Raw genomic sequence first — 60,948 nt, 5'->3', positions numbered from 1 at the left:
AATGTCTCCAGAAAGAGAGCTTGAACCTGGTAGCATTTTTTCCACCGCTAGATGGCGGATATGTGACTCTACCATCAACAATGGGTGTGCCCATACCTGTAATGTTTTGTTGTGAAACAAATGAGTAATTTTTATTCACTTAGCAGCTGTGCTGGACCGAGGAGAATAGGAGTGGAAACAATGGTCCAGAGAAGGTTCTCTGAAAGTTAGATCTTCAGTCAACTTAAAAAAAAAGTTTTTTCTCAATAATCCAAGTAATGTTCTCTGAGCATCACAGCCAGCTTTACCAGAACCTCCAGCAGTTCTTTTGTTGGTTGTGCATGAGCTATTTTAAGATTTCTACATTTATTTTTTTATTTAAGCAGTCTCGGTGCTCTATATCCGCATTGAGCTGAGTTAAACAGCGCCACCTGCCGACCGTTCACTATAACTGCAGACCTCGGATTGCTCCGCACAACAACACGAACGCCATCTTTAGCTGAGCAGCTCAGTACTGAGGCAGAGTTGTATAGCGAAACTAGGTCAGGCGTCGAGAAGAAACAAACAATTTAGGAAATCTCAGTTCGGAAGCCTCTTGTCGGTGTTTGATAACCTCTCGTCACACCGTGCTGTCGTATGGTCCAATGTGTTTGATCGGTCGGTCAGCTCGAACGCAGTTTTCTTGTGTTGGTCCCGGTTGACGTTCAGTGATCACCTCTAAACAAACAGCCCACGGTGGAGGTGAAAGCCAGGTGAGTTGATGGAAGCTATTCTAAAAGTTAAACTAGTTAAATAAGTAAGCTGAGTTTATATTTGTTTGTTTATTATTATTGTTTGTTTATGAAAACTGGCTAATAGCAAGATCCATGGTTTGACTGGGTTAAGCTAACTCTTAATTAGTGTTAACATGTCACCAACAGCGCGACATTTATGAGCATAAATGCGCACTTGAACAGATTTCACCGGACATATCTTAACTTTCAACCTTTGAGTTTTAAACCAGTATGACAGATAAATGATAAGTGTTAGATGAAGAAGCAGAAGGAGGCGTGTACTCCAGCTACAACGTTTTCGCTGAAAGAGCAGAAGAAGCACGTGATTATTGAAACAGGATTTCCAATAATCATAGTACTACCGTAGAAAATACATTAATAAAATCACAAGATCAAGTAGGATTTCTTAACAATTAATTAATTAATTTAAAATGATAAGATGGCCATAGAGGTTTTTGTGGCTTCGCCAATAAATTAAATGACAAAGGCCTAAATCTAAAGTACTACTGTATATTTAGAGTCCTGGTCCAGCAGTTATGGATCCCCTTAAAGCTCATCTTTGTATACCACAATTGTACACTTTTGAGCATTTGTCACTAAATACGACAACAAATACACTTGTTATGGCCTTAGTATATTGTAGTAATTACCATGCACCTTTTTCCTTATTCAGCGAATGGGGATCTATGATTATAATAATCTGGCTCTGCCCACCAGCAGATGAGACTGCCTTCAACTTTCTCCACTACACAGTTCATTGACAAGTACTGATGCTTGGTTTAATCAGTCATAAATGTTTAAACCAGACGGCGATTATGTAAATTTATGGACAGTAGTGGTAAAACTGTCCTTGTTTTTGAGTAGGATCATATTAAAGATTTTTAAAAGATCCCTGAAGACCTTCAACTGCAAAGGAGAGAGGAGAGTTCGGTTCCTGGAAGCATGCAGTTGACTGCCAAGGTGTTGAGCTTAAAGTCATATTTATAGATGGACGTTTCAAGCATCACAGCTCAGTTCTTGTTAATCTTGTGTAGCAAGGTCTGCTTGACTGCAGTGAGCTCGTTTTGAAACAGCAAGCATCACACTATGCAGAGACCCAGACAAAGGTTGTTGATGATGGACAGTAGGGGAAACGACAAAAGGCCCAAATGGCAGATACCTGTGCTCCTCAGAGGAGCCTTGGGAGAGCCATTCGCTATAAATTTGCTGTTATTACAAAAAGTGGAAGCTGAAAAAGGGATTGTTAAGTGGTATTGTCTGGGATGTTTGACTGGACATTGTGGTGTCTCCAAATTACAGAATCCACTTTTTTTGTGTAAAGTATTTATATTAAACAAAAATAATTAAATCTTATTTAGTTCTGCCACTATGCTATGTTTATGGTCTCAATGTAGCTTGCACTAACTTTGTAGCTTGCCGACTTCTCATTTCATTGTTTCCTCACAGTGCATGCAAATTAGCTGTAAAGCTCCATTCAGTCAGTAGTCAGGTTTGGTTGGTGAGTCTGCAGGCGATGGTCTGTAGATTGAGAGAAGGAACCCTCAGTTATTGTATTGATGGTTTATTTTGCTCATATTTCTTGAAGCATATAAGTAGAAATCTTATGGACATTTTAACAAGGTTTAAATACTAGGTTTGATAGGATGAAGTCTTCAATGAAAAGTTGAATTAATAAAATGACCACAAGTGATTATGTTAGTAGCTTATCAAGTAAATTTTAATACAATCATAAGTAAAAGAATTTGTAGATTTAGAACTATGTATCAGTGTCACGGATACGGACAGCAAGCTCAGTATTACAACGATCAACATGCTGCATGTTAAGTAAATAAAGAGTTGGTTACTTTGACCCAATCATCTGGATTTTCTGAACCCCTCCTCTGTTTATTTAGGATGAAACGAGGTCTCCATGAGAATGAACAGGAGGATGGAGGTGGACCCAGTGATGGGTGCCAGAAGATGCTCAAACGGTCCCACAAGAAGAGGAAGGAGAAAGAGCTGGAAGAGGAGGGAGCCAGATGGGAGTGTTTGCCACAGGAGATCCTGCGTCATGTTTTCCAGTACCTGCCTCTGCTGGACAGGGCTTATGCTTCTCAGGTACCTCGATCATAATTTTGATTTTATCGCTGCTCCTAATGGACAGTATTTGCCTAGAAGATGTGTTTATTATGGAGCTTGCCTCTCACTCTGAATGGCCAGATGTCTGCTGTTGGATAGCAGCACTATAAAATTATTTCACATCGTATAAGAATGGGGGAAATAATAAGGCAGGCCACTCATTTATGATTATTGAGCTAGCTTTAAGTGAAATGATGCATACAGTAAGCATTCACTCATCTCGCGTGTGACAGAATCATCACCTTGTTACACTCCAGCTTCAGTTTGACATTACTCTAGCTGATATCTAAATGGGAAAGAGTGTAAATATCTTTTGACAAATCAAACACAAACCTGAATTTAACATAATTTTAAAGCAACATAGATGTGTAATCATGCCAATGCAACTTGTTTGCTGGAGATGTAGGAATAGAGCAGAGCAAATAAAAGTTAAGTGTATTTGTATATGAGCTGCTCAGTAGTCACGCCACAAGGCTGCAGGGAAAAAACACAAAGACAGCAGATCTCCAAAATAACCCTTCAGGATGCTTCATTTAACCACATTCAGTAACAGCATTAGTCCTTCCTGTGCCATTATACCAGCACTGCTTGTTGTTTTGTTTTTCTCAGCTGAGAAACTGCTGTTACATGTCGCGCTGCCTAATGAACCAATCAACTCTGGGGAAAAAAACTGATTCAGATGCAACCCAGGAAAAATATATCTGCTACTGAGATCTGGTGCCATTTATTAGAGTGGATTTTACCCACACTGCACATATGTAAAGCTAAATTTAGTTACTTTTCATATGGACAACATTGCCATACACAAACCTTATTTTCTGCTGAGCGGTTAAATTGAATGTCACAGTTTGGTAATGATAACATTATCCATAAATATGAAGCAAATGCCCTCCGAATCTACACACCTCATGCATCAAATATATAAGAATGTAGTATAATAAATGGAGCAGAGTAAACGCTGCACAGCAAAAATGTGAGTTTTCCTGTTCCCTCAGGTTATATTCGTACTTTTTTTTTTTTTTTTTTGCTGGGGTTGAGACCACACAGGTTAAATGTTTTCTGTTTCCCCTGGGTCACATTTTGCCTGCTTGTCAAAGGATTAGAAAACTATTTTTTCCCACAGTTTTTAAAGAAAAAAAGAGTTGTTTTACAAGTTGACACACCTTCCTAATTTTCTGACAATAAGTGAATTTTGTTGCACCTGCAGGTTTGCAGAGGCTGGAATCAGGCCTTCCACATGCCTGAGCTGTGGCGCTGCTTTGAGTTTGAGTTGAATCAGCCGGCCAGCTCCTACCTGAAGGCCACTCACCCAGACCTCATCAAACAGATAATCAAAAGACACTCCAACCACCTACAGTATGTCAGCTTCAAGGTATGAGTATGATGGAGAGTCGGACATTGTCATAGTGGTGAAGATAAGTGTGCGGTGAAGTGGATTATTTTAATTTTCTCCGTGTGTTTTTTAGGTGGACAGCAGCAGAGAGTCTGCAGAGGCAGCTTGTGACATCCTCTCTCAGCTTGTAAACTGTTCTTTGAAAACTCTGGGGCTCATCTCCACAGCCAAGCCCAGCTTCATGGAGATGCCCAAGGTGAGCCTGAAGGGATGTGACCAGTTTGTGGCTCTGATCCTTAATAAATGCCTACATGCAGCTGGAATGATTGATGCCGAGCACCTGCAGGAAGGTCTAGAATAGAAAAACTCCAGGCTTGAAATGGTGCTGTCAACCTTTTGTTACCATATCCCATACATGCTGGTGGGACTTCATATTTGCATGGTTGCTTTTTTTTATGGTTTCTTCGTTCATGCATAAAATGCAAAGTTAGTCCTTAAAGTTTGAATAATTAGTTGGGCTGTGCTCCTGTTTTATGTTTGATTAAAGCTTTTGGTTTGCACAAGAATGCAAATAAATAGCTTTAGCTAGCTTTGTCTGCTCTGTGGGTATATTTCATTTCTAAAAAGTAAATATTCAAAGTTCCTTATTCTCTTGGTAAGTAAAACTAGCACTCAAGGCCACTAAATTGCATTTTATTCAACAGTCTCACTTCATCTCAGCACTGACGGTGGTTTTTGTCAACTCCAAGTCCCTGTCCTCCCTGAAGATCGATGACACACCTGTTGATGACCCCTCTCTCAAAGTCCTGGTGGCCAACAACAGTGACACGCTTAAGCTGCTGAAAATGAGCAGCTGCCCTCATGTTTCACCTGCAGGTACTGATAGATATTACAAATTATGGATAGTATTAATGCTATTGATTAACAACTGATTATTCCTTAGCCAGTATTGTATATACATTTAGAAGCTGAAAATAAAAGATGAGTGGAAACAGATGAATCTAAACAAATTCTAATGGGCAAAAAGTTTATATACTTACTTGAGAAATGACAAATGGAAACTTCATCTGACTTTGCAAATATTGTGGACTCTGTACATGTGAACATGCGTATTTTGATTACTGTAGATTTGCCTGCACATGTATATTTAGTTACTTGCTGACAATATTGGGGAACAGAGATGTTGGAACACATTATTAAGTTCACTGTTGCATACAACAACATGCCAAATGACACAAAACTGGAAGCCATAGTGACTGATTTAGGATCATACCTGGTTGGATACCAAACTGGCTGGAGTCTATATTTACATTACCTTTGAAAGCTTCTTAGTAGCTCTCCACTTTCACTCACACACACAAACGATGCATGACTCAGTTTCAGTTTGGATTCTTTTCAAATCCACTTTTTCCTGTTTCCAGGGATCCTGTGTGTGGCAGATCAGTGCCACGGCCTGAGAGAACTGGCTCTCAACTACCATCTGCTGAGCGACGAGCTCCTCATTGCGCTTTCATCAGAGAAGCACGTTCATCTCGAGCACCTTCGCATCGACGTGGTCAGTGAGAATCCAGGCCAGCAGTTCCACACCATCAAGAAGAGCAGCTGGGACGCCATGGTACGCCACTCTCCCAAGTTTAATCTGGTCATGTACTTCTTTCTCTACGAGGAAGAGTTTGGCCCTTTCTTCCGTGATGAAATCCCCGTTACACATCTGTACTTCGGCCGCTCCGTCAGTAAAGATGTGCTGGGCCGCGTGGGGCTCACCTGCCCGCGTCTGGTGGAGCTGGTGGTGTGCGCCAATGGGCTGCGGCCGCTGGATGAAGAGCTCATCCGCATCGCTCAGCGCTGCACGCAGCTGTCCGCCATCGGCCTGGGAGAGTGCGAAGTGTCCTGCAGCGCCTTTGTTGAGTTTGTGAAGATGTGCGGAGACAGACTGACACAGTTATCCATCATGGAGGAAGTGCTGGTTCCAGATCACCGTTATGAGCTGGATGATATCCACTGGGAGGTGTCAAAGCATTTGGGTCGCGTCTGGTTTCCAGACATGATGCCCACATGGTAGAAATATGGGAGAACGCGCAAGCTTCTAGAGTTGTGTGTATGTGCCCAGAAGTTTTTCTCACCTTTAGAAAAAAAAAAAGCACACTTTTTGTCTCTGAATACATGAAGAAAAAAAAAATGTTTGGGTTCTCATCTGCTTTTGAAAACTTGTAGCATTAATTCTAACGTCACCTCACTTTTTTTAAATGGTTATTTTCATACAGGTGAACATTTTGTGTTACCATGTCCTCCTGAGCCCTGCAAGCTGATTACTTTTCAACGGGAGTTGATTGGACACAAAGTGATGCAGACTGCATTTGTGTTTATGAAATGCAGAGATGTCGATTTATAGTTTTTACATAAATGAATATACAATACACATTTGGCCTTATGACTGGAATTAAGTACAAACCTTTTGATTTAAGTCCAGAAACTTTAATTTTATTGAAATTTCTAAGAAATTAACCTCTTATAAGGTTGTCATCATTGCACTTAATGCACCAAGTCTTTATAGTCAGGAAGTGTGGCAGAAAATGCACTACGTGTATAAGATGGAGATAATCACCATTATAAGCTAATTCAGTCAAACTTTTTCAAAATTTACACTTTTAGCAGCACATGTGGCTTCTTTATAATTTGTCCATTTCTGTTTGTTTTTATTTTTTCCAGTGTTGCACTACGTCATGTCTTTTTCTGAGTCCCTGTCATGTATAAAAAAAAAAATCCTTTTCTCTGTCTGCTAATGTGGACAAGGATAAAGGCATTCCCCTTTTCTAACAGCTACTATTTATGAAGACGGTGTTATCATGTGACTGTGGCCATGATCATCTAACTCTAAATATGCTCTGTAAATATCTGTAAGTGACGTTTTAACACATTTTTCAGTGTGATCCAACATAGATCTGTTTATACATTGTCTGGCCCATGTTTCTTTTGTAATTGTAAATATTGGAGTGTTATATTTAAAACAAATGGCACAAAGATTTTAATTATGGACATTATACAGTATGTTTGAACATACACGGGTTCTTTTTTATGCACTTTTTCTTCTAATGAAGGTCCCGGGTTAACAACATGAGCTTTTTGTGTCATGAAGACGTGAAATTAACAACAAAAAAAAAAGGTGTTTTTTTTTCTCTTTCAGCTCTGGCCTGAAACTTTTTATGGTAGTCAATTTGGTTTTGAGGGACAGTTTTCAAATTTAATAAATATTTTAATGGGATATTTTATGATGTAATTGATTTATCTTTTCCGTCCAAAAATCATTCTTGCAAAACATAGTTGACAACTACATATTAGCTCTGGATCACCTTCTTCTCTTGTATGAAAACATTAAATGACATACCAGACAGAAGCTGTTGCATGCTGGGATGTCATACATGTTTGAGTGTACAGATAAAAAAATGTCATCTTTATTGTGCAACCCTGCAGACAGGGTCCATGCGGGACAGTGTGGCAGCTCATTGTTCATGTAGCTGAATGTGTAGGTGTAAAATAGTTACGTCTCATTATGATTCTGCTGCAGAGTGAAACCGGAACTGAGAGATGTGTTAAGGTGGTGGTTGACGAGGATGTTCTTGCCTGTGTACTTCTGGAAAGATGACGCATTTTTGGGCCGTTGAGCTGTGCAATGGGACTCTTAAATCATCATGTTCCGTTACTGGATAGTTGGTTTACAGCACTTATATTTGTCCCTTTTTTTTTTATATTTTTGTTTGCAATTTTTTTTATTAAAAAAAAGCTTTGCATTAATATTCTGCAGCAATGTAATAGACCCATTGTGTCTTAATTTAAAGTTTTATCTCTGGAGGTCTACCAGGTTGCTGTAGACTTATTTTATTAACATGCAGCTAATTTTGCTTTGTATTTCCAGAAACTTGTCAAATGCATTATAATTTGTATTTGCATTTATATTTAGTTCTTTTTGGTGCATAAAGATGATTGTTGTAACCTTGGAAGATAGGCTGAGTGACAGCTGCAATTTCCTTATAGCGAATACAGCAGTGTGGTTTCCTTTTTTTCTGTTTTAGCTGAATGCAGGCATTGAAATACAATTTATTGAAAGAAAACTTGTACGTTTCCCAAAGATGGGTGATAATTGAGTAAAGTGTATAGTCATATTAAAAAAAAAAGCCTGTCTGAAAGCATATTTTGTGTTGGATTATTTCACTTGTTTATGGTGTATGTGACATTTGTGTATCTCCAGCACACAGTTGCATTCAGAACATTTTATATACAGATAGCTTAATCATGAATGGGCATAAGTAAAATATATATTAATGAAAACTAGTACCAAACTGGAACTTCACATGGGCTTTTGCATGTGTGCAGCACATTAACTAGGAAGGTTCACAAAGGGCACATTGTAACAAGCTGTGAAGTTACCACAGAAAAACTACAACATGCCACAATTACAGCTTTTCTGGCAACTTCATAAAATAAACATTAGTATCTGTATTCTGTCAAGTATTTGGACAAAAACGTCAATTTCCAAGTAGTTCTTGTCATCAGATGAAGTTCTCCTAATTATCCTCACATGTACACAGTGTCCCAACTCACCCTCATACTTGTTTTCATGTTATACTTTTACAGCTCTCCAACTCTTTTTTTTCCCCCTTAGGCTCTAAACTGTATTTGTCAGTTTGCATGTTTCATAATAATACCATTTGTCTACATTGAGAAATATGCCAAATGTCCCTTGTGTTACTGAGCAGAAAAAATATACTTTTACCACTGTGAGTTGTGTTACTTCAAATTGACTGTGTCACACAGTCGAATGAGTAAGACTAAGCTTCTGATATCCATAAGGTGTTTGGAGAGCAGGTAATTCAGTGTAAAATGAGCAAACTTCCTATTTAGACCTCTTACATGCAACCAGAATTGTTTCCAGGCAGGTGGGAACAACAGTAAACACAATGACATAAAACAGGCAACATGAGAGGATACTCTCTTATAAAAGCAACATTAAGAGATATCAGATAAAATATATCTCTTAGTGCTTTCCCTTGCAGCTACAGCTAATAAAATGTTTAGGTATTCCGATTTTAAAAAGGGGCAAAAAGCGATGTTTTTAATATGGAAACATGCTGGTTACACTTCACTGCTAATAGTCAGATGACTGGTATTCACACCAACAGGGACGTTATATGAGGATTGTGTTGTAATTCTCATTTTACCGGTCATAGTTTTAAAGGATTGATATTGTCTTTATTTCCCATTGAAATATTTGGTTGTTAAATTTTCTTTAACTTGTTTCAGAAAGTCAAACTGCACAGATTGTGCTTTCAAAACGTCACAAAACATGGGCTAATTAATTTAGTTTATTTTCTAATTAATATACAAATGTTGAAGATTTTAAATAGCCCATGTAAATGTGGACAAGGGTAAAATGTGAAATGTCCCCTTTTTGTTAAATATTTGCCTCTATAGTTATTGGATCCTGACTTTAATGCATTAATAGGAACGGGGGTAAATAATCCAAAAAACACAAGACGTTTCTTATTTAAACAAACAAGCAAACAACAAAAACATTAATCAATATGTGTTACTCTTCCTCCTTTCCATTATGTTTTAAAATGGATTCGAGTTTTATAATGATAGTAGACTCTGAAGTCCTGGTCAAAGGCATAAGACCTGCAGGATAGTGTGCCTTGAGGACCAGGGTTGGGAATCACTGCTCTAGGGTGTTAGACCACCACGGCCACGCCCACTGTGAGAGGACCCAGCCTTCTGCCAGCTCACGCTCGGTATGGACCGAGTAAAAAGTCGGCAAACTTCGGGAAATCATTGAAAGGAGAGAAGTACTATAATTATATTTGGCGCGTCCTTCAGCTATCTTGCTAGAAGGTGATGCTGGGTGTGGCAGGAATGACGGGCAGGTATGATTTTTCTAGTTAGTTCAAACCTCTAAATTCTTACCATTAACCCATAAGCGGCCAGCTAGCTTTGGATTCCATTAAGCTAAAGCTAACGTCAGATTAGCTTGCCATCGTAGCTAACCACTTGAGAAAAGTTGGAAAATAGTTTAGATGGTATAGGTTCAAACGTTAGAATAAACTGTTTGAGATTTTATTCCAGTCTCATATTTTGTTTGCAATAGATTAAGGGTTGTTTGTAATCGTAAAATGTACTACATCGAGAACTAAACTGCACCATTAGCATGCTAGTTAGGCTGTTCAGAGGCTAGTCCAGATACGTTGTGATTTTAATTGGCAACCTGTGGTGAAGTATTTCCATCCATCGTCTCTTTAAATTTATTTGTTTGTTTCTTATAAGCTTAAAGGGAAAACCAGTTATTTTTCTCAAGTCAGTTTTAAGACAGAGAGCAAAGCTTGAGATGGAAACGATATTTAATAATTAACTGTTGCTCTTATAAAGGTTCCCTGTGTGATACTGTTGTGGTTTGTAACTAAACTTTAGCATATTTAATTGAACCTAAAGTCTCAATCACAAATGGTATTTAACTTTTATAAAGCACATACAGAAACTGTGGAACAGTATATTAGTATTATAACATTCATAAAATATAATGAGAAAATGGTTATTTGACAGCTCATTAGTAATTATTTGTATGTTTTAAACCTGTGTTTAGTCTCAACCAGACCCCAGTTCCTCTTGTCCTTTAACTAAATTAGGTGATGACTATGCAGTGAGTTACAGTGTTAGTGAGTTCACATATTATTTCCATTCTCCAAGTCACAGCTGCTGACAACAGTCCAACAGTTGATGTGGGAGTTATGTGAGAAATGCTAAACGCTGGTGCAGCATTACAGTTCTGTCATCTCTACATGCTATGGGAATAATGTACTAATATGTATTTTGTTGTCATACAACAGCATTGCGAATGCCCTGGCCAATGCAGCCTGCGAGCGATGTAAGAGTGGCTTTGCTCCAACTGAGAAGATAGTCAATAGTAATGGAGAACTGTACCACGAGCAATGCTTTGTGTGTGCCCAGTGTTTTCAGCAGTTTCCTGAAGGACTCTTCTATGAGGTAGTGCATCCCAGTATGCTATATTAAGCGCTATTATTTAAGACATAAAAACCATACTTTGTGTTTATCTATCCATTTTCTTTTGTGTAACAAACTTTTTAAATATTACCTTTTACAGTTTGAAGGAAGAAAATATTGTGAACATGACTTCCAGATGCTTTTTGCTCCTTGCTGTCACCAGTGTGGTGAGTGTCAAACGCCCTTGAGTGGTTGACTTGAACTAATGTGTTTTGTTGGAAGTAGGCAACACATAAAGCTTGTCACCTTTACAAAGACTCATATGGCAGGTCTAAGCTTTCTGGTGCTTTTTAAAGGGATGAATAAAAAACATTGTTTAGACGTTTGACAGTTGCAAATCAGCTGTATTTTCGAGGTTCACGCAGAAAATAAATAATGCTTGTTCACAAGATTAAAGCATGTTGTATATCAGTTGGATATACGGCTTATTTTTATTCCTTCCAACCTAGATTTAAGTAGAGGAGACCAGGTAATGGCCATTTCAGAGCTGATATGTCCTTGCTTTAGTTTTCATTTTCTATCAATGTCAGTATATCCTAACGTGCGCTGGTGCTTTATCTAAATGCTGTTTTATTGCAGCATACAGCTGTATGTAATCATTTCTGTCAGATAAGCATTAAATGTGTTTGTTACAATGTATATATTTATTTTTCATTCAATTTATAAAATGGGATTTCTCTGTCAAGTCCCTTTACATCTTATGGATTCAAAAGGATATGCCAGTGCATCAAAGTTCAAGGTTTCTTTATTAAAACCTGTGAGTAGACTTGTTTTGCAGAAATAATGGTAGCATTTGGCATTCCCTAACAAAACAAAAACACACATTGAACCTGATAGACAGGTACTTGATCGAGTGACAAAAAAGTGCTTAGTGTTCTGCTGTTATTCAATATAACAGCAAGGACAATTAAAAAGATAAAATACAATAAATAAGATCAAGATAGAAATAAATCAATCATTACTTAAAGCTCCTACAGGAAGCCTCTTTACTCCTTGTTCATCTCTATTCCAGATGCATTTTAGGAATCAAGAAAAACCTTAAAATATTCTGTTATTGATTTCAAGTTTACAAACGTGAGGATTGAGGAGAGCTTAGACGAGTAGGCACAAAGTAGACAGATGACATAACTCCAAAGTCCCTTCACAAACGTATCCATTCTTTGTGTTAATATATATATCAAACTTTCCATTTATTCTTAGGTTACCCCAAGATGCCCCTTACTGCATCATCATCATCTGTGCCCAGGAGAAACAGACATAGTTTAATTAAAATGCTTTTAGATTTGGTCTTGTTTTATGTCATTGACAGAACTGCAGAATCCAAAGTTTAAAGTTTTAATAAAATTTAACAGTGGACTATTTGTTAGGAATTCTTGTGCAGTAATTTAAAAAGTTATAGAACAGCATATAGTCCCACTGAATGCTGAAATAAAACTTGGGCTGACCTCTCCCTTATGGTGTATTTCTCCCAGGGGAGTTTATCATCGGCCGTGTCATCAAAGCCATGAACAATAGCTGGCATCCAGACTGCTTCTGCTGTGACATTTGTCAGGCTGTGCTTGCTGATGTGGGATTTGTCAAAAATGCTGGCAGGTAAGTACTCCATCCTAATAAAGTTTTAATACAACAGCACGACAGTCTCTCGAACAGGTGTTACACTTGTCAAACTGCTTGCTCACTTAGCATTTTAACAAAAAAGTGTAACTTGAGCAGCTTTTATGGCATATGTGAAGATGTTATTTGAAGCTACACAAGCTTTCTTGACAGCCCTATTTTTTTCTCTCTCTCTTTTTCCTTTCTTTCCTTCTCCGTTAACCTAGACACCTTTGTCGCCCGTGCCATAACCGGGAGAAAGCTCGTGGCCTGGGGAAGTATATTTGCCAGAAGTGCCATGCTATCATTGAGGAGCAGCCGTTGATCTTCAAGAATGACCCATATCACCCAGACCATTTCAACTGCAACAACTGTGGGTCAGTCTGTCACACTCCATACGAAGACCGGAAAATCACACGAGAAATTATCTTTATCTGTGTTTCTGAAGCACTACTCAACTGTTTTACATGCTTTGTCCCCAGGAAGGAGCTGACGGCTGATGCTAGAGAACTGAAGGGGGAGCTCTTCTGTTTGCCTTGCCATGATAAGATGGGTGTACCAATCTGTGGTGCCTGCAGGAGACCTATCGAAGGACGTGTAGTCAATGCGATGGGCAAGCAGTGGCACGTAGAGGTTTGTGATCAAGAATATTGGCTGTTTACTAATGCAGTACATACTATAGTTTTTTATTCTTACATTTAAAAATTTGTGACATATTTGAAGGTTTATATTAATAGCCCTTTAAAACCTACAATAGAACAAGTCCGCCAGAACATATTTTCACGTTTTTTGCGTGCTATAGTGACATTTTTTTTAAGCATTTTAGTTTGTTATACGCCAATACAACACGTCTATTCCATATTTTGATAATCTGTATGAATGAAGTCCACACTAACTAAACAAATAAAAAAAAAAAAAAAAAAATGCAGGAAACCACAACAAAAAGAAAATCAGCAGTTTTATTTTACACATAATAAGCTGAATGCTGAAAAAACAAAAAAGACCAGACGAGTCGACAGAAACCCAGTCTTTATCCGACACTGTAATCATCTGATAGCTCTGCTGCAGGTGTAAGACTGTTTGGCCTGTCTGGGTGTTTACGGGGGTAGGAGTGTGTAGAGAATCTGCTGCATGTAGACTGTGTGTTTCTATTAAAGAACTAGAAATAAAAGAAGACTGAGAGTGCTAGGGTGACCTCAAACTAAAATAAGTTTTTACAGTGAAAAACTACAACATCTGGGTAAAATGGCTTTCTTACTTTCTGAACACTCAGTAAGTTAAGCAAACAGACTTTTGGACATGTTGAATGTGTGATATACAAGTGTAAATCCTCTGGATTTATATACAGAAAGAATTATTCCTTTGTTATGTGGTTGCAATATGCAACCGGCTCTCCCTTCAGTCTTAAAGGTTTAAGGAAGGTGTTTAGTTTGGGATTGTGCTTTTAGGATCATCACATTATAACACAATACTGTGTTAATGGATAATACTGTACAAATATACTGAACACCTCCAGATAGTCCTGTTTAACCGCAGTGCACTTTTCAATCTAAAGGAGAATAAAATTCTTTAATTTTACATTTTTACCATTACATATATACAATTTAAATGAGCTCATTTGTGTCAGTAGATAGTAGAACATTATAAAATATTACATCTCCTAAGGCAGAACTCGGTGCATTCATCTGAGGCTGCTGAGTTTCATATCTTTCAAAAACTGCTAGACTTTAAATAGCAGTTAAATCCTAAAGATGGCAATTGGCTATAGAAAGTTTTGGATACTTCAGGAATCCATCTGGAAGGTATTCAGTGCTTTCCTGAAGCAACAATTGCCATCCAGAGAATTATGAATGTTTGACAGCAACAAGCCTCTGATTTAATAATACTAAGTGTGATGACAGAAAATGATTCTTATCTGTTTGTAGTAACATTGTATTAATGCTCTGAAGAGGCTCCTGCAATACTCATGTTTCCAACCATTTCACCAAAAAGTCTGTACCCTCCCCAACTGTGTTGGCACCAGACCCACAAGTCTTTGTTTAGGCTTTCATTAGAGGTGCCCCTTCCCTTTTTTATTTCTGTTTCCAGCATTTTGTGTGTGCCAAGTGCGAGAAGCCTTTTCTTGGTCATCGCCATTACGAGAGAAAGGGTTTGGCGTACTGTGAGACTCATTATAACCAGGTAAGACGTCAAATTCTGGCTTTTGGGTGGGCGGTTGGGCACGACAGTCATCATTATTTTGGTAAAGTTCCAAATAAAAGAATTTGTGTTTGCATGATAAACACTTAATCTCCTTGTTGCTCTGCCGGGAAGCTCTTCGGTGACGTGTGCTATCTCTGCAACCGTGTGATTGAAGGCGATGGTGAGTATCGGTGTAACAAAGCACATAATTAGTATGTTGTATGGGCCAGTGGTTTACAAAGTGTTGCCGGAAGATACAGCAATTTAATGTTCTTGTGTTGTTTTTTGTTATTGTGTGACCCCCTCAGTTGTGTCTGCTCTCAACAAAGCCTGGTGTGTCAGTTGTTTCTCGTGCTCCACCTGCAACACTAAACTCACTCTCAAGTAAGTGAAACACCGTATTCATAGTGAGTGAAAATTTTACCCATAGTACTTCCAGCTGATGATTGTTATCCTTTCCAGTTTTCTCTAACTCTAAAACCTCTAGTATTAACACTTGTTTGAGTGTGTTTTCACTCTCCTCCAACACTACTTCCTTTTTTTGCTCTTTTCTTCCAATATTTCCTTTCACACGCTTCACTTGCTACATCAATGGTATCTCAGAGATAAGTTTATTGAAATTGACCTGAAGCCAGTGTGTAAGCACTGCTATGAGCGCATGCCCGAGGAGCTGAAACGCCGCCTTGCCCGCCGTGAGCGTGATGCTAAGGACCGCAAGAAAAAACCTGCTGTCTGCCTTTAGTTATTATTCACAACAACTCGTCACTCGATCCGTCGGCCGATGCTGTCGCCTTCGTCTTGTTCTGTCATGATCCTCGTTTTCTCCTTCATCTGTGTGGCATGTGGATATTTCTAGTTTAAAGTTAAACCAGTTCCATGCAGTCGTTCTGTTACTGGCATGTGTGTAAAACCTCTGAACGTGCATGATTTGTTTATGCTTTAATTGTCTAATTATTTTTTTTCAGTTGAAAGATAATATTTTTTTAAAAGGAAGAAAAGCTGAGTTTAAAGTGTTGTGATAAAATATTTGGTGTTATCCAATCGACAGTCTCAACATCCAAAGATTTCACTGTCCTCCTTCTTTTTCCTCATCATTGCAGGAACAAGTTTGTAGAGTTTGACATGAAGCCCGTTTGTAAAAAATGTTACGAGAAGTTTCCACTTGAGCTCAAGAAAAGGCTCAAGAAGCTGGCGGAGTCTCTGGGACGCAAGTGAGCGGCCTCAGGATAAATGACCTGGAAGTGCTCCTGCTATGTCCGACATGGTAAAAACATCCAGGGAAACTTCTGCGGCACGTCATTAAAGCAGCATGCAAAGGCATATTAAAGGAAATTCTTAGATCCTGATCAACATCAAAAGTTATCATTTCTAGACTGGGTCTCTGCCTCTGGGGGATAAGAGAGGAGAAAGAGAGAGAGGAAAAAAGTGCAAACCCAATCACTTAACTTTCTGAATGTGTTAATAAAACTGATCTAATATCAGCCTCCTCAGTGCAGGTGAAAAAAGCAGTGCATCAATTAAAAAATATACATCTGGGATCCTTTTAAAGATATAAACGTATACCACTGTGCGCTTTACATGAAATGCAAACAATTTCTATTCTTTTTTTTTTTTAATGAAATTGTGTTTATTACATTCCTGAGGTTTTATGTTGTTGCTCTTGGAGAGACTAAATATTTCACTTCATTTTTTCTCTGCCCTGAGTGTAATTCTGTGTAAAACTTGAATTTAGAATAATTTTTCATTTTTGCCGTCGCTCTTAATTACATGCGTGCCTTGATTGTGAGAACTATTTAAATGTCAGAAATGGCTCAAATCTAACGTGTACACATTGATTTACACCGTCGCTCATTAAGTTGAAATCATTTGTCAGAAAAACTTGTCTTTTTATTTTTCTACGCATCAGTAATTCCCTTTGACCTGGTGCAGTGAGGAGCAATTAAGATATAAATATTATCTATTAGGATAAATTACATTGTCACAGTCAAGAGAGGAGTGAATAAAGTTTATTCCAACCTCATGGGCAACTGTGTAGTTATGTATTGGTATTAGTAAAGAATTATCTACTAAAAGCAAAATTAGGCTTGACTCTTTCTTTTTACCTCACCTTAAGTAAACACAACCACTTATTTCTTTGGGATATTATAATAGTACCTCTTTTTGTAGTAAGAAAATAATGTCTCAAAATCAGGTGTTAGTTTTCTTTCTTTTTACTTTGAACAATTATTTTCTTTGGCATATTTTGGGATATTGGTTTTCCTGGATGTAAAGTATGTATAAAACTGATAAATCTATGTTTGGTGATCTTTAATGTTTAACATTATGTTCATAATGCCTGAGCAAAGCAGGACAGATTGTATTTACAGGTATTGTTTTGGTCTAAGAATTAATGTATGGCTACAAGTGACCACCTGACTTGGGTGAAGATAAGGTAGCGGTGCAACAGTGTTAAAAAGATTACATAACCCTTGTCATGTTTTTAGACTAGCCTATTACTGGAAAAACAAGTCTTTCCTGGGTGTATGATAATGTGATGTTATTCTGCTTACTGTAAATGCCTGGGGTTTGTTTGATATTTTTAGCTAAATTAACATTTGCAACATTCGAAGTAAAAATAAAAAAAAGTTCAAAGGAATCCATATGAAATGAATTTCCAGCTAGTTATTTAACACCAGAATGCTTTGATGTGAAAATATCACTAACGAGTCAGCACGTTGCTTAGGCTATTTGCTACTTGGAAATTTAGTATGAAATAATGAGGAGTGCCAAATACAAAAAATGAGATTTGCTTGGTTGAGCATTTTTATAATGAAACACTGCATTTTCATTTATTTGTCAGTTTGCATTTTATTGCATGAAGTGGAGAATTACAGTTTACTGCACCTCATATTTAGTACTAAGCTTCATAATGGGTGATCAATAAAGTATTCCTGTTCACATGTTGGTGAATTTCAGTTCATATACTTTATAAAGTCATAAAGTAGTTTTTTGTGAACCTGGTGACGAAGTTCAGCTTGATATAGCACCAGCACACCTACTTCCTATCAAATTCACAGATATCACACACACTCCCATGTTAACAAACATTCACCTTTAAATAGAAATTTAGATATAAGTTGTGTGAATCAAATCTCCCTGAGAAGCTAACACAAGCCTTTTAGATGGAGTACATACAAACAAAAAGAGGGACACAAATATGTAATGTTAAAGAAAAAAAGCATGACATGTTGCAACTTCCTCATACCACCTTACAACATATATTAAATACAAAAACACAAAACTCCTATATCAAACAAATCTAGGACCATAATTATTAAAGTATATATGAACTGATCAATTTAGTCTTTAACATTTTTTTAAAAATGGAGATGGATTTTAACACTTTGAAATTCAAATCTGCCCACGTACAATACTCTGATTAGTCCTCATGCATCGTCTTCTTTTATCACTAATAGGATATTTCTTCCTAGTGTCATGAGTGTGGCAAGGGCTCCAAATTGAAATGAGCTCTGCCAGCCTGATATTCATTTTATTAACAGTTTGGAACATCATGCATGCGTTTTGAAATATGTTAAGCTCTGTAAGTCGAAGAAGACTAAAACAATGGAAGAGAGGGCAAGTGGGGGGCACTAAATCTGGACCAAGACAGGACTCACAATATTTTCTTTTGTAGATTTTCTAGTTTCGCAAATGACTGGGGAATGTGTTACACCATATGACATTACAGTAGATCAAATGAGGCTCAGTCAAAGTTTTGTACAAAGAGGAGCAATTTGAAGAAGATAGTATCTACTTTTGAAAAACAATCCAGCATATTTAGATAATATTAAGTACTCTTTATGGCTTTTAAAATTTAAGGCCTTATCATCACATGCTAGATAAAACCATGACAAAACAGTCACAACCGCATGGTAAATGATGGATTAAATGGATCTTGTAAATTTACCACTTTGATATAATACTGTGACATTCTTTAAATGATGGGCAGTAGCTGGTAGCTATGTTCTTTCGTCTATCTGAAGCTCTTCTAAAAGCCACAAGGCACTGAAACAGCTAAAAGATATTCTACCATTTGTTGCCATCTGCCTTTCAAATGGACTTGTTGAAATACTCCCACTAAGCAATCAGGAAAATGACCGGACTTTCATGGAATACTGCACCACACTTGGAAAGGTTTAAATATCTTTACTTATGGGTAATATGACAAATATTTTACAAAATCTGATGCTCACTGCACTTTGTGTCACATAACTTTGTGTTCAGTTTAATTCAGCTTGTAAGTAACCCTATCTTGTCCCAATCTAGATGTTTTGTTTCTGTATCAAAAATATATATTACTGAACCAGAAGATTGAAAAAAGCTTTGTAAACTGGACAATAAAGAGCATGTACTGTATTTCAGCACTTAATGTAGTGTGCAGCAGCTCAGGATAGGAGCAGGTTAGAAAGCACGCAGCCATGAGTTGCAACAAAGGTCTGCAGAAAATGTGAAGTGGACAAAAAAAATGAGAAAACATTTAATAAATAAGCATCAAAAGCAGAAGGAAACAATTTTTTTTTCTTTTAGAAAACCTCTACAAATATTTAACATGCCTTTATTTTGGCTAAATTAGTAAAAAAAAAAAAAAGTAAAACTTGAACAAAAGCTGGTTTGCGCTTTTTACTACTTTCCGTAAAAAAACACAATAACTAAAGTGATCATAGTGTTCGATTTGAAGAACATCAGAACCATCTGTGTTAATGCATCAGCCAAAATGAGATTCCTTGCAGATGGAGCTTCTATATGCAGCTGTGAGCCAGATTGGTAGTGGATGAGTAATAATGGGGGACATGAAGGAATTTCGGCGACTGAGTAACTGCTGGCAGTCTGTCGTTGTGTTGTGGTTGGATATATGAGATTGAACTCAAAAAGTGCAGTCGGAAAATGGCCCATTCACCAAAAGTCATGTCCAGGAGTGCTTTGAGGTCATCTGCATCACTAAAAATCAGTGTTGAACCATTGAGCTTATTGTCTTTCACAATTTCGATATACTTAATGTCAAAATTCATCCGCTCCATCTGAGAAAAAGAGAAAATATAAGATTATAAACATGAAGAAATATTGATTCTAACTTTATTTTGGATGAAACTGATAATCTATATTTTGGTATCTCTCTCTCTCTCTCTCTCTCGCTCTCTCTCTCGCTCTCTCTCTCTCATCTCTCTCTCTCTTTATATATACGTATATATATTTATATATATATGTATATACACACATATATATTTTAACTTATTATAGTTGTATAATAGCATATGTATAGTAGGTTTGGTAGCAATGAGAAAAGAGGAAGCAGAAAAGGAAATGCCAAAGCTGTTCCTGAGCCGTTTCTTATCCATCACCTATAGCTCATCAAATACAAACAGCATTTTATCTATTTAAAAAATGCAGCTAACTTTAAGTTGCTGAGGTTGTTAATCTGAAAGTTACCTTCATAAACAATTCATTTAGCTACTTGCCACTTCATCAATACAGACTGAAAAGCACAAACATTTGGATTCGCCAAACCAACCAGGTTTGAACTTTTAAAGAATATAACTTATATATAAATGTCATTATACCGACCTCCTGACATATATCAGCTGTGCTCATTTTGATGATAGCTGTGACTGGCAGAGGAGCCAGGTTCCTCATCAAACCGCAGTCTTTCAGCCTGAATGTGCCTCTGATCAGAGCCAGCTCCTTCCTAATCGACTGATCCAGATTCACCATCACCACTTCAAATGTCTCCAAGTTGTTTATGGTGAATTTAAAGTCATCATCCTTGAGTAGTTTTTCAAACACCTCAGGATCTCCATCCTGCTCAAGAAGGTCCTCAATTTGGGCACTCATGACATACAGCTCCTCCCTGGACTCATTAAAGACCTCCCATAAGGTCTTTGAATGATCAGTGCATGCATTCCTTCCATCGATGGCTGCTCTCTGATTGGTGTCCTCCACACACTGGATGATCCAGCTGAGTCTACAGGGCCACTGATTGGCTAAGACCACCCATGCTGCAATATCCTCTTGTTTAGGAAACTCTATGTTCAAGGTCTTCATGATTATTGTAGACACCCAAATAGAGTTGATTACCCTCCTCATAGAGATGGCATCATCTAACATGTACTCCGTTAGTGTCCTTTCACTGCTCTTCAGGATGCTGCCGACTGAACCTTCTAATTCCTCCTCCTCTACATCCAGTGCTGCTGTATTTTTATTGATCAGTGGATTTGGCTCATTTGATCTCGATGCAATTTTCACTAAAGGCACATCTGATAAGAGTCTCATGTTTCTTTGTGGGAATTTCGAATTGCTAATGATGCTGTAAAATAAATTGCGCTTTACGTCTTTGTTCAGCGGTGGGATTGTGAAAGGCAGAGTGACTATGCGATTCAGCAGCATATGGGCTCTGTCCTCTTTGCAGAAACAGCCATCTGCAAACTTGACTTTCTCTAAAAGAACAGACGAATTCACTGCCAGAATGGAAATAAACGGGCTCTCCTGATCTGAAAGCAGTATGTCGATAGCTTCAAGAACTGCAACGATTTTCTTCGGGGAGCATCGGTCCAGATTGGTAATTTTCAGCATGACACGAATCCTCCTCCTCTCAAACACCTCCATGAACTGGATGAAGCGAGATAAAAACCACACTTCCTTCCTAACGATGTTCATGAAGCCCAGTTGGCTGCTGATCTGCTCATTGTCCATCCCCCTTTTAATGTTCAGATCCTGACAGATGATCAGGTTCTTACACAACTGAAAGATAAACTTCAGTGCACTTGCTGCAGGGACTCCTAATGTGGCAATGAACAGACCTTCTACAACACTCATTCCATCTCCTTTAGCTTCCCCATTGGGTGGTGTGTCTTCAGATTTAGGAAAACCTTTAATAAACAAGAGGACCAGTAAGATGACCAAGACCAGGAGAATGAACAAGATGAGACACCACAGGGGGCAGCAGCAGATCTTCTTTGAATTCCAGTCATTTGAAACGTCATCTTCAACAATCTAAGTTTAAAAAAAGAACATATAACAGATCCACTAAGAAGCAGGTTATATAAAAAACACAGTCCAAATAAATTAACAGCTAAAAATAGATATATAAGGAGATTAACTATTTAAAATATGAAAGCTTGAGACATCTGTGATCATATGACTATTTCACACAATAATGAGGTTAAATGAATTTTCTCAAGTGATCTCTTGTTGATAGATCAGGAGCAGACTTAACAAAAACAAGTCACATTGATTCCTTATTATATTATTAGTTTCTAAAATCATTAATAATCACTATTCACTTTCATTTCAGGGTTCTGCTAAATGCTGAAATATCCCTGTTGGTTTGTTTCATTGACCATCATTTTTCCCACCTGTTTGTTCCTGTCTCCTCATTTAGTGTCTTTTATGGGTCAAAACTAATTTTTAATACATGCAGACAGGTGGCACATGAAAAGAAAAACCCATATATTAAAGGCCATCTTATGCTCTAAGGGTCTCAAAATCTTTGTAACTCTACTGGATAGATTCTTCTAAAACTTATTCCTTCATCTGATGTTTTTGATGATGGTATTGTAGTGTGCTGTCTTGTCTCAAAATCTACCATTAGTGTTTAACTGCCTGATAATGTTTACACTCTGAGGGATCATCTGAGGGTTGTGGTTCAAGTCATTTCTGTGACGTGCGTTATAAAGATGTTGACATCCTAGAAGAAAACTCACTCCCATTTTGATATTAATGCAACCGTGGTCCTGCCATTTTGGTTGGGAGCCTTTCGTAAAATAGATTTTTAATACCGACTTTTCCTGGTTAAAAGTAATAAAAATGTTGTGTTATATTTGGTGACATTAAAAATAATTCCAGCAAACTGCCCCTGATAGCGAAACAGAGCCACTGGATCCCTTCAGTCAAGAATCTGGTCCATTACTGTAACACCTGTCTTCATTTAATGAAGCACAGAAAGTATTTTAGTATGGATTAGATATACTCATTACTCAGCCCTGACCCATTCCAGTACATTAGAGCCAAATTTAGGTTTTTTTTTTTTTTTTTTTTTTACCCAAGTGAACATAAATTCAGTGGCTTACATAAAACTATACAGTGGTGGTCCTTGGCAGAAACTATCCTGGTCACAAAACACAGCTACACATAGAGTCATAATGTCCAGCAGTTTGATCTCAAAGCTTAAACAGACTGAATACGAAAGCTTGATTCATGACAAACACAAAAACAGTTCATTAGCTGATGCTAAGTAAAGATATGGGCACATTTAACACTATTTGCTTCACTGGGTACAGCAAGTTGTTTTTGTGAGTATGTTAGTACACAACTGTGAGTATTAATGTGAGTGTGTGTGTAGGTTACAGAGCTGGTGGTGCGACTGTAAGGTTAATGTTACAAGACCCCATATTATTTATATGAGCATTTACTTAATATACTAGAAGATGTTTAAATGTTTGAATTGAAAGAATAATAACAATAATAATAAAAACTGAATTTTTCTCATGCTGTGCTTTGCTACAGCAACTTTTGTCACCATCTGTCCAGACGCACTTTGATTGAGTCTTACCAAACTAGCCTCTAGGTGTCTTATGCTATTGTGTTACATTGATAAGTAAGTGAAAGAAAAGTGAAGCACTGGTTGCCAGTCGGAAGCAGTGTTTTCTCCAGACAAAAAAAAAAAAAACTTTCTGTGCGGGCATCTTTGCAGACTATTTGCTTGCACAAAGAAATCTTTACATTCTGGAAAAAAAAGACAAAAAGGCTAAAAGAATACATGCCCATTCATTAAAGAAAAGCTACGAGAATTGACAAACCTTTTCCTTAATTTCCTCATCTTCATCATGCTGAACCACCCGATAGAGTGCAATTTTCAATTTCCCAAAGCTCATCTGCATGGCTTGAAACAGCTGTATGGCTATCCCAGCCCACAGCAGGTCACTGCCGGCAAAATGCCAGGCACTAAAGTGCACGTAAATGAATCTAATGTTCCCTTGATGCTGGTTTTCCTTTGTCCAAACAGGTCTGAAGAAGAGCAGCCGAAAAATGAGAGCAAAGAAGCCAGTACATGAAGAAATAGATCGGGGCTTCCTTCTTCCATCATATTCTTGCTCAATCTTTAAAGCCTCCCGATCCATGTTATCTGGGGAAATAAAAACAATTGAAATATTTATATTGTGATACATGTAGACGACTGAGGTAATAAGAAATCAAGGTAGAAATATCTATAGACATGTAAAACAAATTCATATTTGGTTTCGATGTAAAAACGAAAAAAAAGTCTTTTTCTTTTTTTAAAGATTTTTTCTGTTTAATATCAAAGTGATAAGTTGGTGAATGCTATTCATTTGGGTGCTCAGCAACTGATAAAATGCCCTGCAGCGTGACACTAAATCCAAAACCTGCTCCAGGGAAAAAACAATCAGTCTGGCTCCTCTGCAGAAATATATTCTAACAATCAAAGACAAGATTAAAAATAATGAATGTAGAGTTCATGAATAACAGTGTTTATCATCTGTCTCGCAGCATCTTGACGCCTCATTATTCTGTGGATTTTATTATGTGAGTGTCAAGCTTATCCAACATACGCAGTAAATCTGCCAAGGTTAAAAATAAAAGAAATTATCCTTTCACCGCAGGACCTTCGTTGTAACACAAAATAACTTGTCTTTTCTATTGAAGTCCTTCGCTGCACCTGCACCCAGACCTGCACCCACACCACTCAGTCTGCTCAGTGTCACTCCCTGATCAGATTTGATTCACAACATATTTTATGTGCAAGGTGAACTCATTTGTGGAGAGTGATTTGTTTTTCTGGTTTGCAGATAGAAGCATGAATACTGAGGGAACTGCTTGTACAGAACGTACTTCAGCATTAAGCTGCCTTTTAAAAGCTACTTCTAATGACCTCTTATTTGACGGAAATGCCTTTAGAAAACTATATGAAGTGAGTGCATGCCTTTGGCTAAGATAAACAAGAAACACTTTTCTTTCTCTATACACTGGGAGAATTTTTGTCAGCATCTCCCTACAGCCCTGAAGAACAGACACACTCTCTGTCGGTCAGTTGGGAGGAAGCCATTAAGGCCTAAACCAGTTCTGAGGTGGTGTTAAGTTGATTAACAAACCAGGAAGGAGCTTGGCTATTTTCTGACTGCATATATAATGTGTCACACTGCGTGACTGTGAACAGGTGTGGTTTCTTATCATCATACTATAGTGCTGCACACTCCTGTGTTCATAGTTAACTCTTTGGATGCGGAAACAGAGTCATAAACCCTGTGAGCATCTAAATTATCTGAGGTTTATGATTGTTGCCAAAATCCAAACATGGTGGCTGATTAATAAATAACCTGCAGGGTCCGACATGCTGTTTAGATACCTTCCAGTTGTTTGAGAATCATATTTATTCGATCCAGACACGAAGAGTAGAGCCCCACAGTTGCAGGTGATGAAACCTTTGTTAGGGTCTTGGACAGGGCGTAGGCATAAATATAATCTGAAAGCAGATTTACAAGGAAAAACAGTACGGTTCATTTTTAATTTTCTATTTTACTTCCATATACATTCTGCTGCTGTCTTCTTTTAAACTCAGAATCTTTACATATAATCTAAACTTAAAGGATTGTTCGGAGACAGTTCACAAAAAAGAAACAACAAAACAAAAACAAACAAAAAATTAAATAAAAAACAATGGATAGTAAACCTGAAGGTGAGGGGACACAATCTCCTGGGAACTTCCTAACTAGGGTATTTTTATTATTAGGACCACAAATTTAGGTTTTAAAAGCCTATTTTCTATTTGACTGCAGTAAAATCATTCTGAACTAACCTGAAATGACAACACACATAACAATAGATTACAGATTAAGATTCCCCTGACCTCTCTCCTACACCACTGACTGTAAGTCAATGTATATGAGCAGCTACTATTGCAAGAGGAAGACAAATTTAATATTGAATAACAGTGTCAGAAAAGCATGACATACATATCCTGCATCAAACTAACCTGTTGTTGGCACAGTCATGATGACCGTGTGATGGGACACGCAGCTTTCACAGAAAAGACCTTCGATCTAAGAAAAATGAGAAACAGCAGGAATATTAGTGCAGGAATTTTCTGTATACAATCCATTTAGCTGTGGGCAACACTTCATCCCTCCATTACATCTCTCGCTCTCAAAATGCAAGAACTGACAAATCCCAATCAGGATCGGCGTAATGTCATTTTTTAATGGTTGTTAATTCTGAATTTATACCATAATTAGCCCAATGACATAAAACCATGCACCAAATGCATGATTTTGTCTTTTGTGGTAGATGCTCCGTTTTAATTTTAACTGTCACACATTTTCATATAATTATTTTAAAAGGACATTTCTTGGATCTTACTCATGTAACCAAAGCGCTTCAACATGTAAATAGACTTTTACCAATCTGACAACAGGATCGGATGTAGTTCCAAGTTGTCCTAGAAAGGGAATGTGTCCAATGTAAGCGGAAGCGCAGCATGCAGGTCTCTTAAGTTACTGTTTGTAAGTTGTTGTTGTTTAGCAAAGTCTTGCTCAGTCTCTCACAGCGTGTAATACAATATCCATGCTGCTGGATATTTGGATGCCATAAGTAAACTGCTTTGTGGTGAAGTGATATATAATATGTCGGCCCAACTTTTCAATGCCAACACCAGGGGTTAAATCTGGCTGGGGTACATAAACCAATGCTGCATCATGATTTTTGGTTCTGAATGATTAAAACAAGCGTTTTAGCAAAACAATTAAAGCCATTTGTTGTTAGGTTTTCTGTCATGGCATACCAGATACCCAGAGTTTGTGTCTATTAGAGCATAAAAGTACAAAACTGAACAACCAAGAAAACAATGCTGCTTCTGAGTTTCTTTTTCTCTATGCCAGTTCTCCTCATGTAAATGCAGAGTTGACCAGAACAGGCAAAATGATGAGGAAAGAGGGGAGATGGTTCAGAGGAGAGGAGCAGAGGAGACAGGTATGAACTCCAGCACACACCTGGTCTGATGAAGTAAATGATACATTTACAGGGAAATAAATAGTCTGTTGTAAGTAAAAACATGTAATAAATTTTATTGTGTTCTTTGTAAAAAGAAAAGGAATTATACTGGACTGCATGTTGTCATTTTGAAAAGAATTTAGAGTGGTATGTGGTATGTGATGTCAGTATAGCTGACATTTAACATGCTGTTCAGACAGTCTGAATGTTTACAATCGGCTCTTTTCTTCTGAAACTGATGCAACTCCAAACACTGCTCATCTGGCACTCTCTCCCTGCTAGCAGGCTTCAAACCTTTCACCAGGAAATGTCCACATTCAGACATTTACCAGCCACAAAGCTCCCCGTCTTTGCCATATAAAGAAGAATGTTAGTATAAATAACTTGATTCCTTACTGTAAAATATTGGAGCATAATTGCCAGTTCATGGTTAAAGACTTTATTCTAAGTACTTATTTGGACTTCTTCATGAGCACTAAGATTTGACAGTCTCCAGGGGGACACTGTTGTTTTTACTGAAACTTGTCCTTTCTAAGATTTAAGTTAAGTTGTTTGTCCTTTAATTAATAAAGGAAAGAATATCCTTCTTCCACTGAGATGAACATTTTCTTTCTTGGACTCTAGTGGCTTTTATTTAACAGTAGTAGTGGGTCGGAGAGAGTGGGGAATAACCTGGAGCAAAGGGCTTTAGGCCAGGACTGGAACCTGGGCCGGCTGCACTGAGGATCTGTAGCCTCTGTACATGAGGCAGCTACTCAACCATTTGAGCTACACACCATTTGGAACATTTTCCAAATTTTACAACATTTTCTTCCCAATCCATTAATTGCTTGTCAACATTTACAACTGTTGACCATTTACCAACAAACCATTATGTGTAACCCCAGTCACACACACTCATGTTTCTACCATAACTCTTAATATATTCATAGTAACTGGACTTGTTACTACACATGGGTGCTGTTTTGAGATCTGTTCATATAATCACTGACTGGAATCATTTAACTGAAGTTAATGTAAATATCACACAATTATTGCAGTGACATAAACTTGCTAAAAAAACAAACAAAACAAACAAAAACAAACAGACACACACGCACGCACGCACACACACACACACACACACACAAAACAACAGCTTGAAATGACCTACCCTGTAGGCTGTGTTGGACAACAGTTTCTGATTAGTTTGACATTCCGAGATAAATTTGCTAATTTATTACTTCTAAGTGGACTACAGACATTAGTCCAACACACAGGGTTGTAACCAGGACTTGATTAGTCTGCTTTTGTCTCTGAGTTGTTGCTGAACCTCCATGTCGGAGGTTACGGTTAGTAAATGTGGGATCGTGAAAGAAAAGGCAGCCTTGTACTCACAGCGCCCAGGTTTTTGTCCCGAAATGCATGAAAAGTATTATTGTAAATTAATAAACATTTATTATGACCAGAGTAACCTAGAATAATTTCCCTTTTTTATCTTCAATCTCTTTTAGTGTTTTTAGGTTATTTTAATCTTATTGAATGTGTCTGCAATGCTTATCTTATGTAAACACCTTGTGCTGACTTGTACAGGCCTGCCTTGGATTGCCTGGTGAAAATCAGATTTTGGGATTAACAGTTTTACACATTCAGTTTTTATCTGCTAGAAACTCAGCAGATTTGCACACTGACAGTGTTGATGTTGTCGACCCAGTGTGATTTCTTTGCTCTTGTGTAACAATACAACAGCTAAATGAAACTAAACAAGATCCTTGCCAGTGCTGAGACAGCAGAGAAAAAGGGGAAATAAGTTAAGTACAATTCACAATTATGTTTTCTTATCTATTCAGAAAATTGTATTGAGAGAATATCCTGACATTTGGGTTTAGCTGTACAGCTTCCAACTAATTCTTCTCATGGGCACCAGTATGTCAACCCTTTAGCTGTGTCATTAATTACTGATATGTGATCTCCTTCCATGTTAGCAACATATTTTGTGCTTTTGCTCTTTCTTAATCTTCAAATTTTAACTAACTTCAAAGCAATACACAGAATTTCATTGTTGCCGAAGTTCATAATTAACTTTGATGGTACAGCTTGTGATCACAGTGTATCAAACCATTAAACTTAAGCTTCTGTAAACTATAACTCATATGTTTTTCCTAGTTAGAAATATGTTTCTGGTTCAACAATCTTACCTGATTTGTTCCAAATGTGAGCTGTTATCTTTTGTTTTAAGTCATCTTGAATCACCACTTTTGATCTTAAAACATAGCAGCAGCTGCTAAGGTGTGGCGAGCCTTACACCACCAAGAGTTTACTGACTTTGCACCACTGAGTTTTACTGATAAGAGAAAGGACGGGCACCGGATAACCACACGCTGCGCCTGTTACTACGGTGCTTTCCAGGAAGTGAGGTCCCATACATGATTGAATCACACCGTTTCTGAGAGAAGAAGCTGTGCATTTCTCCTATTTTCCCTTTTCCTGACCCTTACTCCTTTTCCAATCTTCTTGCAACTGACAGGAACTGTGTGAAGTGGGTCGTGCCTAAAATCAAAATCCACATTCTTCTCATAGCTTTTGGCATCATCTGTCCAACATTTTCAGTCCAAGGAGAAAATGGAACAAATGAGTGATTTCATGCAGGAGCCTTGGGTCTGCATGATTCATGAAGTGCATTCCTAGTTTGGAGTCCCTCAGGTTGTGAATGACTGGATTGCTGTGCTCGGCAGGACCTGACATGCAAAGCAGTTAAGGTGCCAAAAAAGCAGAACCAAGCTTTTTGCTCAGAGAAAAATTTGTTTTGACATAACTGGTTAGTCAAGCTTTGAATAACAAGCTAAAAGCCTAATTTCCCTTGGCACATCTACTTTTTTAATGCATTACCCTGCTCATCCCATGGTGTTTGAGCACACTTTAAAACACAAATCTGTCACAAAATACAACAAATTATTGTTGAGAAGAAAAGCATTTCAAGGTTACTGCTCCTAGTTAACTAATATTAAATATATAATTTAATTCATGACAGTTTTCAGGTGAATCATGGTTTTCAAACCACAATTTCTATTTTATTTAAAATACTAATGTGAACAAATATGTTGCACTATGACACAGAGCTTTGTGTGTTTAATTGTGTTCAGGTAACTTATGGATTATGGAAACGGGAAATGATCGTTTTTGTTATTTCAGATCTTTAGCATTGGAAAATCTTTTTCAGGATTAGTTGCTCTCTTTTTTTAGTTGTTCTTTTAAGGTTCTGAATGCATACCCATGATAATCTCTTTGGTTGGAGGAGAGGTAGGGGAGGATAGGATCTCTGTAGCTGCTGACAGATGTATAAGTGATTACATTTTTGCATATCAGAAACTCAATTGAAACCAGATAATTAATACTTCTCATTTAGCTTGCATTCATGTTTTTCGTACCTCATCCTAACCTAGTCAGGTCATCAAGACCATCCAAGTTTTAATCATTGTAAGCAGATAATCAAAGTCTTGCAGACACAGAACATATATGTCAACATATGAAAAATTATATTCCTGAAAAGCCGTTTAGACACTCTGAGCTAAATGTGAGATAGGAACCCCAGATTGAATTTATATGGAATGTCTGAAAACATCAGTGCTTAGCAACTAGCTAGCAACTTTCTGTGGAGCAGGTTTCTTTTCTCATGTATCATTGTGTATTTTTCATGGTATTTGGCACATTATTTTGTCTGTTTATCTGTCTGTTATCAACATAACTCAAAAAGTTATGGACAGATTATGATTATATTTTCAGGAAATCTCAAAATGGAATAACTGATTAGATTTTGGTGGATCACAGCTTGGCTCCAGGAATTTTCTTTACTTCTTTACTATGCTGAGATATTGATAATTTTACTTTTAGATCTTGTAGTTAAAAGATAATGCCCAACAATCATTGGTCAAAAAAACAAATAAATAAAAAAAATAAATAAAATAAAATAAATAAGTAAATAAAAAAACTAAAAAAATACATAGTTCTAGTTTTTACTTGAAGTACAAGTTAGAAACATAGTATTTTTTCATTTAGACTTTCTTAGTAAATTCCACCCATTTCTATGCCTCCCTCTGCTACTTTACCAATAGTTTTAAGATTTCTGACCTTTTTATTGAAGTAATAGTGATACAATTTTTTCAAAATGCCTGGATGAAGTGTCATTTATGATGGGAGGATTTGGTTATATGTAAAAATAAATTCTTTTAACAAACATTTCACAGCTGTAACATTGTTTTTAAGTCCTCATAGGACAGGGGGGCATTTGAGTATCTGAATGCAAAAGCTGCTAACAGACAGGGCTAATTATGCCTTCTCTATAAAACATTAATACAAACATGATTTGAAAATCAAAGTTGACTTTTTTGTTAGTTTGTCCAAATATGTGATTTTGCTACCATTGCTAAAACTTCTCAGAGCAAAAGGCTCCATTTTTAGGCAAGTTTAATTAGTGTATGTCTGATTAAGAAGGAAAGTGCTTGGCCTCGGGGTGAATAATTCTGACTTTACTCCAAGTACCTGATTGTTCAACTACTTTAATTAACTCGACTGTCATAGAGAGACTGAGATTGTGTGTGAGAGTGTATGTGAGAGACTGTTCCCAGTTATCACTTGGCTAGAGTCACTGGAGTCTTTTTTACATCAATACCAAATTAACTGGATATCATCTCTCATTCTATGTACCCCTCACCACACTTTGCCCTCTCACTAAATAAACTATGCAATTAAGATGAATAATTTTGTTCAGATGATTAATCTAAGATAAGCGTCAGACAGTGACAGATTGTAGATCAGTATTGGGACATCTTGGAGGGATTTTTTGCTAAAGGCAAAGAGAAATTAAACTAATAGCAGTGTGCTATGATCATGGGGTGGCATTGGTTTTGTGGTAGGAGCTGCCCCTCATTTGCATTAGCTGGGATGTACAAACAAGTAAGATGATGTGAAATATTTTTTCTTGACTCAAGTTACAATCTAACACACCAACAGAGGGTGCTAAAGCATTGTACATGAAAGCAGGACACTAGTATTTGATCAGCAGTCCTTCAACTCCCTGCTCTATTTGGTATGTAGGAAGAGAGCCGACAGTGAAGGAGGCATTTACTGAAAATGGGGTGCGGTCTAGGGATTAAGATGTGCTGGAACTTCTCCTGGAAAGGGTGATGGCCATTAAATGTAAATGCAGGAAACATACACACAGTCCTCAAAGGGCCTTATATAAGGGCATTGCTTTGAATTGCAATTAGTCTTTTGGACAGCTTAACTCTTTCCCTAACCTTAACTGTAACCCTTTACTCTCTAATCCTAACCTTAACCTCACTTCAGTTAACACTTAACTCTAACCATGACCCCTGAAATGACCTTTTGCCTTGTTAAGATTTTGTCCCCATATAGGGCTGCTGGTCCCAGCTTGATCAGTGTTTACCTGAAGAGGTCCCATAAATGATATAAAAATGAGGACTTACATGCCCAAAAATTTCTTTCTGCCTTTGTTCTTTATTCATCCTTCCTAAGAGTAGACAAGCGTCAGTATTGACACTCAGCCATGGCCCCGGCCCTGCCTGCCCAGTCTAATTGGCCTCAAGACCTCTAGTTGGTGAGCTCTATTGATCAGTCTCACTGTAGACGCTGCCAAGTCACAGGGAGACGACAGAAAAATGGCCAGATATACTGAATTTAAGCACTGCAAAATCTGGGCATGATGTCTTAAGCTTTTCTGTTGCCTTTGCAGAGCTGTGCACCAAGCAATGATGATGGGGTCTTCACCCTGAGGCACAGGGTTCCAGATTCTTGCCACAAGCTGATTCAAACACACTGATTGTCCTTTATTTTTACCACAGGGATGATAGCACCAACAAATGGAGGTTTCAAAATGCTGTGACCCCCAAAGATCTATAGACAATGTCTGCTTTAACAATCCCACCAGAGACAATGAGATGAAAACTCCTCCACCCACGCAAAATGCACTTTTTCTTTGAAACATCTGCAGCAAATATTAGGAGAGAAAAAAGAGGCAGAGATGAGATTGCCATAAGGGCTCTTCAGTAGCAATCTTGGGTGAGAGAAGTGGTATGCATGGTGTTCTTGAATCTATGGGTACAAACTTCCTATGCAATTATTTTTGCCACCACCTTCAACCTTGTTTCTTTTCACATTCAGACCCCAAATCACATCATCTCGTTCTCATATTTTTCCATTTTGACTTCTCCTCGTCGTCTCCCCTCAAAGCCATTTCAATGTAAATAGTGTCTGTGCTTATCTACCTCTTAAGCCCTTCCGTCATCTTGTAAGACTTTCTTCAAGTCCATGGAAAACTCATAAAAGAAACATGCATATGTTTAGGAAGCCTGCCACACAATATGCCCTTCACAACCCCATAAAAGGCAATGTATTCTTAATATGGAGCACATATATCCGATTCTCTGCAGTGTGTGAGAGCAACACTCCCATATGGTATTACATTTATGATGCATGACAAGGCTTACAATTCTCAATCTCCTCTGCAGCACAATGCGAGCAACCAGAACTGTCCAAAAGTCATGGCTGTGACAACGGGGATCATTATACATTTTTCTTTCTGTGCACCTGCCTCTCTGTATTCCTCACCATGCTGCCATGAAATCCACCTTTATCCTGCTGTGAGAGAGTATAGCTACCAGATGCACACTGAGCCCATGTCTGAGTGGTGGTGTTGCAATGAGTGTCCACTCTTGGACCTTTTCACCAACGCGAGAACTTAAACGCATGTGTGCACACATTCACGGCAACCTGCTGATCCTGCCTCCTGTTTTATTGTCAATATCAGTCGGCTCAGAGGTTGTAGAGGTTGACGGCTGTTGACAGGGGCTGGATTGTGGCAGTAAAGACCATGGCAGCTCTTGCGGAGATAGAATAGCTGTATCTTAAGACCTCTTGGAGGGTGTTATTAGGCTGTTATGAAATCTTCCCTCCTATCAGAAGCAAGGGGGAGGATATAGCCAGATGCACTGCAAAATACAAGTGTTGATTCTCTCCTGTCCTCCTAATGCTTCCTCTTATCTACCCTTCCACTTCCTCTTCTTAGGCACAAACATGAATTTCTCCTGAGAATCTCACCACCTATACCTGAATTTTTCAATCAGCACAGCCTGAAGTCTCTTCTGCACACTTTTAAAATGAATAGGTTTATTTATATAGGAAGTTGCACTAATATTATTTGGTTTATATTTTATAAACACACACAGCTCATCATGAAGCAAGCAGTGTTCACTGCATCATGACATCAGGACCAACTGTTAGGTTGCCAAAAAAAAAACAAAAAAAAAACAAAACAAAAAACTCCCGATGGGATACCTGAACACACTCAGAGAGCATTTCAGACTTATGCTTCAGAAGATTAAATAAAAAATTGCTCCTTTCAGTCAATGGTGAAATCATGACAATGATGAGTTAAAAACAACATTGAAAAAGCTGTTATTGTAATGATCTCCAGTTACTGTAATGTTATTTTACACACAAAGCAGTGTAGGATATAAAGGAAGTTACCATGACCTCCTGCTCCTGCTGAGATCTTCTGGATACAGTTGTATAAATGTTATGCTTAAAGCTCAGAGTGAAATCTGACAAAATGGAACTGCAGAAAATGAGCAAACTCTTTCTTTACTCCTTATAAACTCCCAACTTATCTGGGCTGTCGTCTCTGTAATTATTGCTACAGAACGGGATGAAATGCTCACTTCTCTGCACCCAAACTGTTTTGTGGGCTGCTGTTCAGTATCACCGGTCTGGGCCCTGTGTCTTTGTTACCTAAATCAAAACCAAAGTGGAAGGAGTTTCTTCTTCTATCTCTGGATCTGTTTGGTCTTTTTCTCCAGACATCTACTTCACTTTCTCTGTCTCTGGATCTCAATGCCATCTCTAATAGGAAGGTTAACACAATTTTAAATGTTGAAATTACTTGAATATAGTAACAGAATCCCACATTTTTCAGAGTCAGACTCCCTGTTAAATCTTTCAGACTCACCTCCTCAGCAGATGTCCGCTCTGTCTCTGCAGGTGATAGAAGTGATGGAGTAATAATTACTTACACTTTTTCATTGATGATAACAACTAGAGCACAAAGTGAGCTCCCTTGTTTTGCAGAGCTAACCCACTAATAACAGAACTAAACAGGGGTAGCAAGTATTTAATTTCTAAAACAGGGAGAGTCTACTTTATCAATACCAAGTTTTTGCTGTTAATTAGCTGGAGTTAGTGGCTACTACATGCTTTAATCTTCTAAAAAAAACAACAAAAAACAAACAAACAAGCAAACAAACAAAAAAGCTCTATCCATTTTTCTGACAGGTTCATGGTGTTACATGCAGGTGTAGCTGCAGACAGAGTGAAAGTTAAGAATGAAAACATGAAGCGGTGATAAATGGACCAGATTTTACTGTCGGGACTTCAGATTAGAAACTTGCACGCAGCTCAAACAATCAATAACATCACAATCATTAAAGCTAATAATGAAATTGGTAAATGCTTGATTTTTAGGGGGGCTCAAGAACATTTCAGGCTGGCTCTAGACCCCCTAAAATAGACCTAACAATGCTCGTGGGTCAGAGCAAGATTCTTGTTAGTCTATTTTTATCCTCTGGACTAATCTGGTGTAGATGCACCCTTATGCTCAATTGTTCATTGTTTTTGTCTCAATCCATTTTAAGTCAATTTCATGTTGTAGCTGGCTCGGTTTTGCATTTAGGCTCAGTTGATGTGTCAAATACCCAAGCTCAACATTGACTTCTTAGGGCACTGAACATTTGCCTGATAAGCCCCTATGTTAGTGTTTTTAACCTCAGAGATACTTTGTTCTTAGTGCAAGAACACAACATTAAATAAATGCACTCATGGTAATAAAGTCTTTTGTACTTTTGTGAATGGTTTGCTTTATTGTGTCCCCTTTCTGTAGTTGCCTACACGACCATAAATTTTACACAACAGTTTATAAGTATGGTTATTAACTTGATTTAAAATGACCAGCTTTTATGTTCCTGATGACACATATTGAACTAAAAGAATAAGTGCTGGTAATGACACAGCTGTGCACAGCCTCCAATGTTAATAATGCTTTTTCTTTAACAGAATATTATCCAGGTGCCAATCATAAAATGAAGTGTAAATGAGACTTGAACATTAAGTATCATGTGTGAGTGGCATGTGTGTGTGTCTTCTTTTTTCAAAAGAGAGAAAATTATTTGAAATGGATTTGGGATATGGAACTGTTTTGTTACATAGACATTACGTTGCAATAATAATGTGTGACTACTCAACAAGTTCTTTCTGCTTCTTTTTCATGCCGTTTTATTTCCTGAAAGGTGTCAGATCTGTTTACATAATACACAGATACGACATCTATTTAAATGTCCAGGCTTGAAAAAGGCAAAAAATGGACAGACTTGTTTGTGCAACTGCAAATCAAAAATGTGAGACAAGAATCATTAAAGTGACTCTCAAAACCCACTGCAACCCCCTCTGTCAGCTGTGAAAGAGCCTTCTCTAATCCATTGTCATTGGTTGGATTAATTAGCATAATTCCACTATTGTGCAGTCTCAGATCTTTCTCTATCTCCTCCTTCAGCAAACTGAAGAAAGATGGAAAAAAAAAAGAAAGAAAGCGGTGACTCTCAAATCTCTGCTACTTGTTGCTTTGGCAACGGGGCTGGAAAAATGAATAAAAGTACAGTAGGGCCAGAACAAGAGAGCTGACAGAGGAGAAAGGAGTCAGTGTTGCAAGGGTGTAGAGATGAAGAGGGTGCAAGGATGGAGATGTGATGAGTGGGGTGCAGAGCAAAGGAAAAGGGGGAGAGGACAATGCAAAGAAGGAAGACAGAGTGAGAAAAGAGAGGAAACTAGTGTTCAGTGAATGGAACATAGAGCAATTTTCTGTTGCTTAAAAAGTCATTTATCTGTGTCGACAGTCTATTAGTCATGTATTTGAGTGTAACCCCCTCCCTCATTCTCTCTTGTACTCACACATGCTCCCCTCTACCACACCCACAGTGTGTGTTTGTGGACATACGTGTTACCCTTTCATATGCTGTGTGTTCTCATTGTATGTATGATGAGGTTGTGCTGCTCAGCCTCCAGGGATCCAAGCTGGAGGGAAGAGACAGTTCTAAATTGCACAGATAAGATCAATAGGTAGTTAAGGGAGGAGCTGTGCCTTTCAGAGTGAACACTGTGCAGTGTTGTATTAGCCCTACACAGAGTCAAATAAATAACTCTTAAATATATGATGTAAAGAGCTTACCTGCCAACATGAAAAGATTTTAGGACATCCAGATGCAGCTCAGTGATTTATTTCAAACATAAGATTTGCCAAAACAGTGTTACAATAGATTTTCAAACAATAGCCACTTATTTCCCTCAGTGGCAGAATAAATGAAACTGGCCTATTTTACTATATTCCCTCATTCCCCCTTTTGATTTTGCTGTTGACTTGATATATTAAACGTAATTTCCATTTTCATTATACTAATTTCATCAGAGGGAAAAGAGTCACGTCAAATGCTCCTCTTTGTGTTTTTCTCTGAATCCCGTTAAGCTCCGGTGTATGTGACGGTGAAACACTGGTTTCCTTTAACTGCTATCATCACTTTTTATTAATCCTAACCAAGTGGTTATTGCAAAAATTGACCGCGTGATGGAGGATGCACACAAGGAGGCACACATAGGGATTCTTCGTCCCGTGTTTGAAAATTTACAGGTCTAACCAGGCAAAATAATTCTTGTTGGTTCTAATGCAGTAATGAAAGGAAAATGACTAAATTTATATACAAAAATCACAAAACAGCTCCAACAATAAAGTTAATGTTATAAAAATTGGTCTGCAATAACATACTAACTTAGCTGCAGCAGCTTGGCCTACCATGTACAAACCAAAACTGAAAATGAAACCTGAGGAGCAATAAACTGGGGTAAATAGAGTATTCTTCATTGGATTTATTACATAACATAAAAAGGAAATATGAAGCATACAGTGAGATACACATTTATTCTGCTGTTTATTCATTAAGCAAATTATTTGCTGCTGTTCAAGGTTTAAGCTATTTTGCTTTAGCCATTAACCAAATATGAATCACAACAAATAATGCTGTAGTTCACAGCACTTTCACAGAATATTGAATCCACCTGCAATGACCTCTGAACAAAGGAGCCTAACATATAAGAATATATATACCATATATATGTACTGCAGAAGAATACTTTTGTATAATAAATCAATCCATTTTCATTAGTATTAGTATTAGATGCCAAGAGTAAATACTTGTCATTTTAGTGTGTTTTCATATAGATATGACAGAATCTCTTTAAGGTGTCTGGTACACCATGAGATCAAGTCCAGTTTGGGACTATTATGTACAAACTTTGAAATTCTGTTTTATCAATTCCTTTTTACGGTTTGTTATAAAGGGGCTTTTAAGTTTAGCTTAGTTTGCTGTGTGGTTTGGTTCAAAGCTATTTGGTTAAAAGGAGAGGCCTAGGATGGCGCCCTGGATAATGATGCAGAAATGCAAAGTTTATGCTGCACAGAAAGCTGGCACTAGATTCTGGTTCCTGACAAAATGGAAATAGCTTTGAAATTGAGCATGGCCAGAATATTCAGTAAAAATTTCATTATAAAAACACAAAACACTGTTCCATTATCCCAGCATAGAACTACTCCCAATACAGACTGTATAGGATATGTAAAAGACTGTCAATCTGTTCTCTACTCAGGATGCTATAGAGGCAGAAATACCAAACAAATAGTAAAACAAACAAAACAAAAGAAGAAAAAAAAAACTGATTAGGTGTTTCATCTGAATGTTTTCCTTCTGAAATATTCAGAAGTGATTGCATGCTCTGTTAGCAAACCACTGATGATCAGTCAGGTTGACAGTAACAGATGAGCAGTTCAAAAAGCCAGACATCGAGAAAACACCTTCAGATTGTTTCCGATTCATCACAACTAACAAAGGAAGAAGCTTGTCTTGCTCTCAGCTGAGAGACTCCACACTGTTAACCCTGCTGGTAAGGGGTGAAAACCCCACAGAGTCGTTTCCTCTGACTCCCCTGTTGCCTGTGTCTTTTTGAGCTTTCCCACTGTCTTCATAAGCATGTCCTGCAACAATCACCATAATATATTTAACATAATCAGGTGTAGTAATGAGGTCGTAATTAAAATAATTCATGCATTAATTAACTAATATTTCTCTGTCAGCATGTCCTTTTAACCAACCGATGTAATCCCTACACCTGCATCTTTGCTGGTAGTCTCATGTGTTGAGACAATTCATGTCATGGCCCCGTCATCACCCAATTACCATGGTATACTTCCTCACAAAAAAATTATTCAAAGACAGTAATCATGGACGAGTTCAAAAGCTACTTGTTAGATTCAACAAAACTTGATCAATGTGGCTTTTTTATTGGAAGTGCGATCATTTTGATTTGCTCTGCACTGTAGAAAATGGTTGGAAAATCATTAAATTAATCTCTTTCTGTATCTAAATGCACTCCTTATTAACAACAGTGTTGCTACTCATTGTTAAATTTGCTACAGGAAAGTTTCCATAAAGAGTAATAATTAAAGCTTGTCTTACTTCTCCCAAATGATTAACAGATAATTAACTGCAGGCCTCAAGCAAGCTACAAACAATACAATACCTGCCTGCAGCATGCAGAGTAGAGTGGTGTTCAATCTTGGATGTTTGATCCCACACACTGTGATTTGACACCATTTTAACCAAACCATTGGGATTTGATTGGCTCTGGATGGGGTCAAACATCGCTTAACTTGTTAGTGGCATATATCATTCACACTCAAAATTATACCTTATAAGATATGATGAAGTCAGCCGAGTGTCACGGTCTGCGGTGGAGGTAAAGACCCAATTGCAGGCAGTCAGGGCAGGAGGCAGAACTCGGTGCATGTAACAGGGTTTATTCTCTCAAAAGTCAGGACAGGGAACCAAACATGACATGGATAAACTAACTACATGTACCGCATATGACCACATAAGAGGATGTACGAGGATCTGACAAGGAGTGACTGAAAACCAAGGACATATATACACGGAGAGAGTAATGAGAAACAGGTGAAGTGGATGAATAATTAGACCAGGTGTTCTAACGAGGCAGAAACAAACCACAGAGCACACAAGGGAAAAACTAACATGACAAAACCAAAAACCCAAACCCAAACAGGCCTCACGACAAAGTTCAGGGGGGCAACCCGGAGGCCGAGCAGACAGCAGGGTCAGATCAGGAGGGCGACCCGGAGGCTGAGCAGACAGCAGGGTCAGTTCAGGAAGCTGGCCTGGGGGCCGGACAGACCAGGGCAGAATCTCCGGTGGTCGACCTGGAGGTCGAGAAGACTTGGGCCGGACCTCTGGAGGACAACCCGGAGGACAACCCGGAGGACAACCTGGAGGACAACCCAGAGGACGCGAAGACAACAGGGTTTCTGTCAGATGGGCAGGCTTGGACCGGAGCTCTGGAGGACGGGCAGGCTGGATCTCCGGAGGCTGAGCAGGCTGGATCTCCGGAGGCTGAGCAGACTGATTCTCTGCAGGCTGAACCTCTGGAAGGTGGACTGACTGGGACTGACTTTACGGTGGGCTCAACAGGCACCATAACGCGATGAGCCTTGGAACCAGAGAACATAACATAGTCAAATTGTCCACCTCAGGCAGCGAGGCAGGAGCGATCTCCTCGGCGCCGGGGACCAGAAGAGGAAGAGGAGCGTCTTGACCAGGGACCTCCTCAGGAACAGGGATCAGAGGAGGGAGAGGAGCGTCTTGACCGGAGACCCCCTCAGGAACAGGAACCAGAAGAGAGGCATCACAACCGTTGACCCCCTCAGAAACAGGGACCAGAAGAGAGGCGTCACAACCAGAGACCCCCTCAGGGACAGGAACCAGAAGAGTGGCGTCACAACCGTTGACCCCCTCAGGAACAAGGACAAGAAGAGAGGCGTCACAACTGTTGACCCCCTCAAGGACAGGAACCAGAAGAGAGGCGTCACAACCGGGGACCCCCTCAGGGACAGGAACCAGAAGAGATGCGTCACAACCGTTGACCCCCTCAGGGACAGGAATCTAAAGAGATGGGCAGGACCTGGGCGCCGGCGTGGGACGTCGAAGAGCTGGGCAGGACCTTGGAGCTGGCATCGGACGCTGAAGAACTGGAACAGACCTAGAAGCCGGCATGAGGCTATGGAGCACTGGAGCAGACCTGGAAGCCGGCGTGGCAAGCTGAGGCACTGGAGCTGGAGGAGACACTGGAGACATGTACGTCGGACCTGGTGGTGACCTCCGTAACGTGGACCTCGGAGCCGCTGGCAACACCCGAGACGTGGACCTCGGAATTGGTGGTGAAACCGGAGACTCCGACAGTGGAGCTGGTGGCATCACCCATGACGTGGGGCGTGGAGCTGGCGGGGACACTGTGTTGTGCAAAGATGTCGCTGCTATTGTCAGCAGCTGTCGTACCTGCTCCTACACTTTTTTTGTACATAGTACTCTTTTTCCTTATTTTTAACTTTCTAAGCTCTCCTGCACTCTGTCATACCACTTATGACAGGCAGACACTGCTTAACCTTGGATTACAGTACTCAAACTGTATTCTAAGACCCTTTTATGTTGACCCGGCTTGGCCTCAAGACATCTTGCGCCAGAGGGACTGCAACATTATTTATCTCACCGAGACATGGCTGTCTCCTCTCATACCTGATCACGCCGTACAACCAGCGGAGTTCCTGTCCGTTCATCGCATGGACAGAACGAGTGAGTCGGGGAAAAAGAGAGGCGGAGGGGTGTGCTTGATGATCAATAATAAATGGTGTGATAGTAAGAACATCGTCACACTGAAGCAGTCCTGTTAGCCTAACCTGGAGCTCCTGATGCTTAAGTGTCGTCCCCATTACCTGCCCCGTGAGTTTACTTCGGTTATCATCAGCGCCGTCTATATTCCACCCCAGGCGGACACGAATGCTGCACTATCTGAGCTACATGAGGCTATCTCCACCCTTCAGGCTAGTCAGCATGAAGCGGCTCTCATTGTAGCCGGAGACTTCAATAGTGCCAACATGACAAAGGTGATGCCGGAGTTTACCCAACACATCAACTGCACCACCAGAGGAGAGAGGACTTTAGACCACTGCTACTCTCCCTTCAAGGAGGGCTACAAAGCCAAGCCCCTTCCCCCCTTTGGGAAGTCAGACCACACCGCTGTTCTTCTCATGCCAAAATATAAACAGAAGCTCAAGCAGGAGCTACCTGTGGTGAGAAAAGTAAAGCGGTGGACTGATCAATCAGAGGCCGCTCTACAGGGTGCGTTGGAATCAGCCGACTGGGACATGTTCCGCAGCAGCGCGGGAGGAGACATCGAGGGGTTTATGGAAGCTGTTATGGGATTTATTGGAAAGCTCGTGGAAGATACAATGCCTAGGAGGATCATCCGAGCCTTTCCAAACCAGAAGCCGTGGGTGGACAAATCTATCCGCGACATTCTGCGCTCCCCCACAGCTGCCTATAACTCCGGCCTTGCCACTGGGAACATGGAGGAATACAAGGCTGCTTCATACAACTTCCGGAGGGCGGTGAGGGAGGCCAAACAACGCTACGGACATAGACTGGAGCATCAGATGGAACAGTCTGACTCCAGGGGACTCTGGCAGGGACTTCGTGCCATCACAGACTATAAAGCAACACACACACATCCGGTGAGTGCCGACGCTTCTCTGGCTAACAAACTGAATATCTTCTTCGCACGCTTCGAGTCGGGAGACCGACCACCCGTTGCGCTCCCAGCTGGAGAGGAGGAGACATTCACTGTGACGGAACGTGACGTGAGGAAGGTGTTTAAAAGTGTAAACACCAGGAAAGCGGCTGGACCAGACGGCATCAGCAGACGTGTCCTCAAAGCCTGTGCTGATCAGCTGGCACCTCTGTTTGCACAGATATTCAGCCTCTCCCTGAAACTGTGTGTGATCCCAACCTGGTTTAAAAAGTCTGTGATAGTCCCGGTCCCTAAGAAACCAAACCCCAGCAGTCCCACTGACTACAGGCCCATAGCCCTCACACCTGTGGTGATGAAATGTTTTGAGAGACTGATAAAGACTTTCATCACCTCCACACTGCCCTCCACCCTGGACCCACTACAGTTTGCTTACAGGCCAAACAGATCCACGGACGACGCCATAGCCCTCCTCCTCCACAAGACCCTCTCCCATGTGGACACTGGTAAGGGGAACTATGTGAGAGTGCTGTTTGTTGATTACAGCTCAGCATTTAATACCATAGTCCCCTCCAGACTAGTGTCAAAGCTGTATGACCTAAGAGTGAATCCTTCACTATGCAGGTGGGTCCACAGCTTCCTGACCGGACGACCACAGGTGGTTAGGCTGGGACACCACTCCTCATCTCCCCTCACCCTCAACACAGGATCCCCCCAGGGCTGTGTGCTCAGCCCCCTGCTGTTCTCACTATACACTCATGACTGTGAGGCCACTTCAGACTCAAATGTCATCATAAAGTTTGCTGACGACACAGCCGTTGTAGGACTGATCTCCCACAACGACGAGACTGCCTACAGGAGGGAGGTCTCCCACCTGGAGGTCTGGTGCCAGGAGAACCATCTCCTGTTAAATGTCAGCAAAACAAAAGAGCTGATAGTGGACTTCAGGAAACAGCAGAGGAGCCTCCATCCACTCCTCATCAGTGGCTCTGAGGTGGAAGGTGTGGACACTTTCAGGTACCTGGGAGTGACCATATCACAAGACCTGACCTGGACTCAGCACATCACAACAACTGTGAAGAAGGCCAGACAGCGTCTGTTCCTCCTCAGACGACTGAGAGACTTTAAGCTCCCTCTCAGGGTGCTCAAGAACTTTTACACCTGCACCATTGAGAGCATCCTGTGTAGGAGCATCACCACGTGGATGGGGAACTGCACAAAGCAGGACCTCTTGGCCCTAAAAAGGGTGGTCCGAGCAGCTGAGCGGACCACCAGAACAACTCTCCCCAACCTGCAGGACATTTATGTGGAACGTTGCAGGTCAAGGGCTAAGAGGATCCTCAGTCAGCCCAGCCACCCTGCACACTCTCTCTTCTCTCCACTGCCATCAGGCCGGCGCTTCCGCTGCCTGAGGACTAAGACTGAGAGGCTGAAGAAGAGTTTCTTCCCCCTGGCTGTCCGCTTGCTCAACTCTGAGCACTGAACAAAACAAAAGCCACTTCTCACTCCTATTTGCACATGTAAATATATATGTAAATATACATAAGTATGCTGCTATTCTTTTATCTTATTTAAAAGAAAAAAGATTTATCTTTTTTATTCTATTCTATTTTTATTCTATTTTATTATTATTTAGCTTATTCTTTCTATTCTTAAAGGATGCAGGTACAGAATACACATTTCACTGTACAATTGTACTATGTATAACTGTGCATGTGACAAATAAACCTCTTTGACTTGACTTGACTTGACTCTGGAGACGTGAAGCGTGGAGCCGGCGGACGGAGTTCAGCCCTCGCCTTTCAAACAGTGGACTCTAACCCTCTAAGTCAGTTGCTCCAGGAAAGGTGAGGTACTCAGTCCACAAATTTACCAACCTGGTAGCGGTTGCCACCCTAACAAGGGGTGGATAAGGCCCCGCCAGACTCCTGAGGTAGGAGTCCTTGGCCAGGAATAAACAGTCCTCCAAATGGTCGCGCTCTGAGAGGTCCTTATATGGCCAGCTCATTCTGCCTGCTGGTTCCGGTTCTGGTCAGATCCTACTGTCACGGTCTGCGGTGGAGGTGAGGACCCAATTGCAGGCAGTCAGGGCAGGAGGCAGAACTCGATGCAATTAACAGGGTTTATTCTCTTAAAAGTCAGGACAGGGAACCAAACACGACAGGGATAAACTAACTACATGCACCACATATGACCACTTAAGAGGATGTATGAGGATCTGACAAGGAGTGACTGAAAACCAAGGACATATATACACGGAGAGAGTAATGAGAAACAGGTGAAGTGGATGAATAATTAGACCAGGTGTTCTAACGAGGCAGAAACAGAAACCACAGAGCACACAAAGGAAAAACTAACATGACAAAACCAAAAACCCAAACCATGATCTTCCAGCAGTAACTAATGACAAAAACCAGAACTATAACCCAAAACCATAACCAGAAACCGAACATGACCCACACACAGCCCATGATCGTGACACAGAGAGGGTGTAACTGAAAAATTGTGAATGTTGTGTGGATCAATAAAAGATATTTTGAGTTTCTTGGTAGAGATAATTGGGGTTGTGGGTCAATGTAAAAACTTAAATGTATCTTGATTATATTTGCATCATATGTTCATATGTTTACTTTAAAACTAAGAGATACATGTGATATTCATGTCTTTAACTTATGTTTTCATTGCTTGTGCTAGCTGTTTGTCCAGGTGCAACTGTTGTCCTTAATCAGTGCTCAACAAACATTTTGTCCCTTTTTCATGCAATTTAAAATAATATCCAGATTTCATTATGCATTAAAACTACATCTGTAGGTTGTCTGACATTTTTTGTGTTTAGCTACTTGACAAGCAAACAAATCTGTGTATATACTGCTTTCAGTGCTAGATTATGTGCAGTCTGCTCACTTGGTGTGCCTTGTTTTGACTCCATGTAGGTTCTGTTGCAAAAACCCTTCTCACATTTAATGATAAATTTGTATACCTGTTCATATCAGTTAATCTTTACCTCTAACTGACACCAATGCGGGATGTCATGGTAACTATGCACATCTTTCATATACAATACAGAGCATACATGAAGACAATCGTGTGTTATGCTATTTTTTATTTGTTTACTCATTATTTAGCAGTACTACACATTCAGATCCTAATCCATGCGAGCTGAACAGCATAAGGATAGCCTGGATGTGTTGCCCTATACAAGAACAAGATTCTGTCTTGGTGTGGGCCTTCCCTGTAGGAGAAGCTCAACAAGAAAATCAATTTCTCATAATTACGAGTGAGAATTAATGTCCATAATTCACTAAGCAGAGCCATAAGACACAAACTGAGAAAGGTCGGCTGAGACATTGCAGAGATGTCAATTGAAACTATTGATTAGGTGATTACATACATTTCATAACTCATCTGTTTTGTATAAGATAGAAAACAAAAGACTGACAATAAAATCAAAGCCTTAAAAGAGGAAGAAAGGTACAGTTAGTTGTGGTGTACAACTTGTTTTGATCTGAAAGAGAAAAATCAATGATTCAAGAGTGTAAGCTGTAAAACTTCAAAATTCAGCTACGATCGAGTGTGCTTAGAGCAGCATCCATAATCAGATCAGATTTTTCAGATACATTTTTTTAATCTTGTCTCGTTTTGCAATCAAAGGTTTACATTATGAATGTCTGCAGCAAACACCAGCTTCATATGATTATTCGAGTGAGCTCTGAGCTAGACTGAGTAGACCATCCATCAACGCTCTCCAGATAGCAGTGACTCCCTCCTTTTTCTTCGCTCTCTCCTTCTTTTCTCATGCCGTTCAGCACCTCCTCCCTCCACCAGAGAGCAGAGTGTGTTTACTGATGCGTAAAGCCACAAAGGAGCCCCACAGAAAACAAATGCTGTCCCTGGTCTGGTTGTCTTTGTCATGGATCATCAAAAGGAGCTCATTGTTATTACCTCCACTGTTACACTCAATAATGGAACAGACAGGGTGCTAGTTTTGATTGGTAGTTAAGACACATCGTGCCAAGAACACCTGCTGGTTGATAATTGTTGTAACACAGCTAAGGGATACAATCAGGCTTTGTGATGTGCCGCGTGCTCAGTGACACACATGCAGTCAGTCACTATTAGAAAGGCAGACGTCAACACACACATATATAAACACACTGTAATGGGCCAGTGTGTGGTTTAAATTCTCTTTGATGCTGTGGCCCCCCACTGTTCACCATATTACTTTGTACACATCAAACAGGTTGTTCTGGGAAGAAAAAGGGACATGATGACAAACCAATGGCCCGCTATTCAGCTTATCCTGATGCTAGGCTTTTTATCCAAATAAAAATTGGTTCCTCCACCTTTTTTCTCTTCTTGTTTAGTCTGCTTCTCTGTTGCTCTGCCATGGTTTCTGTTTGTGTGTGTACGTGTACTTTTTTCTTGCATATCAAATCCTTCTTCCTGTCTTTCTTCTCTTGAAAGGCTTGCATCCGTTTTCCTCACCCTTCTTGTGTCCATGCTAAAATATTTCCTGTTTGTGCTCTGTCCACATTCGTGTTTTTCTTGCCTTTTATTTTATTTATTTTTTCTCTTATAGACTGACATCCCCTGCTGTATTCCTTTTGAGTCACCCAAAGCCTGTCGCAGCAAGCAGCCCCATCATAAATGTCCATCCAGACAATGTCAGCATGAGTCACAGTTCACAGATGATAATGACCTAGCCCTGCTGCTCTGTAACCAGGGACACACTGGGCTCCTCTAACCTATGATCCAGCGCATGTGTGCCCATGCATGTCTATTTCATGTATTTGTAAATGTGCCTGTGCATTTTTTTATGTGCAGAAAAGGAAGTGAGAAAAAGCATCACATACTCCCCTTGTGTTGATGCATGTGACTGAAGTGAAGATTTGTATGTTGATATTTGTGCACAAGCCTATTGAAATGGATTGCATAGCATGATCTTGAGAGTGATGTGTGTCCAGTGCCTCCCATCACATAATTCCACTGCTTCTGTAACCTTTCTTCTGCACATCCATCTGTCAGTCATGTTCATTGGAGCATAACAACATGAGGACACTAGGTTCAGCGTTAATTGAACCCTCACAGTTTACTCTAGAATAAACCAACTTCCATTATCTGTTATTCCTGAGGTAAACCTCCACAGATGTTATTAATCATGGCAAACAGCACAGGGAACATCAACTAGCTGATAAAACATTTGGAAAAAATGAGGATGGAGCCGACTGTTCTGGCTACAGACTTTTACAAACCTTTCTGACATGCATGTAATTTTCCTCAAATGATTCAGTAGAACAAGTCTAATTTAAAAGCCTGTCCATTAAAACACATTTTCCCATTACGCAAAGGTCACACTTATTTCAACCATAGATGTAAGGCGAACATTTTGACTCAAATTTCTTAAGTGCTATACAGATGGTTGGTGAGCATTTTTGTGCACTTTCAATTACAAAAGAAAACATGTTTCAGCCTAGAAATCCCAGGATGTTTAAGGGGTATGTTTCTGTTAAAAGCTTATTCCTATACTCTTCATGCGGAAAATTCCCCTCCTCATTTGATGGCATCTGTGTGCTTAAAAAAGGGTGCTTGTCAGTGAATCTAACAGTTGGGAAATCAGAGAAGCTGTGTTTGACTACTTTTGTAAGTTTTTGACTCTAGAAATCTCCCTTTGCATTGCCAATGACACAGTGACTGGCTCTGTGTGCAGAGATGAAGCATCCTCAAGGGGTTGAATTTCCTTGTAAAGCCCTTTCAGGGTCTTCACACAACTTTTCACTTTAGGGGCATTCCACTGAGAGTGACACCATAAATACCTTTTAAGAGAGGCCACCTGAAAGCATGTGCCATTATCCCAACGAGCCATTGTGTTGAGAAATAACACACAAGAGACAAAGAAGTAGCAGCATGCAGCTATAACTTTGAGAGTTCAGAAGAGATATTAAGACTTTGCCTTTGACGTGAGTGGACATGCTCTCCAACCAGTTAGTTTTGAGTAAGATGAACCCTTTGATATAACAAGATTTCATGTAGGAGCATTGACTTAGTCAATTTGGAAGCTTCTGATCCCCAATGGGACTTTCTGTATGAGGTTATAAATGTGTAAAGTGCAATTAAATTAAATTTAGCTCAAATAGATTTTTGATTGAATGCCGATTAGATGTATGCTGTCTAAGGTTCTTTTGTAGCACATGCTTATAAAATTATTCTGACAGTTTTATTTCTACTCATCAAATATTAAGTGTCCTAAGATTTGTATTTTTCTAATAGTGCTTTTTCAACTTGAGCCTTAGCTTAGCTTAATAATCTAAATTTTGTCCCTTTTGCCAAAATGAAGTATTTTAGCCCACATGGTTTTATAGAAAATATTTATCTGGTTGATTCCTATGTGTTCTAAGGGAGATGTTACATCAGTTAGTTTTTAAGATTAGGAATAAGCTTTTATTACTTTAAAGCAGACTGTTGCACAGTGTTGCATCATGTGTGTTGCCACATGGAACTGGAAATGAATATGGAAAAATAATACAGGGTGTATCTTATTGTTTTGATAGAATAGTGCGTTTTGGGCACATCTCTTGTGCCTCATTCCATGCTTTTTACAAAAGTACTGCAACTGGTGACAAAGTCATGTCATTAACTGTCTGCTTCACAGCTTTGATGAACTTAAAGAGTTTCCTGCTCTGTCCCCATCTCAAATCAATTCACCAAAAGAAGGTTAAGTTCTTTTCTCACAAGCCACCATCTCCGTCTTGCAGGAGAGCCTTGGATAGGGATCAGACTGCAATCAATTAACTGTCTGTGTCATTACAGGATTAGTTCTATCCACAGCATGGTCACATACTTCTGGAAGGGTGCCCAGTAATGGGCAGGTAATAGAGCAAGTGACTGCATGTCCCCTGGGGAGGATTAGTGCTCCATGGCCCATATTAAGCTCAAGACTTGGGAATAACAAATTAAATGTAACAGAGATACAGTTAACTAAAAAAGAAACATAAATGTCTTCAACACACATAAAGACACTGGAGTGCAAATATACTGAATGAGGACAGGAGCCCAGGTTTTGATTTTGTTTTTGCTCTAAAATCTCTTTTAAAGATACAGTGTGTTACAATCTATGATAAAAATTATGATCTTTTAATTAGTATCCAATCACTTTACTAAATTAATCAATATTTTTGTTACCTGAAAATTAATATTGATTTATGCAGCAGTTCTTTACCAGAGAGGAACAGCCATATTACTACCATAAAAAGCTATGACAAGTACTGTTCAGAAGGTGTCAAAGAAGAAGAACTTGGAGGAATTAGTTGTTGTGGATGCTGCTTTGTAAGAAGCTTGAGGACACATATTTGAAACTGGAAGGTCATACTCACTGTGTTATGCAAGAGCAGGCAACACTGCATGAATTAGCAAAGAAATTATAGCATGAAAAGTTCATTAGGAATATATGCAAGAAGAAACAAGAATAAGCATGGATGTGACATTCCCCAGTTGAAAATCGCTGACTTGACAGATTACAGACTACAACGTTTTATTTATTCCCGTTCCTGTCACATGACGCAATATAATGGACAACCAAAACATTGTCATCTCATGATTTCTAACTCAGGATTCGGAAACTGCTGGATTTGGACATACATAATGTTAAGAACAAGACCCAGAATACAATGAGGGAAGGATGGACAGGAGATCGACAGGCAGATCAGTGTGACGTCTGCAGTGATGCCGACTCTGCATCATTCTGTAGGAAAAAGGAGCTGAGCCACGAGGCAAAGCTCTCAATTTACCAGTTGATCTACATTCCTACCCTCACCTATGGTTACAAGTTGTGGGTAGTAGCCGAAGCCACGAGTGGCCAAAATGAGTTTTCTCCGCAGGGTGGCTGGGCTCTCCCTTAGAGATAGGGTGAGAAGCCCTGTGATCTGGGAGGGGCTCAGAGTAGAGTCGCTGCTCCTCCACATTGAGAGGAGCCAGATGAGGTGGCTCAGTCATCTGGTTAGGATGCCTCCTGGACTCCACCCTGGTGAGGTGTTCCTGGCACGTCCCACCAGAAGCAGACCCCGGGGGAAGACCCAGGACACACTGGAGGGACTATATCTTTTGGCCTGAGAACACCTTGGGATCCCCCCAGATGAGCTGGCAAATGTGGCCGGGGAGAGGGAAGTGTGAGCTTCCCTGCTTAGGCTGCTGCCCCTGCGACCCAACTCTACCCAAGTGGTAGAAAATGGATGGCTGGATAATATTAAGAAATTTGTGCACGATACTTGGTTTTGGTGACATTGGGCTAAAAGTTTTCTACTTAACACATATACTTATAGAGTATAGTTACATCAGACAAAAATGGAATTAATTGATCACAATGACAGGAGGTATTTTTAATCCTCAAATAAGACAACTCAAACTGGACTCATTTGGGTGTCCCAAAAGAAAGCAATCCCAAACACACATCAAGTGCAGTGAGGAATGGATAAGACTTTATTATTGAGCTTTTGGAATGGCATCCCCAGCATTCCAGCCTTATTCTTATTAGAATTACATGGAGAGCTAATAATAGTCTGGTTTGCCATCCGAACCAATTCAGCTTGCCATTTCTGCAAGGAACATTGATCTGATCCAAAACTGTGTCATGTGGTTTTGGGTGGAGTCAAAAACACCTGGTCAATGTGTAACTTGCTGAAGGGCATTAAACCAACTAAATGGCAACTTTAACATTTTTGAGCCTGTATATAAATTTTTTACATTGATATAATTCTATAAAATGAACATTAATGAGAATGTACCCCAAAATTTTCCTTTTGGTTGATTAAAATCTGCCTCAGCTAAAGAAATCATTAAACAACCAACTTTTCACTGTCTAGCTAAAACAAAATCACACAATAATACATAGAGCAAAACTATATGTACACGTGACTGATCCCAGATTCATTCTGCAAAATGTCAGCAACCACATGTCTGCAAACCAGTGATGTTCCCATCAAACTCAGCTGTACACGTGGTGACAGCAACATTCAACCCTAAGCAGCTTATAAGGAGTCACACAGAGCAGATAAAATTTTCTGTTGTAGCTCTTTAATAATCCATGATGGACTGAATAGGGACTTTGACCGTCTACACCAGGTCTACAAGTAAAGCTGTCCTGGGTGAAATAGTGGAAAAATATCACAAATATCAGGATATGCTTCACGTCAGTCTGTCATGCACAGGTAGATGGATAAAAGCAGGCATATGCACGCTCATAAAAACTACACAACCACTGTAAAGGTTGTCTGTAGAGAACGATATGTGTCCTCCTCCATCTCTGAGCTTAAATAGGCCTCATTCCTCTCAATACTTCCTCATTATCCAGCCTGCTGATGTTTGGATTTGATTGATTGTTCATAAAACATGCATGACCCTTATGAATTATGTGAGAGTTATGTGAGAGAACATCCAATAAATTATTTTAGATGGCTTATTACAACAACGTTACTGGACTGGCATATTCAATTATTTGCAATCCTGTAAATCTCAGAGGTGATTTGAACATAACCCATTGAAGGCATCACAGTGACATTTCTCCTTTCTCTCTACAACATAACCGTCTCTGTCACAGCTCTTTTTAATCACAAGAAATTTTGTTATCAATCACATTCCATTAGGCCTTTAATAAGAAACAGACAGAATCTGAGGAGATGCATCTGGAGGAATCTGCAGGGATGGGAAGGAGGTTTTGTAAATATCATCAGGTTAACCATGATTAATGCTGCTTGGTTACAGAGACACGACTTTAGCAGACTTATTCCAGGATACAATTGTGGTGAATAAGCAAAGGCAATTAAAATGTAAAGAAAAAGCAATTAAGCTCCGTGACCCAGTATATCTTTTTACACAATATTTCATTTGAAGGCTGCAAGTGTAAAATAAAAGATAAGGAAGAAGTCATTAAGAACTTTGGTTATTATGGGGTTCCTTTTAGCTTCCTTCAATAGAATTACTACTTCATCCATCATTCAGCTTGTTGATACCTATCCACACTGAAAAGTCTAGTTCGGGTTGGGTGCAGATTTTGATATGAAAGCACAGACATGGAGTTGGCCATGCGTTTGAGTTTCTTGACCCTCATTCACCTTCCCTGTGTCCCATGGGTGAAGTGAGGAGACAGGAGGGGGAGGAGGGGACAGGGAAGGAAAGGCAGAGGGGAAGCTCAGCCTGCTGCCTGCGACCTTCAGGTCCCAAAGGTACATGAGTCAAACTTCAAGAATAAAGCTGAAGGACTGTGACTTAAACAGCAGAACAGCGACAAGAAATCTTTGCAACAAACTTAGTTTGCGTGGAGTTTATTTAGGCAAGAGCTCAGTGTGAAGATTATTTTATTGAACTTAACTTTTCAGAATTGTTCAGAAATTCCCTAACATTTTAAAGTTGAGCTTGAATCTCTCATCATCACTGATAAAAAGGGGTCTTGTGATGTGAGGCAAACTGATTTGAGCTGCCCACGGTGAATAGATACTGCAGTGCTAGTATAGGAGACTGATGTAAAAGACTGTCAGCTTTGAAGGTCCACAAAGTTTTTACCCACTTTATCTAACTCAAGCCTTGAAATCAAATGCTTTTTATGACCGAAGGCACATGGTCAAGTATTGCTTTACACTCAGTTTTCAAAATCTCATTTATCTGAACTGCAATTTCATTTGATTTGAGCTCATTAATTTTCATTAAGATTCAAGTGTTGTAGTGAATGTGGCTTCTGCGAGCACAAACATGAAAAGAGGCATAGATGAAGGGAGCAAAGCCATGGAGAGAGTTGTGTACCTGCTCCCACTGTGTTTGATCCAACCCCTATGCCTTTGAAGTGTGTATGCCTTTGTGCTGGGCCAAATAGAGGTGTGAATGTGTGTATGTGTATATGGAAAAACCCTGCATGAAAGTTATGTCATCATTCAAACACAGATGTGCTTGCATGAAGATTCATGTGGATGTGCATCTCTCCAACTGAACTATTTGTTCAATTTGTTTACATGGTTTATATTTTTAGATGAATATTCTTTCTTTTTAAAGCTTGTTTTCCCCCCCCGTTTGTTTTTAATTTGCATGCTCTTGGTTTGAATTGGATGTGTTGTCTAATCTTTCTTTCTAATGCATGTTTGACCTCCTGTTGCTTGATGAGTGACTGGATTATGCACACATGGAGCAAGTTGAATCTGAAAACAGTATGCACTGTTGTTTTCTGGTTACCAAATTGAATATTTTTTTCCCTGAAATTTTGTAGAAACATTAACTGTTTTCACACATTTGTGTAAAAATGTCTTGTGTGGCTATATATAGTTTTGAGACTTGTAATGTAATATGAAAGTCAACACACAATCATTTCTGTTTAGCTGAATGTTTGAGCGTGCAGCCTTAATAACTGATGATGCAGATAAGAGGCAGGCAAGACAAACAGAGCCACGTTTGTTTTTTCACTTTTGACTCATTACATAGTAATACTTGGACAGGCAACTACATCAGTTGTTAAGCCATAGAGTACTCCTACTGAGTCCCGTTTAGCCATGCAGGGTTTTATGGAAATTAATAAATAACATGAATAAAGTGAGACTAAAGCTAAACACTTGTCTTTGTGTGATTTACAAGAGAGTACCTTATAAGAGATTGCATCCAACCTCATTGAGCATAGACCAGGAGAAAGAGCTAGTAAAAAGATAAGAGCAAAAATTTTCATACTATGCTAAGACACAGCCTTGGTTACCATGGTTTCAGACAGTTTGTAAGACAAGGCCAGCTGGAACCATTGTACAGGGTCCGACAGATTTTTATTAACTTTTCATTTTTATTTGTCATGCATAATATTACTGCACTGCGATGGACTGGCGACCTGTCCACGGTGTACCCTGCCTCTAACCTGCTAATTGCTGCTTTAGGCTCCAGCTTCCCTGTGACCCTGACTTGGACTAAGCAGTATAGAAAATGAATGAATGAATAAATGAATGAATGAATGAATGAATGAATGAATGAATCAATCAATCAAAATGACTGCAATCTTGTTACTGTAGTGCTATTTAACATTCAGCTGCTAGGGGGCGCTTATCATGCTGGTGGTATATCCTGTAAGAAGCTAAGGGCAGTTCAATGTGCACGTCTCCTCTACTCTTCATAACTGTCATAATTCATTAAAATGTATAGACAAATCCAGCGGCCATTTTGTGTGTTGTGCCTTCTTGCGACGCCGCCATTACTGAGGTGGCCTGTTCTAATTACTTCGTATCTGCCAGCATGAGCAGCACCATGGATATCTGGACTGGCAATGTTAGACAGGAGTCTACATTTATTGATTTAGGTATGCTATCTGGAGATCTCAAAGTGATTCTGTTTTTCATATTAGTTAGATATCAGTGCATCAATGTAAGCTATGATTAATCTGAGAGAAATAATAACTGGCAATCTACATTGGAATATAAAACACAAATCTTGGTACAAGTGATCAAAAGTTGATAAAGAAATAGTTTCTGTTAATTTTCTATGCTGTCAGATGTTTGACATAGTTTTGTTATAACTAGTTTAGGCTACAGGACATCACTGTACGTGATCGATTCGATTTAAAGTACCACCACCTCTCCATTTTTGTGACAAGGGCTCGCTTGTCAACGAGAAAGCTCTCCAAAATTACTCCCATAATGCTCAGTACGTTGAGGTGCTTGTAACAAAAGGACACTTTGTGCATATATCTGAGACACCACCAGTTTTGACAGAACTGCATTATTGGATGCCCTGGGATGAGAGGATTTGTTGACTGTTGACAGCCCAGTCACACATAAAAGCCTGTGCTCACCCACAGCACAGGTTTCGGTTTGGAGGAAAACCCACCTAATCAAATGAACAAATTACAATGTTAATATTAAACTGTCAGGAGCTTACCTGTCAATCATCTTTTGTCACTTACAGCTGTTTTCTCCTCAAAGCGGAAGACTGACAGTTTTCTGTTTGTAGTTTGCTTCAAGTTTAAACAAGCAAAGTATGTTGAGTGTATGTTGTCAACTTGTCATGTTGTCAGTCACATGACAATGCTGGGAGGAAGCTGGATATCTGTCAGTGTTTGTTCTAAAAGCTGGGATTAGAAAGATGCCATGTCAGTCATAGATTGCCCTGCCAGCAGAAACTTTCTTCCGGCAGTGGAATTACGCAATATAATTTTACTGTAGAATATTGTACAAGAATGAACCACATGCTTTTCTTAACTCACTTGCTGAACTATATAACTTTATCTCTCCTTTCATCTCACAGATTGACTTTTCTTTGTGTTCCCATCAGAAACTGGAAAACACAAAATTTTGCCATCCTTGACACTGTGACGTCTCTCTCATGTTTTTACATAAACACTATATAATGCAGCTGAGCCTGTAAGATTCAGTGTAATACTGCAGATGAGTAGCAGTATGCTAATATTAGGCCACCGTTTCAGTACTCTTAGTATCTCATCTTTTCTAAATAAACAGTGTAGCTGCGGTGAAAAACAAAACAACAGCCTGCAGAGTGAAATCATCTGAGGATCACTCAAGGCCAGTCTCATTTGAGAATACACATGTCCAACCCCAAATCATCTGAATTAAGGACATTTTTATTTCATTAACTTAAAAAATAAAAATAAAACACAATTTCAAATCTAGGCTTTAATAATTTTTAAAACTTTTTTTTTTTTTTTTAGATTTTTCATCTCACACCTTTGTAATAAATTCTTTTTTACTAGTCTATTAGTGTTATGCCTCTTGGTTTTTCCTTAGCGTGCTCTTTGCCTGACCCAAAGATATCTAAAAAATTAAGTTCCCCTTCCTATTTTTACAGCTACACACAGTCACACATTGAAAGATGGGAAACTAAATGAAAAAAAAGTTGCTTTCGTACTGTTTCTTATATCTTTTACTTTCCTGACTGTGGAATATCTGAAATAGGAATGCAAATGTCATTTGTATTACAGTAGATTGCACTTTTTGAGCTGAGAAAACAAAACAAAACAAACAAATACAATGCCCAAACACAAATAATATAAATTCACAGTTTACAAGTTTTTTCTTGTAGAAGCTTCAGTCAATATATGGGAAGATATTACAGAGAATTACCAAGTGACTCTGCACATGACTTTGACTATGACCCTAAGTCATACATCCCAGTGAGCATATATCACTTGAAAAGACATTTCTGAAATGTTCAGAGCTGGTTCAAAAATTCAGATATTTTCACAGACTATTTGGCATTTACATTTATCTTATATTTATGAAGCACTGGCAATATGAAAAAGCATGGTTACTCATTTGGATAGCTACAATATCTGCCCTAGAGAAGTTATCATTTCAAAATACCTGAGCATGTGCATTACAGTAGTACAGTGTTTCCCAATCCAGGTCATCGGGACCCCATGCCCTGCATGTTTTAGAAGTAACCCTACCTAGAACAGGCTGCAAAGAACTTGATGAGAAAGTTCATTAATTTGAATGTGGATTTGGATGTTGTCTTCACAACCACTACATTTTACTCACCAGTGAGTAAAATGTACAGTTGTACAGGCATCATGTTGTCATGACCCCATTTCTGCAGGTTAAAAAGTGGGTGAAACAAGGCAGACATCCAGACAACAAATCAGCTGGTTTTTAAACCAAAATAAATACTCAGTACTACACTGAGTACTACTACTGAGTACTACACCGTCTCAATCCAGACTATTCCAGTAAAAACTATCTAGATTTTCAGCAAAACACTGTAAGTTTCCACGTTATGTCAGGAAACTACAAGTACCTACAATGTCCAAACACTTTATGTAGTTTTTGATTCTTTTAACCCAGTTTTTCACACATACATGAACAACTTCTGGGTCATATTTGACCTTTAACTTTCAACTACCAAACAGTTTGGGGCCATGTGTGGCTGGCTGTAAGACAGAATTAAAATAACAATTCGTCATGAGATCAAATAATTATTCAGGCTGTTTGATGAGCTGGCACCTGCACTGCTACTTCAAAAAGATGAATTATTTCCATCGCAAGTTACTCCACAAAGCTTGGCAACGTAAGGCGTCAACACATTTATTCAATGTGAATGAGAAGTGAGACCGTTGACACTTTAAATGCAAACGCCTGAATCTATTCTAAAACATTCACCTTCAACCTGAGAGATTTGGATGTAACTTCAACAAGAAATTAATTTTCTAATGATTCAGTTCTGTCACTGTTGTGTTTTTTTCTTTAAGCCCTTTTTAAATTTTTTTTTTCCAGTTACGCATATGTACTAAAGCCCCTTAGTTAGCTTTGGAAAAGTAAACAACTGCTTAGGGTTTATAGTTTATAGTCTGGATTGCTAAGACACATTTCTCGAAAGCTTTGCTCCTTTTCTCCAAACTGAAAACAAAACCCAAATTTCAAGCTACATTCACAAAACCTCAGGCTCTTTTTGCAAAACCTCAAAACAGTTTAATCTGTGTCCAAAACCGAACTATGTTGTCAAATCGTGCCCCGAGTCAATCACAATAAAAACTCGACTGAGCAGTCACTCAACACTACGTAGAAAAATAGAATACACAATGCTCACGACATGAAGCTGTAGAAATAAATGTTTATTGTGCACTATAGGCTAAATGGCTTATGTCAAGAGCAAAACAAAAACCTGCCTATTTCAAACATCGACCAAAAATAAATACTCTGTAAAAGAACATCAAATGAAAATTTATAGAAGTTCCTCACGTGCAAACATACTGTATGACACACACACACACACACACACACACACACACACACACACACACACACACACACACACACACACACACACACACACACACACACATTCCCTCATCAAAAATCAAGGGTGAAATCAATTTTGAGTTGTTGTGTTCAACCGGCAAAACCTGTGCTTTAATTGTGTTTGACTTTTGCCACCTGTGCTCACCATTATGCAACACAGGTGCATCACAATGAAAATGTGTTGGCAAGATGTGTTTACACATGTGAAGAGTGACTGATCCAATCAGTGGGTTCAGGCAACTGAGTATTTGATTCAGACAACAGGGTTTTAGTAATTGAGAAAAACTGTAACAGTTTTGGTAGTAAGCACAGCACTTGCATAACCTGGATATTGTTAACCAACCATTACAATAGCTATGTTTACATGGACAAACATCTTATCTATTCAATTGAAATCAATCTGATCGGAGTTTCCAGCTGACATGTTCACATGGACGCTGGATAAAGGGGCAGCTAACTCATTTAACTCATATGTCAAAACAGTAAAAAGTGTACAGAATGTAGACATTGTACATAACTGTAGTCTCCATAAAAATAAAATGACTGCATAGTTCTGGGGAGACTGGACTTCGTTTTACTTTTTTACATTTTTGATAAAAGGGGAAACAAGTAAACAAACAGTTAAAAAGAGGAAAGGGAAAGTAGGAGAAAGAGGACAATATGCAGGGCATTGGGAACTACTTTGTGCAGCTCAAGTATTGTGAGGCACCTTCTTTGAGATAAAGTTCTTCTCCCTTGCTGTGGTGGAGGACAGTGGTTCTGAGCTGATTCAGCCTGCGTGGTGGGCTCCAGCTACAATAATGCTAAAAGCTGGAGCTCTAGGAGCCGAGGCAAGAAAAGAGAGGCAGTCTCTGAGCGGTAATATTAGTTATAGGGGAAAGAAATCAACCCAGAAGGGCTCCTGCTGCCAACATTAGCAGAAAAAAACTGAAATACTAGATATGTTTTTTTTTTTTTTATTTATTGATTTTTTTTAACCATCATCTTGTGAATGAGTCTTAATCAACATTTATTGGGAAATGAGCAAAGTGCATTACAGATTCTCACTGGAGGCTCCGGGTTGGCAGAGGTGGGCCAACCCCTGATTACAGAATAGCTCTCAGGTTAGCTCTTATTTAAATTACACACAGAGTAGTCCCAGTTGGCTGGGAATTTATCAGTATTGTCTTTGTAACCTTCAGAATTGGTAACAGTGGATGCATTTTTGATCCAATAAGTGTCAATATTAATGCAAGTTTCATTACATTGCAGCCAAAGACGAAAAAAAAAATAAAAATAAAATAAAAACCTAATGTGTTTTGTTTTTGTACTTCATGTGAAGTCTGAATACTGTACTTACCGAACCAATTCATAGTTATTTTTTAACCAAACCAAGTAAAAAAAAACAAAACACAGTGAATATGGGACTTGAAAATCAAAACAGGCATTACTTGATTTTTCTGTGTACAGAAAACATAATTATTCTACACTCCCCTGTATAGCCACTACTAAAATAATGTCATTATAACCACAGCTGCCATAAAAAGTGAGCACTTGAGACATTGATGGTTGATAAAATGGTCAAAAACTTGTAGATTTCTCATTGGATCTTCCAGCGTTGAATGAATTTTTGTCAAGTTGTCAAACTCTCATCTGTAAACACAGATTTAGACCTGCTTCTGTTTTGTTTTTTACTTGACAGCAGGACCAGTTTTAAAGTCATTTCACCTCCTTTGAGTTTTTGTTTTCAGTCAATAGCAATTTCGAAGAGTTGTTTTTACCAAAATCACAGATCTACACAGAAAAAGAAAAGTGTGATAGTCAAGCACTCCATTAACTGATACTCTGAATGACACTGACAATGTTGCATTGTTGGTTTGTGGGAAGCATGCACTGTCTACTTAGTGCAGTGACATTAAGACACCACATCTGCCTAAAACAGTCATAATAAAAATTTGTTTTTCTTCTCTTTCCAAAGCCGACATATCATATGCAAATTTCTTTCTTTTTTACTAACTGATATTTCTCTGCCATTTTACTTTAGAGAGGCACTGAGGTGAAAATATACATATACATATATATAAGAGATGCATGATGCAACACAAATACAGAAACTGTTTGATGACATGAAATAATATTACATTTTTTTCTTTCCTTTTTTTTTTTTTTAAAGATGACAATAGCTATAACAAAAATTGATGAAAAAAAGTAGGGGTCTGTGGGTGGATTTTTCTTTTGCCGACATAAAATACAAAACGCTGTGCTGTTGTTTGGCAACTGTGAGGAGTTGCATATGATTGACTAAGGAACCAGGAAGTAGGAAAGAGCTACACAGGGCACCGAAGTTACTCCATCATGTAACTCTTACTTTGAGAAAAACCTGACAAAAACATTGTTAATGTAG

General features: G+C 39.1%; 3 protein-coding genes across 4 annotated transcripts; 2 read left to right on the top strand and 1 right to left on the bottom strand.

Annotated features, from left to right (window-relative positions):
* The first annotated feature begins 425 nt into the window (after positions 1–425).
* LOC121637523 (F-box/LRR-repeat protein 3-like) lies at positions 426–8,382 on the top strand. The gene is made up of 6 exons (XM_041981732.1): positions 426–731; positions 2,645–2,849; positions 4,078–4,242; positions 4,337–4,459; positions 4,908–5,079; positions 5,625–8,382. The coding sequence occupies exons 2-6, from the start codon at positions 2,646–2,648 to the stop codon at positions 6,263–6,265; spliced, it is 1,305 nt and encodes a 434-aa protein (XP_041837666.1). The 5' UTR covers positions 426–731; position 2,645; the 3' UTR covers positions 6,266–8,382.
* A 1,550-nt stretch (positions 8,383–9,932) lies between these two features.
* On the top strand, positions 9,933–17,961 carry lims1 (LIM and senescent cell antigen-like domains 1). Of its 2 annotated transcripts, none has more exons than XM_041981746.1 (10): positions 9,933–10,121; positions 11,079–11,235; positions 11,354–11,420; positions 12,726–12,846; positions 13,074–13,223; positions 13,329–13,479; positions 14,935–15,027; positions 15,160–15,208; positions 15,336–15,411; positions 15,631–16,178. In XM_041981746.1, the coding sequence occupies exons 1-10, from the start codon at positions 10,093–10,095 to the stop codon at positions 15,767–15,769; spliced, it is 1,032 nt and encodes a 343-aa protein (XP_041837680.1). In that variant the 5' UTR covers positions 9,933–10,092; the 3' UTR covers positions 15,770–16,178. The 2 variants fall into 2 exon arrangements, with proteins under 2 accessions (XP_041837680.1, XP_041837688.1); XM_041981754.1 differs by having other exon boundaries at positions 9,937–10,121; positions 16,128–17,961.
* nkpd1 (NTPase, KAP family P-loop domain containing 1) lies at positions 17,861–29,342 on the bottom strand. The gene is made up of 6 exons (XM_041981720.1): positions 29,241–29,342; positions 26,051–26,117; positions 25,424–25,540; positions 23,859–24,184; positions 20,629–22,053; positions 17,861–20,084 (listed from the first exon to the last, which is right to left on the bottom strand). The coding sequence occupies exons 2-6, from the start codon at positions 26,067–26,069 to the stop codon at positions 19,806–19,808; spliced, it is 2,166 nt and encodes a 721-aa protein (XP_041837654.1). The 5' UTR covers positions 26,070–26,117; positions 29,241–29,342; the 3' UTR covers positions 17,861–19,805.
* Positions 29,343–60,948: the final 31,606 nt, after the last annotated feature.

This window comes from Melanotaenia boesemani, chromosome 1 (genome assembly GCF_017639745.1).
Source record: "Melanotaenia boesemani isolate fMelBoe1 chromosome 1, fMelBoe1.pri, whole genome shotgun sequence".
Lineage (NCBI taxonomy): Eukaryota > Metazoa > Chordata > Actinopteri > Atheriniformes > Melanotaeniidae > Melanotaenia > Melanotaenia boesemani.
Note: the sequence above shows the minus strand (reverse complement) of the source record. Positions and strands in the feature narration are given on the sequence as shown.

Excerpts from the sequence above, each read along its gene's own strand:
- LOC121637523 (XM_041981732.1), top strand. The coding sequence starts at position 2,646 with ATGAAACGAGGTCTCCATGAGAATGAACAGGAGGATGGAGGTGGACCC. Across the intron at positions 4,243-4,336 it reads TACAGTATGTCAGCTTCAAG|GTGGACAGCAGCAGAGAGTC; the intron begins GTATGAGTATGA and ends TGTGTTTTTTAG. Across the intron at positions 4,460-4,907 it reads GCTTCATGGAGATGCCCAAG|TCTCACTTCATCTCAGCACT; the intron begins GTGAGCCTGAAG and ends TTTATTCAACAG.
- lims1 (XM_041981746.1), top strand. The coding sequence starts at position 10,093 with ATGCTGGGTGTGGCAGGAATGACGGGCAG. Across the intron at positions 11,421-12,725 it reads TCCTTGCTGTCACCAGTGTG|GGGAGTTTATCATCGGCCGT; the intron begins GTGAGTGTCAAA and ends TATTTCTCCCAG. Across the intron at positions 13,224-13,328 it reads TTCAACTGCAACAACTGTGG|GAAGGAGCTGACGGCTGATG; the intron begins GTCAGTCTGTCA and ends CTTTGTCCCCAG.
- nkpd1 (XM_041981720.1), bottom strand. Across the intron at positions 22,054-23,858 it reads ATGAGGAAATTAAGGAAAAG|ATTGTTGAAGATGACGTTTC; the intron begins GTTTGTCAATTC and ends TTTTAAACTTAG. Across the intron at positions 20,085-20,628 it reads CAGCTGATATATGTCAGGAG|ATGGAGCGGATGAATTTTGA; the intron begins GTCGGTATAATG and ends TCTTTTTCTCAG.